Raw genomic sequence first — 70,358 nt, forward strand, 5'->3', positions numbered from 1 at the left:
TCTTGATTTAATCTAACCCTAAGTCCTAACACTCTCTCTCTCTTGCCTGCCTCCCTCTCATTCTCACTCGTCACTATGTCTCCCTCCCTCACACTCTCGTCACTGTCTCTCCTCGCTGGTAGTTGTCACCGCTCGCTGGGACTGTCTCCACTTGCCGTCTCTGTCGTCGCTCGCTGTCTCTGTCTCGCTGTCGCCGCTCACTGTCTTTGTTGCCGGTCACTGTTGCTGCTTGCCGTCTCCGTTCTGTCTCTTTGTCGCTGCTCTGTCTCTTTGTCTCTCTTATACAATATGTAAGGATTTTTATTTCTTGAATTGATGTTTGGACGTTTGTGTCATGTTTGGATTTACATGCTATGATAGGATTTTCTTAGTTTAATTATACATATATGCATAAATTCATGTTTCTTAGTTTAATTTGGGGCAACATGTTTCTTAATGCAATGCAGAAATTACCTATCTAATTAGTAATGAAGGTTATCATTTTTTGAATTGTCATAATATTTTAATTACAATACAATTATACTAAGCACATTTTGATATTTGTACATGCTTGTACCTTAATATTATTATGTTAAGTTTATAAGCTTTCTTCTTTTGATGTCCACAGGATTTGCTAGAGGACCAAATGAGAGTATGTTATGTACAAGGATTGATGAAGTTTTATTCGTATAATTTCTGATGTAAAAATTAACCCACAAGGATTGTGGAACTTTTTTTTTATATATGTTGTGTTGATTCTGTTGAAGTCTCCATTCAAATCCTTGTTAAAACTAAATGTTCCTTTAAGGACTTTTTCCATGTTAAAACTAAATTTTAACAAGTTATGATTTATATTTAAGGAATTTTTTTAAAATTACAAGTAAATATAAATTTGGGGTCAAATATTTTTGATTTTTTAATATTGGCTCTTTTTCTAGCAATTTGGCCCAAGAAAGCACTAAAAACGCAAAAAAACAAATGAGGATAAAAAATGCTGCGGTGATCCAAAAAAAAAAGCCCAAACCTGAAAATTGGCTATATGTTTATCTTGAGAAACTCTAAAAGGCCCAAAGAAGCCCAAAAAACCCAATTTTGAAAAAGCAGTTATAGCGGGCAGTTACATGTTTTACTAACCGCTAACTGGAGGTTAGTAGCTAACCGCTAACTGCTAGGCAATTACGATTGCGGTTAGTGAAATTTATTAACTACTAAGGTGCTTACGATTAGCGATTTTTGCCAATAACCACTAACTGTAACCACCTTTACACCCCAAGTGTGGACCATCCATGAATTTCGAAAACAATAGGTCTTTTACCTGCAATAAGGGTTAGGTATGTTGATGATAGTTTTCCAAGGAGTGACATTGCACAGAATTCGAGGAGTCGTCGATCTGCAAAAGGAGATTTTAGGATAAGAGCTGTCGGGGGTGTGCCGATGGGGGATAGTTCCGATGCCTAAGTCAGTAATGATCTTTGGGAGAGAAAGTGTTTAAAGAGCAAGAATGTAATAAGCAAGAAAATGACTCAGAGAGTGATTACCAAATAATGATTTAGAACTTCCCTTTTATAAGCATCAAGTAGCAGTTGGAGCTTCCCTTTTACATACACTTCGCAGTGGAGTGTATGTAGATAGGAAAATAAAAAATAGTTTTAATCCTTAAATTTAGAGAAAATGACAAGAAATATGCTAAAAATGCTCGGAGCTATTAGAGAAAGTGTAGTATTTCTCTAATAGCTTATCTCCCGCCAATACAATGTGGGATCCGTCTAGTCCGTGCATAATTTATAGTATAGAGTCCATCGGCTTTGTTTGGTAAAAGCTAAAAATTAGTCCGATATTATTCCTAAAAAAAATCAACTTTTCACATCAATTAATTTTTGTTAAAAAAAAAATACCAAAAACCAGCGAAACCTTTACCACAGAGCCATGGGGTGAGTGCATAGTGGTCGGTGCATATATAATTTGAAGTGTGGGATCCAACGGGTGGGTGCATGGTCAGAAAAGTAAATGGCGTGAAAAAGAAGTTGTTTGAATACTTTGAATACATGGATGGATCACAAGCATTCTAAGAAGCCTCACATGCATTTTAATCATCACCCTCTCAATTTTTTGTTTCTTAATTTTTTGTTTGAAATGGTGGCATGGCTCCTTCTCCCTCTCTCCTGTATTGCTCAGAAAGATTTGTTTTTTTTAAAAAAATGGTGATTCTGATTGGATTCCAGTAAGTGTCCCGCACTCTGTAACCAAACAAACTTAAGGATTAAATGTCGTTTTGGTATATGTGGTTAGGGTTATAATTAAACAGCCGTCTCGGTTTCAAAAAATATTATAGGTGGTATCTATCGTTAATCAAAATACTCAGCTTGATACTTTTGTTTAGGTTCTATCAATTTTTTTTACGAAAATTCACATCACCTGATCACTTTTTTTTTTTTTTTAATTCAAATCCACGTGATCACCTCACTTAAAATCATGACACGTGCCCCTTATGCCACATATTTTAGCCAAATCAAAAATCTTATGATGTGGCTGTGTATCACAGGTGATACCTATGTTTATTATGCTACATAGTGCATGGAAAATAATAAAAAGTTATTAATTCCAAAAACAAAAATCCCAAATCTTTCAAACCAACCCATTAATCAAGTTTATCTCCAAATTTATTGAACTCTAGTTTTACTTCTCTCCCCAAATCATATGAACTAGTTCTCATAAGCTTTGTATTTTCGATTGTCTTCCCAAATCTAAGAGATCTAAAGACTAAAACTTAATTTAGTTGCTATATGACCAAAAAACTCTTTCACTACAGGACATGAAGCCGAAGTGTGTGCTACCTCTTAAATCTTTTCTCCATTAATCTTTTTTTCTTACCTGTTCAATTCCATTGTTCATTAACAAGTCCAATTGAAAGTTATTGATTTTAGAACATCAATAAGTAGCGGATAAATACTTCTAGATCTTGATTCTATCAATGATCTAAGAAATCTTCTTGATAAAACTAGATATTCTCTAGGTTTTGAAGGAAAATAGAGGAATAAACTCAAATCTAAGTATTCTCATTAATCAAAATCAATAATAAACAACAACTCTCTTTCTCTGGAGGCTATAAGCATATATTTATAGCCCAAAACCCAAAACCTAATAAAATATGACATAAATACTCACAAAATCCTAAACCCTAATAAAATAACAAAATAAAAACTCTCAAAACACTAACCTAAATAAAATAACATAAAGTCAGCTAGAAAATAAAACAAATTGACAGCGCCCATCCGGACGGGACATATGGCCGTCCGGACGGCCACGACACTTAAACGACAAAAACATGAAATTTAATATATGGGTTCGGAATACACTCCGATCTACATCATTCTCCCCAGGTTGAAGAGAATTCGTCCTCGAATTCGGCCGATTCTTTCCACAGTCCTTCGGCTGTCCAGTCAACTCATTCCATCCTCCTCTTCTCAAAATCACAACAAGGTCACACCTCATAATAAACATGATGGCCCGCACCTCACCTTACTGAGTAGACTTGCCAAGCTTTGCTCGTACCTTGCCCTTCCCAAATGCCATGAGAATCCCCAAAGAACTCACAAAGACCCTTTCACTCTTTGATAGAAAAGTCGTCTTCGCCCCATAGACCTCATCACAACTTTGGTTAAAAGTTTTTGACAAGATAGCATCGACTCCAAGGAAATCAACTTCCAAATCAAAGATTTCTATTTCAGGACTTCCATCAAACACTTGGTGTATAGAACTCACCTCTTCATCGGGATAGATGTCATAGATTAGTGGAGAGGCCCAATCTACCGAGCAATCTTCTTCAATAAATCCATCTTTCTCCACCACAACTAATTGACTCCAATTCTCCGTCGCCTCTCTAGGCACCATCTCCGCCATCTTCCTAGGTACTTCTTTTTATGGAATTTTTTTTTATTTTTTGTGTCACCAAGAACTCTTTGGGTTGCAAGCAACCTTGGAATTCTGGTACATCGAGTTTGAACCTACTCACCCACCAATTGGCATGAGCTTGCGCAAGGTGCTGACGTTCGTGCGTTTGGCGCTCCGCAAACGGGTTTCTAGATCCACTCCCTTTGTGACCACACAGGTTGGATATTCCAGTAGTAAGGTCTTCAATTTGATCCCTCATAGCCGTGAATTGATCCTCCACATGTTGCCAACGTTCAGTGATAGATTTGCCTTCCGCCTCCCCAAATCGTGGTCTTGGTTGGCGACGACAATTGTTCGGCACACTACCCAGGTGCCAAAAACGAATCGCCGGTTGCTCCTTATGTGATGTCTTCGTGCGCACGTGCACCTCGTTCATGTCTGCTAGACGGTCGCTCCTCTCCATTCATGGAAAGTAACTTGAGCTCTGATACCAACTGATGCAGCGTGACTTAGTGGGCTGCAGCGAAAAACATCAATAAGTAGTGGATAAATACTTCTAGATCTTAATTCTATCAATGATCTAAGAAATCTTCTTGACAAAACTAGATACTCTCCAGGTTTTAAAGGAAAATAAAGGAATAAACTCAACTCTGAGTATTCTCATTAATCAAAATCAATAATAAACAACAACTTCCTTTCTCTGGATGCTATAAGCATATATTTATAACCCAAAACTATAAACCTAATAAAATATGACATAAATACCCACAAAACCCTAAACTTAATAAAATAACGAAATAAAGACTCCCAAAACTCTAGCCCTAATAAAATAACAACATAAAGTCGGCTAGAAAATAAAACAAATTGACAGCGCTAGTCCGGACGACCACGACACTTAAACTACAAAAACATGAAATAACATATGGGTTCGGAATACACTCCGATCTACATCAGTTATTATCACCAAAGTTTTTTTCTACTTCACCATCCATCCATTCACCAAAAGCCTAAGCACCTAATTATAGATTTTCATAAAATCAAATAACATAACAGATATTTGCACTTCTCAAATACTTTGTTATCTAGTGCTTCCATTGACACAAGACCTTGTGAATAGCAGGACTGATCCATTCACTCCACGAAGAACTTTGACAGATCAAATATTTCAAGCGGGTTCGAATTTCCTAAACTACGTTTCAGGAATGAAATAGCCTTGAAATAGTCATTCCTACGGTCCATTAGAGAATGACTATTCCTTAAATTGAGGAATAATTATTTCTCAATTTAAGGAATAAAGTTATTCCTCAATTTAAGGAATAGTCATTCTCTCATGGGCCGTGGGAATTACTATTCCTGGTTTTTTTTTTTTTTCCTGGTGATAGATCCTTATCATATATTCTAACATTAAGACTATTCGTGTACTAAACGTAACCTTTGTATTTAATGAACTCAAATTTCCAAATCAAGATAAATTATTGTCTTCCTCGACCTCCAATAATTGCTCTTGGCCTGATGCATCTTTTGTAAGTACTTTAATCATTTTTCCTCTGTTTGTTTTTATGTTCTCCTATTTCTAATGCTCATAAAAGAGAAACATAATAGAATGAAAGGCTCCGTAGATTCATAGGGCACATTGCAAATTATTCAAGTTTGAAGGACATTGTAAATTTGGTAGTAGTTTGAGGGACTAAGTGTAGTTTCCCTTAATTATAACTTTTATGACAATACTGTTACTTACATATATATTAATATAAGACGATAATTAATGCTGGTTAACGACATCCACAATCAAGGCCCAATTTGGCATATAATTTATGTCAAACGTCAAAGGAATTAAAAGGGGGCCCAATTAATCGGGCCAACAAGGACTTCAAACACTAAGAAAAGGGAATTGCCCAAAGGAAGATGGCCTAGGTCCAGTTATCCCATTCAAAAAAAAATTATTAAACAAAATAAACAAAACAAAAAACTAAAACAAAAACCCTCTCCCTTTCCCTGTAATTTGCTTAGGAAAAAAAAATTGGGAAACAAACATTCAGTGTCAGTGGCGTACGTTGGTAATATATATTATTAGGTACCCCCATGGAGTGATTATAAAGTTAGGAACCAATTTATTTAATCATTTCTCCCTCTGAATAATGCATGGCGGAAGCACAACAAGAAAGCAAGCAACGTTCATTTTTGCAGAAGGCTGCAACTGGCCTTTTATTATAAAGCTTTAATTCGATGAGTATCTTTCACACACACACATATATTGATTCTCTTATAATCCCGAAATGAGATTTGTGGTAATTTCTCCGCTCTCTTACATCCAAGAAAATACCATAAAAATTTAATATTAATTTTAAAAGTTATTTATGGGATTAAAAAAAATTAGCGTAGGAAAGTAAAAATGTGTAGTATTGCTCGACCTATAAAGTGTAAAAGTCTTATACAGGAGTACTCATGGTTGATGATTTGAGCTTTGCTTGAAAAGAGACTCAATAATGTGTTAATTGTTTCTCTTCAATAATTATTTTTATTTATCAAAAATAAAAATAATGACTATGTACTTGAATTGTATGATAATTACAATTCAATGTTATAACTTTACCGCGGCTAATACTCTTCATTATATTTTTCTTTCATATAACTTTAATAACTTATGTATCGGAGCCTCTCCCGTCTTCTGGAGGTCGGTATTTTTCTCTCAATTACTTTCTCCTTATTTTACATGAGCCCATCATCTAATTTAACCAAACAAAAATCAGCTTGATTAGTTTATATGTATATATAAAAGAAAAGAAAAAGAGAGGTAATTTGATCCTTAATTGGATTGTATATTTTCCATATCTCCTCCATACAATCATTGTGAGCAGAGTACGGTGAAGAATTGTTTCCCATGCGTGAAACTCATGAGATCCAACTCATAACTGCAACCATATTCCTTTGAAATTTACAATTTCACAAGTTTTGAGTGTAAAGGGTAAACAGACAATCAAAAACCAATAAATACATCGTTAATTACGTCTTCTTTTAATCAGTTCATAAAAATAACCTTTCACTTGAACTATTGGCTTCTAATTAATTACCTTGGGTTGCTTGCTGGCCAAATACAGCATCAAACTTGCAACTCTTTTCTTGTATGAGATTAAATTAGTAAAATTATTTTTTCTTAATAGCTTAAGCTTTTACAATAGATGGTAATCTAACATGATATCAGAGTTTAAGAGTTTTATTTAATCTTGCAGATTATGTTCACCATCTTTAACAGATTCAGCCTTCGGTCAAAACCTGCGACTCAACTATCCAAACAAGTAAATTTTGAGTTTTTTGACCATCTATCCGAATAAGTAAATTTCATATAAAAAATTTTACATTAGTTGTCCAAAATTACAAACATTGTGATAATTAAGGAATCTTAATCCCATCCAAAACACCCAAACGTTCACTGATCACTTCAATAGAATCAGCACCAGGCACGCTGCTCAGTCCTAGTCAGCAGTCAGGCTACCCCACGCAGCGTCCATCCAAAAAAGTCTCCAACCCCAAGATCTTGCCACGTTGCCATCTTTGTCCACGCTCCCCACCCACTTTCCCTTTTATAGCTGCCCCCCATTGTCACTCACAAGAATAACAACTCTCTGTCTCTCTGTTTCTCTTTCACTCTCTCACATCCCCTGTAACCAATTCAAACAACTCCATTTTTGCTCATTCTCTGTAGAAAATATAGAGCAATCTCTGAATCTACGGAATGGCAGAAGGCTGCGCCAGGAAGCTCATCGTGCAAGTCTGCAACGCCAAGAATCTAATGCCCAAAGACGGCCAAGGGACGGCGAGCGCGTATGCGATCGTCGACTTCGATGGCCAGAGGCGGCGAACGAAGACCAAGTTCAGAGATCTCAACCCTGAATGGGACGAGCAGCTGGAGTTTGTCGTCCACGACAAAGACTCCATGGCTTCCGAGATCCTTGAAATCAATCTCTACAACGACAAGAAGAACGGAAAGAGAAGCACTTTTCTTGGTAAAGTCAAGATCGGCGGAAGCACTTTTGTGAACACCGGGGCTGAAGCCCTGGTGTACTATCCCTTAGAGAAGCGGAGCGTATTTTCGCAGATTAAAGGAGAGCTTGGGCTTAAGGTTTACTATGTTGACGAAGATCTGCCTACTTCAGAAGCAGCGGCTCCTCCGCCGGCGGAGAGTTTAAAAGAGGAAGAGAAGGTTGAGGAGAAAAAAGAAAACGAGAAGAAGGAAGAGAAAGTTGAGGAGAAGAAAGAAGACGAGAAGAAGGAAGAGAAAGCGGCTGGAGACGAGGAGAAGCCGAAGCCGCCGCCGGAAGATTCGAAACCTGAAGAGTCTCCGGCGCCGGCTCCGCCAGCAGAGGTGGAGAATCCTCCTGTTGCTCACATCGAGAAGTCGAGGCCAGTGAAAGAAAAAGAAGAGGCTGAAAAGCGGCCCGATCTCGGCCTAAACGAGCTTGACCTCCGGTCTCTGGCCAGCGGTCGGAGCCGCAGCGCGTGCGACCTCGTCCACCGCATGCCTTTCCTCTACGTACGCGTGGTGAAGGCCAAGCGCGCCAAGCCTGAATCTGGATCGTCCGTTTATGCCAAGCTTGTGATCGGGACCCACAGTATCAAAACCAAGAGCCAGAGTGATAAGGATTGGGACCAAGTTTTCACATTCGATAAAGAGGGCTTGAACTCCACCTCGCTGGAAGTATCCGTGTGGGCTGAGGAGAAAAAGGAGAATGACCAGAGCACGGAGAGCTGCTTGGGAACGGTGTCGTTTGATTTGCAGGAGGTGCCAAAGCGTGTTCCCCCGGATAGTCCTTTGGCTCCGCAGTGGTACACTTTGGAATCAGACGATTCTCCGGGGAATGACGTCATGTTGGCGGTCTGGATCGGGACTCAGGCGGATGAGGCCTTTCAGGAGGCTTGGCAATCGGATTCCGGCGGGTTCATACCCGAGACCCGAGCCAAGGTGTACCTGTCCCCGAAGCTATGGTATCTGAGGCTAACGGTCATCCAAACCCAAGATTTGCAGCTACGCTCGCAGGCCGAGCCTAAGGTTCGGAGTCCGGAGCTTTACGTAAAGGCTCAGCTCGGCGCTCAGGTTTTTAAAACGAGTAGGACATCTGTCGGCTCGTCCTCATCCAGCTCGGCTAATCCAACGTGGAATGAGGATCTCCTTTTTGTGGCGGCTGAGCCGTTTGAGCCGTTTCTTGTGGTTACTGTTGAAGACGTCACTAATGGACAGCCTGTGGGGCACGCGAAGGTACACGTGGCAAGCATCGAGAGGAGAACGGACGAACGAACGGATCTGAAATCAAGATGGTTTAATCTAGTGGGTGATGAGAATCTTCCCTACACTGGGAGGATACACCTGCGCGTATGTTTGGAGGGTGGGTATCACGTGCTGGACGAAGCCGCTCACGTGACCAGCGACGTTCGAGCCTCAGCCAAACAGCTAGCCAAAGCTCCAATTGGCTTGCTTGAGGTTGGGATCCGCGGGGCAAGTAATTTACTCCCTGTGAAAACCAAAGATGGTACACGTGGGACAACCGATGCCTACGTGGTAGCCAAGTATGGGCCCAAATGGGTGCGCACCCGTACGATCCTCGACCGGTTTAATCCACGGTGGAACGAGCAGTACACGTGGGACGTGTACGACCCTTGCACGGTGCTCACCATAGGTGTTTTCGACAACGGAAGGTACAAGCGCGATGAAGCCGGGAAGCCGGGAAAAGATGTCCGCCTTGGAAAAATACGTGTACGGCTATCCACGCTTGATACAAATTGGGCGTACATGAACTCGTACTCCCTCACTGTATTGCTTCCCGATGGGGCCAAGAAAATGGGAGAGATTGAGATAGCCGTTAGATTCTCTTGCTCATCATGGTTTAGCCTAATCCAAGCCTACGCCACCCCAATGCTTCCCCGGATGCATTATGTTCGTCCATTGGGTCCAGCCCAGCAGGATATTCTGCGCCACACCGCTATGCGGATAGTCACGGGTCGGCTTGCGCGGTCCGAGCCACCTTTGGGTCAAGAAGTGGTTCAATTCTTGTTGGACTCTGACACACACGTGTGGAGCATGAGGCGGAGCAAGGCCAATTGGTTTCGGGTCGTGGGTTGCCTTATACGTGCAGCGACTTTGGCACGTTGGCTGGATGGGATTCGCACGTGGGTGCACCCTCCCACAACGGTCTTAGTCCACCTGCTGCTCGTGGCCGTTGTATTTTGCCCACATCTAGTTCTCCCCACCATTTTTATGTACGCCTTCATGATCATCGTTCTGAGATTCAGATATCGCCAAAGGGCTCCACACAGCATGGACCCTAGATTATCCCACGTGGACTCCGTGGTCCCCGATGAGCTTGATGAAGAATTTGACGGATTCCCCACCACACGATCGCCGGAACAGGTTCGTATTAGGTACGACCGTTTGCGGGCCCTGGCGGGGAGGGCCCAAACCCTGCTTGGCGATGTGGCGGCACAAGGGGAGCGTTTGGAAGCCTTGTTTAACTGGAGGGACCCACGTGCCACTGGGATATTTGCTGTGTTTTGCCTATTTGCGTCGTTGATGTTTTATGCGGTGCCCTTCAAGGCCTTCGTGTTGGGCACGGGATTCTATTATCTGCGACACCCGAGGTTCCGCGACGACATGCCGTCTGTTCCGCTCAACTTTTTCCGGCGTCTACCGTCACTCTCCGATCAAACTATGTAGTGCACTTTCCTGGTGAAGTGACTTAGATGATTTATTTTTGTTTATTTGCTAAAAAGCATTGCTTTTATTATTTAGTAATTGGGTTTACTTTTTAATTAATAATGAGGGGCATTAAAGTGAGGAAAAAGTTTTTTGTTGGTATGCTTTAAAGAGTGGAAAAAGCGACCGTTGGTTGTCTAGTGAGTGTGGTGGACCATCCATGAATTTCGAAAACAAGAGGTCTTTACCTGCAATAAGGGTACGGTATAAATTCAAAAAGACACTACAAATGGAGGTGACCGTTAGATGAAGGAAGAGCCTGATATAAATACTTTAGAAATTCAGATATGAATGCATCCACGCCTGAAACGTTGGATAGGATGACAATTATACCTCGAATTTATGACATATAGTACTATAATATAGTAGTATGAATTGGTAATCAGAACATGAACGGAAAGAACTTATTGCAGGATCTCGAAAAACGAGTAATATATGTTGGACCTTTATCCTTTTTTCTTTTTAGGTTCAATAAAGTTCATATTAACTGGAATTTCCAGTTATATTTTGATATCTTTTTTATTAGTAGTGTAAGCTTAGTATTTTACTCCAATGAATGAAAGCTTAGTATTTTATGCCATCAAATAAGGAACACACACACACACACACACACACATATATATATATATATATATATATATATATATATATATATATATATATATATATGCTTGAAACACCAAAAAATAATACAACTTTTTACACCAAATAATTTTTCTTTTCTTGACAAAATACCTATTGACAAAACTACCAAAGTCACCGTCTTGATTGGTTTTAAAGATTCCGATGTTCGAGGTTAGTGAGCGTTAGGTTAGAATGAATGAAAAAGTTCACAAAATTTATTTGAATTAAAGATCCAGTGTTTTCATCTCTCCTGTATTTAGTGTTTTTACATGATATGTCAAATTTTTATTAAAGACCCTAAAATGAGGTTTTAGGTCATATCTTGATAGAAGGAATACCTCTTCCCAGTCCATCACCAGGAAAACCAAAACCAAAACCAAAATTTGCTTTATTTGGTACCACACACGATCTACCGAGCAAATAGAATACATTTCAAGAATATCAGTACCATAACATAACAAAAAACAAAAACAACAGCAAAAAGAATGTCTGCAGAATGGAGGCCTAATGGAAACAATTTAACATCTTGAATTAGCTTTCTGCAGCCTCATGACAGCAGTCCATGCACCTTCTTCAAACACAAGTAATAGTAACCATTTTGGTTGTCTAAAGTTTGGCTTTACTGGAACTCAGAAGCAAGAGATCCATCTAAGCAGCTGATGTTGCTAGTTCTTTGCCTAGGGTCGATGGCACCAGTTTCTGGGGCTGTAGGCACATAACAGGAGCCGATGTTAAAGCATAGAAATGATTTTGATAAACTTAACAAAAAGAAAGAAACACACACACACACACACATCAAGGTAGAATGTCTATCATATTTACCAATAAGGAAACATGAATCACTCTGTACTTGAAATTTGTCTCTTCATGTAACTTCTTGTTAATTTCTTTAAGAGTGAGGTCATTTCAATGGAGGGGAAGGTCAATATTCTGACAGAAAACTGAATGTCAAGGAAAAATGCATTTTCTCACAATTTCTCACAAAGTTTTATATGTAATCCTGGATTTAGAGTTTAAATTTGAACCAACTACATAAATCAAGGGATGCCTAGGAATTGGTTTGAAGAGCATATGTATTAATACAATTACAAAACATACGAAAACAATCAACCAAACAGGAGTTGATCAATTGAAATTCTTTTTCGCACCAAAAAGTAATAAATGTGGACTGTTCCAAATACATTATATTAAGTTCATCTTAGGCGGAAAAAAAAAAATCATCAACTGTGCTACATCTACAATCTGCCAAACATCCCAAACAAAGAGATACTTATAAACACAAATCAAAGGTAGTGTGTATATGCATACAACCACATATAGACATAGACACATTCAGGGTGAATCAGATTCTTACCGCTTGTAATTCCTGTTCATGCTTTGGGATAAAAGCAGTATCAACCTTGCCATTTCTAAAATCCTGTCATAAAATAGCAAATATTACAAATTAGATAGTTCAACAGAGGGGGGAAGGAACACACGCACAGAGAAACAGACAAAGACAACTAAATAAAAAATTTAGAAGAAATGATACATATCAAAGCTTGCCTACCTCTACATCCAGGATAAGTTTATGGTATTCAATGGTCGTAGGGACCCCTGTGGAAAAGTGTTCAAAGTTAAAATGCTTAGTTAAAGAATCCAATGGGGGGACTAATCAAAACATTATATAGATGTCAAGCACAAAACAATTATAATCAATGAGTCTATGAATGAAAAACACAACAGAGATGAGTGCAGACACCTCGTTAGTACAAGATCTCCACTAAAGTGCAAGTGGATAAAAACCAAATAAAGGCAAAACGGTAGGGGAAACAAAACCCTCTCTAGAAAGTACCTATCTGTTAAACTAGCACAAGATGTGTTTGAAGATTTAGTCAATTGATGACACAGGCTTTTTTAGATAAGATGTTGGGGCTTTCAGACCCCATACCACCCTCCCACACTACATAGAATAAATTGCTAGCAACCATGACCACAAAGAAATTGACGTGTAAAATGACAGGAAGAAATAAAATAAGGTATAATCTTTAGTTAAGAACTTGTACAGTTACCTGTAATAATAGTGTCTTCAAGAGCCCTTTTCATGCGTGCAATTGCCTTTTCTCTTGTTGGAGCCCATACAATAAGCTGCAGCATGGTGCCAAAGTTGCCAAACTTATTAGAACAACTTGTAGCAAAAATTTCAATTTGGATGAGAAGCCAAAGATTTTGCATCATAAATTCACCATAAGCTGTACATCCATCACCTAACCAATGCTAAGATGGCAAGAAATATATTTCTAAATGAAAAAGTACTTCATCTTCTATATCTATGACCCCCCAAGGGGTTGGCCTAAGTGGTGGAGGCCTTGGTCTTAAGGTTTGCTCCCTTCAAGGTCCAAAGTTTAACAACTCATGGGTGCAAACAATCTCTTGGAGCCACACCCCCTAGTGAAAAGTTAGCGATTTAACCAGTTCCATATAGGGAAACTGCCGAGGGTGTGGTGCACGGGACCGGAGTTTACTTTGCAAGAGTGGGTCCGAAGGGCCCTGTCTTGGAGAGGTTCCCGACATCAAAATAAAATAAAATAAAAATAAATAAATAAATAAATGTCAACACATAAGACACTTGATGTAGATTATCTAAGAGATCTAAAGACTGAAACTTAATTTATTTGGTATATGGCCAAAGCTCTTTCACTAGAGGACCTGAAGCCAAAATGTGTGCTCTAAATTCTTTTCTCCATTAATCTTTTTTTTTTTTTTTTTTACCAATTCAATTCCATTGTCATTAACAAGTCCAATTGAAAGTTACTGTCACAAAAGTTTTTTATACTTTACCATCCATCCATACACCATAAGCCTAAGCACCTAGACATCAATGACTTAAAATATATAGATATAAGTAGAGTTAGCAGGGCAGAAAAGTGCCCCTCATTTACATCTATACTACTAATATCTGCATGAACTGAACCATATAGATTATTGATACACAAACAATTCTGAGCACACAGAATACACGGATGCAACAGCACACTATGAATCAGCATGCATCCACACAAATACTCAATGAGATCAACTGATATATACACCACATCACACAAGGAGAAACATAAACTACTAAAAGGAAAAGTGTTACTGACCTTTCCAAGAAGGGAATCATAGCTCGGAGGAACCACATAGTCAGGATAAACATGGCTATCCATTCTAACAAACGGACCTCCAGATGGCAAATATGCAGTTATTCTCCCTGTTGTCCAAAGTAGATAGAAAAGATTGACAACAATTATATATTACTTGGTATAGTATAGAATATATTGAAACCACCATGCTAATTTGTTTCATTCTAGTATTCTGAAACTGGCAAGGAAGTACGCATCAAAGCATACACTGAATAAAAAGGGTAAAACTAGCAACTTGAAGCCTGTAACCTATTAGTTATTAGGGCTTGACTACATTCTAATAAAGGAAAATTTAGCAACATTATTACATGGCCCAGCTGCATACAAATGGCACTTGTTAGGCAATCTAACAAACTTGAGAGAACAGTATCTCAGAAAGGATTTTGGTGCATCACATGCATGCAAGAAATAGACCACAGGCACATTCTCTAAACATACCTGGTCCAGGTCGAAATCCTTTGAAGGCATCTTCTGCGTTGATTCGGCATTCAATTGAATGTCCTCTAAGCACAATATCTTCCTGTAGATAGAATCCCAGCAAGAAAGTAAACGCATTGAATTTTATGCTACGGACTTCTTTCTTTTCTTGGATAAAATATTTTATGCTCAAGGCTTATAACTAGGGTATCCCTTTCTCGCTACCTGTTTGTACCGGAGTTTTTCTCCCATAGCTACAAGAATTTGTTCCTCAATCAAGTCCACAGAGGAGATCATTTCTGTCACAGGATGCTCAACCTGAGTCCCCCCAGCCAACCCAAATGGAAAAGCATTATTTACCATTACTTGTGATTAGTCCCCTAAAACAGGTATGTTTTGAAACATTCTTATTCAAATTCGCATTCTCAAGAAATTATTTCTACCTGGATCCGGGTGTTCATTTCCATAAAGTAGAAGGAACCTCTTTCATCCAAAAGAAACTCAACTGTTCCAACACCAATATAACCTATAGATGCTGCTGCTGCAACTGCTGCATCACCCATGGCCTTCCGCAACTCAGGGGTCAATGCAGGAGAGGGTGCTTCTTCCAGCAGCTTTTGATTCCGTCTCTGTACAAAAGGCACAGTCAAGAGGGCTTAAAACATATTATTTACTTGCATTTCAAAAGTAGTTGCAAGAGACTTCACCCAAAAGCCTTCCAAAACCACCTCAATTTTAACGTTATACAATAACAAAACAAAAGCCAAAATGTGAATAGAGTTGGGAAGTAAGGTCTCTATTTTTTGACTTGAACAGATCAAAAGTCGATAAAAGTATTTACCAGCTTCAGATACTTCCGTTTGCCTATAGAACTTACAACTTGGTTATTCAATTTTGAATATGAAGCAAGCTCTATTTTCATAGTGGGATTCAGCAACCACTCAGAAATCAGTTTGACAAACTGTCCCAAAAATAAAAGGAGGAATGAGTGGGTTCCTTTACCTGGATGCTGCAATCACGCTCTCCAAAGTGAACAACATTGCCATATTTATCCGCAAGAACCTGTAAAACCATATAGAACGCTAGGGATGAACCAAAAGTTGCATGCAGGATTCAGATTGGCAAATTAAACTTAAAATTAAAATTAAAATCAACTAAAAACACACTATATATTACCTTGCCCTTTATTTCTTCATTTCTCGGCCAATATTACCTTACTAAACAATATGTCAACAACTCAATATTATTTCTCTACTTTCTACCACCCAAAATAAAAAATTCTCGTGTCCAGAATCAACCTATCCAAGTCGACTCAGTTTTATGGTAACGAACATTCCTGAATCAACACCTTTACAATTCAAATGAATCTTTACTGTAGCATATACATAAACCTATGGCATGAAAAGGTCTAATTGACCTTATCTGTACACTCATCTAAATCTAAAACAAAGTTTCCCACTGTTACTCATTGAAACTGTTTATCCATGATTTACCTTTATGAATGGATAACCATTTCCATCTTGACTAGAGAAATGCAAATCATTTACAACAAGCTGCTATGAGTTTGGAACATTAGAATAACTGAAACCTTTGATTAAACTGACTGGAAGTAGCACATTCTGAAGTTTGCATAGAGCCTGGGATCATGTAGTCTATTAGTGGGCAAATCTAGAGCACTCAGGACGCCCTTAATGGTCCATAAATCAACTGCATGATTTCTCCAGCTGAGCTTAAAGATCCAGAAATACTGAGTAATTTTTTCAATAAAAGAACAGTCAAGTAGAATGTCTCCATGAAGTACGGACTTGTTCTCCTTGTAAGTGACCCTTCTTGAGTTTCTGACTTAGTTAAATGAAATTCCTTTGTAACTTTAAGAGATGATAGATTTGAAAAGATATCAAAACACCCAGAAGTCACCTGGAACTCAATGTGCCTCGGATTTTGAACGTACTTCTCCAAATACACTCCATCATTTCCAAAGGCAGCTGCAGCCTCACTCTTGGCTTGCTGCAAATTGAATCAGACTCAATTTAATAAAAAAATTCACAGAAACAAGCAAGCAAATTTCATGACTTCACCCTTCACACCATTCTTATGTAGGACAGAGGTGCTACCATAAAATAATTAATATAACTTACAAGAGGGAGATCATGAAGTTTTAAACCATTCAACACCTTTTTTTTTTCACAATGGAACAAACATCAACTTTTAAGAGGTGACTAGAAATTTATGGAAGTTCAAACATCAAACAGTTTATATAACAGGCATCCTGAAGTAACATAACAGGAAAATGCATTGGGAGATATACCTGTAGTAACTTCACAAACTCATCAGGATGTTTAGCTAGACGCATGCCACGACCTCCACCACCTGCTGTTGCCTTGAAAGCATAAAATGTTCACAGAAAATTCAATAAGGAATAAAGATGAGATTTAATACTTCATTTAACTGCAGAGTTGTAGGAGTTCGGGGATATTGTTTTCATTATTCTTCTAAACACTAAGATTGACCCCTTTGCAAGAATTTTGATGAGTTGATGCAAGGCATTGTTTCAATTGTTTCAATTGCGCTTAATCTCTTATGTAGACATGCAACATAGAAATCATGAGATTGTAGAGAATAGACCTAGGGATGTTGAATAAGTATGCACAATGTAGTGAAACCATTCTTAACACATTTATGGGTAACAATTAACAACTGCAATAGTTGTAAAGGAGATAATCACTCACTGAAGTGTTTCTCACAGACCTCTACACTTGAATTCATGTCAAACCTTAAACCCAAAGGGTTTTGAAAAAGAACAAAAAAATGTAAAAATAAGTGACAAGTACACTCCACTTTTCATATAGTTTCAATTAAACAATTTCATGGCTTGGACCATTTTATAAGTATGTTTGCTTTCCTTAAAAAGAAAATATTAAATTTTTCATCTGATGAGTAGCTTTATTAATTTATAGGTGTTTGTGACACCAATTTGCTCTTTCCAGTCTATTTTGATGTTCTATTGGTAATACATACTTAGAGATAATGGTATTTATTAACTCTGTAATTGCTATTTTGTTTGCTCATCATAAGCCCCCGAAAATTAAGCAGATATATTCTAGTCAGAAGCAAAATAAAATTCCTACTACTCATAAGTTAGCCAATAAAGATAGAGTGGATGTCTATTGTAATTCCAGGTGCCACAAAAGGCACATTGTGTACTAACCATCATAAAACAAATCACAAAGACAAGATTATTTACCTTAATCATAACAGGAAATCCAATCTCATGGGCAAGCTTGACTGCTTCTTCTGTGCTCTGTAATAGCAATTATGGTAAAAAGACGTTTTTCCAAACAATAACAAAAGTGATCTCACAAATTTTTACCAAGTTGTAAAATACTATAACATCACAAGTGACGCATGATACCTGCAACAGTCCGTCACTTCCTGGTACGGTTGGAACACCTGCTTTCTTCATCGTCTCTCTAGCCGTTGACTTGTCACCCATAACACGGATACTGTCAGGCTGCAAAATGTAACCAGGAATTCAAATTTCTTGACCAAACTCTTGAAATGCGAAATGACTTCAACCATGGACTCTCAATAACATCTTTCTATATGTGACAGAAAATTTAACCATCTGTTTAGAAATTCAACATACATAAACAAAAGAAATTAAGCCTTCAAGACTTTGTAATAAATTCTATTAAAAGAAAACACAATAAGGGAGAGACCTTGTTCACGAGAAGTATGCAAGACACCCCTTATAGGTGGGGAAAGAGAAAAAAAAAAAAAAAAAAACCCTTTGGAGTGTAGTGACTGGTAAATTTATTATCAGTTAAATGTGTTATTCACACACAACGGATCCATGAAAGGGATCACTTTGGGAATTAAGATATAAATCTCTTACTCAACTTACGTGGAATTTTGACAAGAAATGCCACATTAAATAACATAGTCTGACCCCTTAAAAGATAGGTTCTTGAGGTATTTGAGGTACTTACATTAGGCCCAATAAAGTTGATTCCATGTTCTCTGCACATTTCAACAAATACTGCATTCTCAGCAAGGAACCCATATCCAGGATGCAGCATTGTACACTTACGGCTGATAGCAGCAGATAAAACGTTTGGAATTAACAAATACCTGTAATAAACAGATCAGCATGCATGTTACACCACTATCACCCATACCAAGAACTAAACTGGAGGAAAATGCAAATATTGAGACCAAAATTAATGACATAAATATATTTATCAAATTTATCTTTGAGGTTTCCTTAAGAAAGAAACAACTTTCAAACATCATTCAGTGTCATTACGGCCTGCAATAGTATAATTCTTAAAGAACATAACCCATCCAAAAGAGATCCTGGAGAAAATGCCACTTCCATATTACAAATGTGAGGAAGCCAAAACTAAACTAAACTTGTGAGGAGGAAAATATTTGAAACATTACTAAACTAGCTAGAATTGCAAATGGGTCGTGAAACTTTGTTGTATTCAACAATATTCTTTGCAACTGGATCTTTATGCTTTATCCTTCAAAACCGATACTGCACAGCCAACTTAGAGTTATACCCTTATTAGAAAGAAAATTTTCTGGAAGTTAAAGTCTCAATAACAGACTGAAAAATAATAAATAGGTAATAAAAAAAATGCTATAGTGTTCCAACTGATGTACGCAAAAAAGTATACAAAAAACATGAACCATACTCTTTATATTAAACTCTAACTTCTAGTTTTTATTTTGCAGATTTCAAGGCTAAGTAACAATGCAATGAGGTTTTGCGCTTGCTTTACCTATTTCAATCTTTATAACGTTAAATATGTCTTCAATTTATGAGGTGGAAAGTAATGCAGGCAGCACAAATAAAGCTTGACTTGGCAGCTCTTAGTCTATGGGCAGAGAATGGATTGAACATCAGCATAAAACATTAATGAGTGACAAAAATTTATAGCTCCATCACAGATTTTAGTGACATCTCCAACCATATCTAAGAGGATTCATCCTCTAAATTTTATTGGGAGTGCACTCCTACAGGATTTGGTACAAAAAAAAAAAAAAAAGTTCTTTAAAATCAGTTTTTCTCATTTGTTCCTAACCATCATTATTTATCCCAACAAGATTACCCGTTTCATCAACGAAACATAAAGGCACATATAACAAAGATTTGCTGGCATATATAGAAAGGAAGATGCATATATAATAATGAACTATGGGAACAAACATTAAAGGAACAAAAATAAGAAAATGAAACTATAAGCACTTACGACTGACTGCTTGGTGCTTCACCAATGCAAAGCGATTCATCAGCCAATTTCACATGAAGTGCGTCCTTGTCTATGGTCGAGTAAACAGCCACACAAGGTATCCCCATCTCATGCGCAGTTCTAATAACTCGAACAGCAATTTCTCCTCTATTTGCCACAAGAATCTTATCAGCGCGGCATGTAGCATAGAGAGCTCCTCCACGCTTCTTAGATTTGACGCTACTAACTTGTGCACCCTGAGCTCTTTGCCTAGGAAAGCTCAATCTACTTCCCAACATAAAGCTACATTGGGAACTTCTGATTCCCCCACTTCTTCCCACAAATAAACCCTTCCATTGCATCAAGAAAACCCAAACAAAAAAAGTGAATTTTTTGATAATGTAAAGATTCCTTTCTGACCCATTTCACAATCCACCAATTTGAGCACAACCCAACACTTAGCACCAGAAATTAAATTCAAAGAAACAAGAAAATGAGTTATAGAGGGACTTACAGGAGGTGAGGTGACAGATTTACACAAAGGCATTGTGGCATCCATTTTCAGAACGAAGGGAAACAAAGAATGCCTAAAACAAAACAAACCCATTTGAATCAAGTAAAAACTGATATCAATCTTAGCATCATTATCCAACGGTAAGTGTGAAAAATACCTCTAGAATGGGAACGATAATGGCAGGTTCTGATCCAAAATTTCAGAGAGTGCTTCAGAGAGAGATAGAAAGAATGTTACTTGGGAAGAGAGAAAGACAAGAGGAAGGTAGCGAGAGTGGGTGAAGCCGTTGGGATTTGAAGAAGTTTGATGGGAGGACTGAGGAGATGTCGATGAAAACGAGGGAAGTTAGCAGATTGGAAGCTCCGCCTGTGTGTGTGTACAACAGTACAAGTGCTTGACTTTTCTGTATAATGCAATGTGAATAGGCTATAGCTCGTTATATTTTGCATTTCTTTGCTTTATTTTTTTTTATTATTATTATTATTTTCAGCATTACACGTACATTTATCACTTACTTATTTTTTTGTTTTTTTTTTTAAAAAAAAAAATCAACATTAAATCTGTAGAACTTATATGTTTATAAAAAATAAAAATCAAATAGTTCTCTATTTTTTTCACTATGAATTGACATTTATATAATGCAATTAATAATCTAATTATTGAATAAATGACACAAGTTAGGAGGAGTCACATAAATGAATAATTAATATAATATATGAATAAGTAATAATTTAACATTGTATTTTAGTCGTGAGGTTGAATAATAATTCTTACAGTTTACTCTCTGTTTTAGTTTGGATCTCGAGCCTACATGCAATTAAGGAGAATAATAAAGTATTATTTTTATTATTTTTAATTAATAAAATTTAGAATAAGTAATGATTTAATAATATAATTTGTATAAAACTTAAATATTTAATTTTTTTTAGATTAAATAATATCTTAATATGATATTTTCAGACCTCGCAATTGTAAAATATTTATCTTCATGGATGGAATATGGTGATAAACTCGTGCATGTTGAAGTGCACTAACGATATAAGGAGGATTAGAATCCTTACAAATGTGACGTGGCATTTAAAATCATCATTGAATTTAAAATGATCACTATTAAATTTTAATCTATTAGTGATTTTAAATGTCACATCACATTTGAGAGGACTCTATAAAGACTCTAGTATTTCTTATATTATTACTCATTGAGGTGTCACAACCAAATGGTATCATATCTCCTCTTCAAAGGAGTGAGTAATAATATTAAGAAGACTAGAGTTCTCCTTGAGTTCTCCCAAATGTGATATAGCTTTAAAATAATCATTGAATGTGAGATGATCATTGTTGAATTTTTGATCTATTGGTAATTTTAAAAGCCACATCACATTTGGGATAACTTCCTTATATCATAACTCATTTGTTGAAATACATTTATTTTGTGCTTCTGACAACTTTTTTTTTTTTTTCTCAAGTAAGGAGCCTCTCTTTTGGCCTGTGAATAGAATGAATTCGTGTTATATATTTTAATTAATTTTAATTATCCACTTTTTCAAAGCAGGTACATATCATTATATATTTGAAGGATAATTTTTACTATTCCATTTAAATATTCTTTTTTTTCTTTCAAGAATCTACATTATAAAGTCATGTGCATGTCTTATTAGAAGTCTTTTTTTTTTTTTTTTTTTTTTCTAAAATACTCACCAAATTTAGTGAGCTATGTAACGAGGTATCAATTTTTGAACTAGAGTAGTTGACCCGATGCAACTATGTCTTCATCCAAAGTTACATATTGACTAGCTAAAATAACCTTTGGACTCGTTGAATCTAATGCTTCCTCGCCTATCATTCAATGCTTAGATCCCATTTGGTGTTTGCTCGATCGGGGAGGGCCCAACGTTCTTTTTTGGCATGAAAAAACGCTTTGGACTCTCTCACTTACTCTCCCTACGCTCGTTTAGTGAAAAATTGAAACGTCTTTTTGGGCCGAGGCCGAAACCCCGAAGCCGAAAAGGGGCTTATTTTAAAGATTCATCATATCATTTTTAAACTATCAATTTCTATCTTCTTTTTTTTTTTTTCATGGCAAACTACCAATTTATATGACAATGTTGTTACTATAACTCCTTGATTTTTCATTTAATATTCATGTCATCGACAAGATTACCATAGATATAGGATACAACAGGAACATACTAGGTTTGGTTTGTTAAGTTTATAAAAATGAAAAAAAAAAAAAATGAAAAAAAAGGTGTTATTTTAATGAGTTTGAACATGTTATCTAAACTCTAAGCTTTATCCTAATAATTAATTATTTTTACACCATTCATATTATATACTAAAGTTTTTGGTGGTCCAATAATGAGTTTGCACTATTGGTCCATCTCCATGAATTGTGTTTTGGTGGTCCAACAGTGATACTCACGTATTTCTAAATGTTATAAATGAGTATATATTATTCGAAGGCCAAAGAAAAAAGAGTTTCTATTTCTCAAGTACTATCTATCCTCTCTAATTTTTCTTTTTTACTTTCATCTTTTACTTTTGTAATTTTTTTAATCCTCTTTTATCAGGCACGAAACCATTTAGAGTACTGTTAAGAGCACTACAACTTTTACTACAAGTCTTTTATAAATTGACCTTACAGTTTATGTAACACTTACCATATCTATTAAACAATTAAACTTACTTGTCAAAAGTTTATTGCTTAATTTTTTACCATGGTAGTGCCACGTGATATTCATATATACTGTCACCTAAATTTATAAAGAAAACGTAGTAAAAAGTGTCATACTTCAAACATTTTTCAACCATTTATAGTGATTTCAGTGTGGAACGAAACAAGGCATCAACTAAATATCTTGGTTGTGGTGGATCCATATCATATCACAAAGCTATTTACCTCAAAAAAAAAAAATAATAATAAAATAAAATAAAATCTAAGCCAATAAAGAAAAGGTAATAAAGCGGGATCTTTTCAATTTTTGATCAGGATAGAAGAAAGAATAAGTGGCCTAGCGTGAATGCTTCCAAACACAAAATTGAAGGTGACCTATCTAGTTAAAAAACGTGCACGATAATTTGCACTCCTAAAAACTTTGCAAACTTTCCGCTATATACAAATAAAGCAAGTTTACTTTAATACCAGAACTAATCGAAACAAAATTCCGGTCTTTAAAATGTGACGGATGCTAAATGACAAAGATAATGTTAATTGCATCTCCTTCCAGCAAAAGCGAGTTAGTCCCAAACCTATTTACTTATATTTAAATTCAAATGCGTGACTTTAATTTTTTTCACGTGTGATAATTAAGCTGCAATTCTTAAACCTTTGACCTGGCCAAATTGAAGTCAGATTTGCCGTGCAAGACTTCATGGGCCCCAATTCACGCATTCGTGTCCTTTTCTCGGAAAGGACCCAAAACCATTAACCAGCTACCATTGTTGATTGGGTTGGTGGAAAGGTTGAAATTTTTGGCCTATAGAGTGTAGATTATGTGAAAACACCCCAATAAAATATGGAGACCTACCATTGACTGCTCCTTTCCGTACTTAGCACTCCATTAACCTCCTATTAAGATTTTTATCAATTGGGGCGTTTGAATTACACTACAATTCAGATAACTCATAATGGCGTGCGGAACTCTCATTCCTAGGGAAGGTGGGTTCTATTGCCCCTTTGGGCTGCTTGATTTGCAGTATAATTTGAACACTCCAAGCGTAATAGATCTTGAACCCACAAACTCATATACTCTCATCATTAAAAAGAAAAACTAATAGCTGATAATGGGCTCCGCTGACTCTTTGAGTTGCCACTATATTTCGAGCACTCCATATAGAGGGGGTTGCGGAACCCACCTCGTAATTTAAAGGTGATTTCGAGACAGTTTTTTTTCAAACTGAGTTAGAGGAAGTTCTTTCAACTTAACCTATCTATAAAAATAACTTGTGTCCTTTTTTTTTAATAGCATATGAGATGCACATGATTTTTCAATAAAATTTATTTCAATTTTGTCTATAATATTAAAAAAAAGCATATGTTTTTCACATGTTTAATGGATACATGTCATTTTTATAGATTAAGTTGAAAAAACTTCCTCCAACCCAGTTTAGAGAAAAACTCTATCCGTGATTCAGCCGCCACCTCAATTTTTTATTTTGTTTTTTCATTTTTTTTTAATATTTATATTTATACTGAATTAAATAATTTTGAAAAAATCAAAGAGAGATGAGGATCGATGACGTTGGAAGCATTACACCAACCAACTGAAGCTTTGACCTCATGACAAGTCGGAAAACTGACTCCTCCTCCTCCTCCTACCTTGGTTTCAATAGATCGCCCATGGATTCTGTAAAAACCATTGAACACCAACCCTCCTACCCCCACTACTTCTCAGTATATATAAAGCCTAACCCATTTCCCTCTCCTTCTCAACTCCCACATTCTTCCTTTTTCTTCCTCTTTCCCTCTCTCTCTCACCATGGCTCATCTCTTTGCAACAACCATTATCACCGTAATATTCCTTATTTCAGCTACCAACTTCTTCTTCTCCCCAACCCTTCTCTCAGCCACCCTCCCTCTACTTCCCCTCATCGTCTTCTACTTCGGCCGCCGACGCAGCTCCGCCAACCTCCCGCCAGGCCCTTTCTCCATTCCAATATTCGGAAACTGGCTGCAAGTTGGCAATGACTTAAACCACGGCGTTTTAGCCACCATGGCTCAAACCTACGGCCCCCTGTTCCTCCTCAAACTCGGCTCCAAAAACTTAGCCGTCGTGTCGAACCCCGAGCTCGCCACCCAAGTCCTCCACACGCAGGGTGTCGAGTTCGGGTCGCGCCCGCGAAACGTGGTCTTCGATATATTTACCGGCAATGGGCAGGACATGGTGTTCACCGTGTACAGCGATCATTGGCGGAAGATGCGCCGCATCATGACTCTGCCGTTTTTCACCAACAAAGTTGTGCACAGCTACAGTGACATGTGGGAGGAGGAGATGGATCTTGTTGTTGATGATCTGAAGAAAGATGAGATGGTGAAGACGAAGGGGTTGGTGATCAGGAAGCGGCTGCAATTGATGCTCTACAATATCATGTATCGGATGATGTTTGATGCAAAGTTTGAGTCGCAGGAGGACCCTTTGTTCATCGATGCGACTCGGTTTAATGCTGAGAGGAGTCGGTTGGCTCAGAGCTTTGAGTATAATTATGGAGATTTCATTCCTCTGCTTCGACCCTTTTTGAGAGGCTACTTGAACAAATGCAGAGATTTGCAGAGTAGGCGGCTGGCTTTTTTCAATAACTTCTTCGTTGAGAAAAGAAGGTAATTAATTAATCTCTTTTGTGAGCGTTTTTGAGAATAATCCTCAAAATTAAAAAACTCTTAATTTGAACTCTTCAATTTTTAATTGTAGTTAATTTAAATTCTTCGTTAGTTTTTAAACGTTAAAAATGATACAATGACCATTATACTCTTGATTTTTTTTATAAAATTTCATATTTACCCTTAATTTTAAATTTTTTTTTTTTAAAAAAAATTATTATGAAAAAAAAAAAAAAATCACAAGGTGGCCCAACAACCTTTTTTTTTGCAATTTTTTTTTTATCGAAGGGTAATTTTGTCCTTTTAGGGATTTTAACGGCAACAATTGACAAAGGGAGTAAATTCCATCAAATTAAAAGTTTGAAGGGTGAAATTGATATTTTTTAAATTTAAAGGGATCTTCTCAAAACGCACAATAATTTTGGGGTCTTTTGTGAAGTTTCCTCGTTCTAAGAATGGTTGATTGCAATACAAATTTCATGGATATGCTACCAAATTGGATTAAAGCAATTTCTTCAATCCAGTCTATTAACATATATTTGTTCTCTTTTTAGACCGCTAAAAATGTTTTCATTGCTTTTGTGTTTATAGGAAAATAATGGCTGCAAATGGAGAGAAACACAAAATAAGCTGTGCCATTGATCACATAATAGATGCTGAGATGAAAGGAGAAATCAGTGAAGCAAATGTGTTATACATAGTGGAGAACATCAACGTAGCAGCCATAGAAACAACATTGTGGTCCATGGAGTGGGCCATAGCTGAGCTGGTCAACCATCCAACTGTCCAACGCAAGATCCGCGATGAAATCTCAACCGCCCTAAAGGGTCAACCAGTCACAGAATCTAACCTCCATGAGCTACCCTATTTGCAAGCCACAGTAAAAGAGACACTAAGGCTGCATAGCCCAATACCTTTGTTGGTGCCCCATATGAACCTTGAAGAAGCAAAGCTAGGGGGTTACACCATTCCAAAAGAGTCTAAGGTAGTAGTTAACGCGTGGTGGCTGTCAAACAACCCTGAGTGGTGGAAAAACCCTGAGGAATTTCGACCGGAGCGGTTCTTGGAAGAAGAAGGTGGCACGGACGCCGCGGTTGGCGGAAAAGTTGATTTCCGATTCTTACCATTTGGCATGGGTAGAAGGAGTTGCCCGGGCATCATACTTGCACTACCAATATTAAGCCTTGTGATTGCCAAATTAGTGTGTAATTTTGAGATGAAGGCCCCAGTTGGAATGGAGAAGATTGATGTGAGTGGAAAAGGGGGGCAATTCAGCTTGCACATTGCAAGCCACTCAACTGTCGCTTTCGATCCGATTAGGGCATGATTTTGGACAAAAAATGGTCAAAGTAAATGGCCGAAGAAGAATCGAATGGGAAGTACTATTTTCATTTTTGCTTTGATCGTTTCCACTAAATGAAAGGTAGTGTTAACAAAGCATTTCAAAAAAGGACATTTAGAAAAGTCCAGACAATAAAAGAAAGGATAATTTATTTAGAATTGCCATGTGCTCTAGTGAGCATTTTATTTTACTTTTCCCCCCTTCTTCTTGGATGTGCTACTTTTATTTCAGACAATTGGAAGTCAATGAGGATTCCCTAAAATTCTAGCCTCAAGGGACAGGACTGTAAGGGACCAAATCCCATTTTATTTTTTTATAAAAATTGATCCTAGTCGGATGGCAGTCTTTATTATTGCTCCATGAAAAATCCCCACTAAAATCCAAGCATCCCAGAATTAAATCCTAATTGTCCCAAATTTCTAATAGAGATGCTGCCTCACAAATAGAAGCATCAGCGATTTTAGACACGGTTTAAAATTGCTTCCTCAGTTTTAAATTTTAGGTAAGCTGAATTGACTCACTCCGTCCCTTCTCAATCGGTTGAGTCAAGAAAAAGATAAATGTTATAGGTACCAAATATTTTACTAAAAGAGGCTTACCAAATTGATGTGAAGCTCATTTATTGGAGATTATCAAAATAATTAATCAAGAGAAATGTAACGGGTACCAATAAATGAACTCCACATCATTTTAGTACCTCTCTCTTGGTAAAATATTTAGTACCCCTAACATTTCTGTAAACGTCAATTTAACCCATGTTCCATAAACCTTTTTGCAAGAGACAGGAATTTCTGGTGCACATAGAACCCAAAGGTAAAATATGTTTCCTCGATCATATATTATTAAAAGTTCCAATATCATCTACAACGTAGTCAAATTAAGTACAAACGAACATGGGAGGGAAAAGGAAAAGCAGAAGAGAAAAAGAAAAAAAGTTGCTGAAGGACAACATACACGAAAAGTGAAAACTGTTAAATATCATTTAAAAAGTTCTGAATGAGAATGGAAGTCAATTCCCTAGATTGCATTTATACAATGTGGACTAAAACTTGATTGAAAAGCAAAAAGTATATAAAAGAAAGCCTGTGTAAGGAACAACTCAATGCAACAGAAAACTAATAGGAATGAGGAAGGAAGAGAAAATAAAGTCAGCTCATGGCACTAGCAGGATACCTCGCATGCTGATCTGGCAATTGTCTTCATTCCCAGGGGCGCATGTAATCCAATAATATATGATGTCCTGCAGGAAGACAATTCACAGATACAGGGAATTGGCAAACATTATACCTCGCCGAAGGCTTTCGCTAGCTGCTGCAAACTTGGTCTCTAAATCAGCTTCTCCTACGGCATGAGCAGCACCACGCAACTGGGGGGGGAAAATAAAAAAGAGAGGCAATCGGAAGTTCAGAAAAATATTCTGAATGCTACATCTTCAGCTATCAGGAAGCTACAATTCCGGCACCATATGATTTAGATTCAAGCAAGGACTGCAGGAAATATGGCCCAGCATACATTTGATTGTTCAATAGAGAACTGCCCTAGTAAGAAAGTGAAATCTGCATGTTTTGCAATATCTAAATAGAAGCACTTGGTGTACTAAGCTGTTGTTGATACTTGATACTCCATGTTTAGCAAATGATTCTCAAGAGAGACACCAGCTAGCCAGTTACGCTATATTCCAACCCAAACAATAGTGAGCGGACACACCCTTGAGGATCAATAATAACCGACAACACACCAACTACCACCTATAATGTAAAAATGGACCTTTTTTTTCTTCATTGTGAGGTCGCTAGTGCCATTTAGAATGTTTTCCTTGATTAATTTGGGTTGTATTTGGTTATGCCTAAACGAGTAGTCGATTTGGATTTTTGGTGGACTGCAGGGCAGCATTCGAAGTGCTGCTGTGTGGAAGATGGTGACTTCATGCCTTTTATGGTGTCTATGTAGAGAAATGAATAATAGAAGTTTTGAGGACCATGAGAAGACTTTAGAAGAGATTAAGTCTTTATTTTCAATACATTGTATCTTTAGACAGTTACTTTTGTTTCTCCTTTGGTGATTAGTTATCATGATTTTTTTGTTCTTTTTGCTCTTACTAGCTAGGTGGCTTCTCTTACATACTTCCTATATACCTGGGACGCCTTACGCTTTTTATGATATTTCGATTACTTATAAAGAAAAATGTACAAAACAAATCCAAAACTACACATATATAGTTGTATATCCTTTTATTATCATCTTAAAGAATTTCTCATATTTCTCCTATATCACTTTAACTTTTGTATGTCAGTCTTTTGATGCACCCATAGGACCACCACCAGAAACACCACCAGCTCACTGTCATTTAGCACCACCCATATTCATAACAACATTCCTTTCATTTTTTAAGTTTTAATCCACTTATTTGTAAAATTCTTAGTCAACCTCATTTCCTCGTCTTTATATATTTTGCATGCTTCAAGAGTTGTGCTTACAAAACAATTTCATTTAATTTAATGTTTGATTTCCAATTCTACACATCCTCCATCCTTTATTGAGTGGGGAGGGAATGCCATTTGACATCTCTGGAAAAATATTGTGTCATCATATTTTTCTCTCTCTTACTATACTAATATTTGTGTACCATAATGTAATATCACTAATTGATGCAAGACCAAACTCCAAACTGAAAATCAAAGAATATCATCATACTGATTGATGCAAGACCCAAACTCAAAACTGAAAATCAAAGAACATCATACAGGATAAGTAGCAAGGCAAACAATAATTCCCATGGAAAATGACACTGAATATTATAGAATGCGATATCCAGAAATATGATCAATTTACCTGATTCAAAAACTCATCAAGCCTTCTAGCACTTCTAATAATACTACCCTCAAAGATATCGGTCATTTGTATAACCTCTGCAAAACTTGCTCCCTGAAAGAAGAATACAAGCAGAATCGCTCAGTACTAACAAAACCTGGATGAACATGGGGAGAGAAACAGGACGGATTACACCTCTAAACTAGATGTCACATTCACACGGAGTAAGAGTTTATTGGCTTTCTCCAATGTAGCATATGAAATCTAGTGACACTGACAGGCACACTTGATGGAGGCAACACCCACATAATTTTGAAACGAAGTTCAAAACAGGTAAAATTTTATGACAGTTTCTAATTCTAACATCCTGTGGAATGTTTATTTTAGCCTATTAAGGGTTAGTTTCATGATTAAGCAGTGCAGGTTCTGTAATAGTTTCTAAGAGTCCCAAGCAAAGCTAGTCAATTACATGCTTCCTAAATAGTTTTTAAGGTAAGTCCTAAATCGTTCCCACAATGGTTAGTTTCTTCTTATGGGACCATCTGTAAGGAGGCAGTCTTAAAAATTGCAAAGCCAACATGAGATTCACTAATGGATCTACAACAGGCTCTACATATTAGCAATGCTAATTTTGTGGACTTGGGGGTGTTTGATATTTAAGTTAGTAATTGTTTGTTTATGATTGTAGTTTATTTTACTTGGGTTTTCTTTTCCCATCACTTGGTATGAGTCTCATTTACTTATCAAAAGTATTTTCATTTTCCAAGTTGATGTTTTACTTATTGTGCTAGGATAACACTTTTATGTAAGTACGATTTGAAGAAAATAGAACCTTGGAATCTCACCAAGGCCTTCTAGGAGTCTCACCTAGAAGTTAATAAATTTCAGCACACTATGCTTCATTTTAAGCATATTACACTTTCTTTTAATGGCGAGACTCCATTAAATACTTCTAGGTGAGACTCCTAGAAGGCCTTGGTGAGATTCCAAGGTTCTATTTTCTTCTTTAACACTTCTTTTTCTTTTCCTTTAAAGTCAATCCACAGACAAAACTCTTTGAAGCCCCAAATAATCCACTCAGACCTGTGTACTAGGGACACATTAGCTTTTAATGAGATGTTGATTACTTATAAAAGAAAATAATAATAATCAACTCACAAAAACTATCAACGTTATGTTACAAATACTATTCACCACCCCAAAAGGACCTCTATTCCTTTGTTTTTATTTTCTAGGTTTATTTCGGCCTCAAATCCTTCATAATTTCCAAATAAGAGTTCTTAATCATAAAACAATAATTGCCTTCAAGCCACCTACACTATCCTAATCTTCAATTAAAGGGCCATCTGACACCAGTTTTGCAAGCCTGATAAAGTTTTGAAGTCAAGTCTCAAAATTTCGTCTTAATATATCAAAAATAGCACCAGAGGTCCATGGACTCCCACTTGACTTACAAGAGTCTTACCCACGAAGCCCTATGGTCAAACATTAACACCTCTCCTCTACAAGAAATTCTGTTAATTTTTAGAACCTAAAGATGTCACAGAGAGAGAGAGAGACAGAGAGAGAGGTCACAGGCCAATATTCATGGACAGAGCCAGCATTATTTGGGGTATCATATAATAAATAGAGAGCGGTCACTGGCCCATGACAACACAACAATTATATATAGATAAATATAGGGTTGCAAACAGCAACTCTAAAAATAAGGTAAACAGGCTAACCTTTGACCAACAATAAATTACGTCCATCAAGAACGGCCTTACTGTTGATTCCACGTACTCATCCACATTTATATCCAATTTGCATTCATATTGAATCTGCAACGTAGAGGCATTTATAACTGTTCAATTACCAAATAGCATACATGTACAAGAAAGATAAAGAAAAGCTATATGGAAAAGCACCTCCGCGATTTTTCTAGCACTTTCTTGAAGTTGCTGTAATGGTCTGGCAAGCTCCGTTCGCAATTGTATCTGCTCACTGGATTTGTCTCCTGGTATAAAGCAACTTGCAAGAGCTGCAATTTGGTGATGATCAAGATCATTGAATGTACCTGATAAAAAAAAAAATAAAAAATAAAAAATAAAAAAAATCATTCAGAATTCATTATCATGTTTAAGGCTAGATAATTGCCATTGACATAGAGGCAGCCGCAGCAATGGAAAATGTGGATGAAGGTCTTTAGGACTTCTGAGGGTCCATGGCCCTAGAAAAGCCCAAAAAAATGCTAAGCTTGTTATTATACTTCTAGCTCATAGGCAATGATTTTGTGATGTTTCACCTTTTAGAAATGTAAGGTTTATGCTTACATGCAATTGTTATTGTACTTAGGTTCTTACTGTAATGTGTGTGTGTGTGTGTGTGTGTGTGTGTGTGTGTGTGTTTGTTAATTCTTCAGGATGGGTGAGAACAGACATGGACACATTAAAACTCTTACGGGTTAATGTTGGTCTTCTTATGAGCACCAATTTTGGCCAAATTAGCCTTGATCTTTTTTTTTTTTATAAGTAAAATCAGCCTTGATCTTATGATAAGTTCCTAACTTTTATTTGGCCAGCTCAGTCAAACCTAGCCTGCCTACTATCATATTCGGAGCAATATAAGATTCTGAAGTCCACAAAAGGAACAGTTCATGTAAAGTCACCATTAAACATCAGCTCAGTGACAAGGAGCTCATCGCCTGTGTCTATCAAGCACGCTGCCCGTCCCTTTAACTGGACAACACTGTCAGCATCAATATGGCCAAGCCTTTTCAAGACTCGTGAACGATTCTTAAGTTCATCCCGGAATTTTTGAAGCTGCAAAATTGATGAGAAACAAAAAGATGGAAAGAGCAGATTACCCAAGTGTCCATATTAGATAACAACATCATTCAACATTAGATTCAAACTATCAATATATGCATGATCTTCCTCAATCTTTTGTAACATGAGCATTTTTTCTACATAATAAGGAAAAAGATAGAAAAAAATAATAATAATAATGAGAAAATCATAACCAGACAGTTCCAAGCCAAAGGGCATTTTTTATATGCTTACAGCAACAGTTAAATCTGGTGGGGTGCTTCAGGGGGGAAGAGGTGGGGCAAACAAAATGGAATTCTTGGCTAGTACATGTAAGTCGCAATCCCATCAAGAGTAGCAAAATAGTTCACTGGACGAGGTTGACTCTCATCCATACAAGTTTATGACCCAGCCTATATGCTTCAACTAGGAGTGAAATCTAGTAAAGAAAGAAGCATCCAAGAAAGGCAATACCTGGGAATCACGCATTTTCGACTTAAGTTGTTGAATTTCATGGTTCACCTCTGCTTTCCTTTGGAAACATTTCATCTGATGCACATCTTGAGACTGCATTTGCACAGTGAAATGGTTAAGCAAACTCCTTATAGCAAAGAAAAATGTGAGCAGCATGTTCCCTTCAAATCTTTCATGAAACAATAGAATATGAGAGTTATTCAGGACAATACAATAAACCTTATGAAGTGGATGAGCATGTAACTTCCGTTCAAGTTCCTCAATTTGGTTCACCAACTCAACAATTTCCGGATCTTTAATACCCATGTCCTGCATTTGAAAATTATATTTCAAAACTAGCGGCACTGGTCTAATTTTATCAGGACGTGCACATGGTTCAAGAATATGTTATACCCACTCCTTCAGACATATAATGACTCATTATAAGCCAAGTGGGAAATAGCAGTGAAGAAGTCGGAAATAGCCAATAGCATACATTGCAAAAATCTGTAAAATACTTGGTTACACAAATGATCTGATACAAATATAACACTTGAGAGGTTATATATGGTCTATGAAACAACTAGAAATTACATCATATTCCTGTAAATAAAGGAAGGCGCAACTCTAAATGGAGTTAATCAGCAGAACGAATCTTGATGCAGCTAGACCAACATTATCAGATTTATGCCTAAAATGGCACCAAAGAAAAAAAAAATCATAGAAACATGAAAAAATGATGGGATGGCAATGCACTTGTTATATTGGCATCATATGATAAAATAAAATAAAAAATAAAAATGCACAATTAACTTCTCAGTTGAGTGCATAATAAATCCTTCCAAATACCCATTGGTAAGTGATCATACTACCCAAAAGAAAGGTTATGAACATAGGAACTAAGGTAAAGAAGTGTTACATAGACATCCTCAATTCCCATGCCTCTTATGTACCAAAAGAAATCTAATTTTATTACTCTTTTTTTTTTTTCTGTTCTTTTGTTGTGTGTGTGGGGGAACGCAAGAAGAGGAAGATAGAAAATCTCCAGCAACAACTACAGTGATAGCAATAAGAGGTACACCATAATATCTGGATACAGCTAATAGTTACCTTTACAGGGTTAAGCTTTGGAAGGCCTTGCGGAAAACGAGTTTTCAGCTCCTCTATGGCAAGCAATATACTTTGCCTCGCTTCCAATGGCCGGAGATCAGAAGGAATAGATACCATCAGTTTGCTTAGAGCAGAAATTAGGGGCAACTGAACAGGGACCTAGAGTACATGGAAATTGATATTAAATAGTCATTTCACATGCTTGGCATGAATAACTACACTGAACCACAACTGAAAATGTTACTACTGCTGCCACACATGTTTTAACTCACCACATGCATTTCACCCTTTTCTCCAGGATGAGGTGGGCATGGTTTTGGCCGTGAACTATTCTCACTTGAACCGGGTGAGCAATGAAGTAAAGTATCTACTATATAACCACTCCCACGTGAAGGCAATGCGCCTACCCCTGGGGAGGGTTTTTTCATAACATTAACCACAACTCCCCATCCCCAATCTGTTCCACCTTCCCTTATCTTGACCTGCAATCAGAAAAGTGCTTCCAAGCAAATACAAGAAGCATAAATGTACCATGCACTGTGATAACATGAAGTCAGGCCTATGCCCTCTGCCAGTGCATATACTTTCTATTTTTTGACAAATAAACAGTGCATATACTGAAAAACAGAAAGAATTAAACAAAGAAAGAAAATTACAAGAAAAACTATACAGAGAGAACACAAGACAATTACTTATCAACTAACATATTGTCACCCCAAAAAAAAAAAAAAAAGAGAAGTAACAAAATCAATTTATATGTTTTAAAAAAGCAGTTCCAGACAGGAAAACGCTAGTTAGCATTGATCACCTAACCTAAGAGAACCAATGACCATTAAAAACTAAAAGAAAAGATACAAAACACTATGCTACAGTATCACATACCAGCCGACCAGGACGAAGAGGGTAAAGAACCCATTCAGGCCTTGTTATTTCAGCCATCAACTTCTTCTCAATTTGGGCTATATCTAGTTTTAGCTTATGAAATTCAGCAACTTCAGCCTAGAGAAAAACAAAAAAGATACATATAAACGCAACAAAAATTAGAAAAAAATAATAATAAAATAAATAAATTTAAGGACCAAGTGGCCAAAGCTACCTCTCCTGAAGCATCGAGCATCACAGCTTCCTGCTCCAGCTTCGTAACCTTGTTCCCTATATCAGGTAAGGCCTAAACAGAAAGGGGAAAAAAACTGTCAGTGATCAATCACCATGCAACAAGTGATGATAAAAACAAACTAAGGGGATCGGCAAAAACCTTCTCATACTGAAATTGATGGAATGAATTCCTTATTACATGTTCAGCAGTAAACTGGCCTTCGGCACGACTCATTAAATTCAAAATTGAGTAGTAGCTCAGCCTGAATGTACTAACTAAGGGAGCAGGTTTACCCAAAACCATGTCCTTGAGTGCATTCATCTCCATCTGTAAAAAATAAGCATACACCATCGATTTGATGAAACTAAAGATAAACAGTCTTCTCACTCATCGTCAAAAATCTAACAAGAGACTATGAAAAGCTGCTATTCACATAACCAAACACCATTATTGAAGTTTGACATGAAAGACCTATATTTCTTTTAAAACTTTGAGGTTTGACATGAAATACCCAAGTGTCATTGAAATACTAATTAAGGTTGAAATCAAGCAGCAATGGACCCCATAGGGTCAAAGTTAAATGGAAAAACTTCACAAATCGAAAGGGTGTTCTAAGGGTAGATGACACGAGAGTTATGGAAGTTCGGAATGATCACAAGAGTAAGCATGCAGTCATGTAATACAAAGAGAGATGACTAGCCATAGAATCACCTGCTCATCAACCATTATAATACAAATACCACGCTCATCTTTGCCACGGCGCCCAGCCCTTCCACTCATCTACAATATCATTGAAAATTGTTATACAAGTATGTATACAGTTTCCATATCCAAAAAAAATAAAACAATGATATCTTCAATCACCTGTATATATTCACCAGATCCAATAAAACGGTGACTATCACCATCCCACTTCTTGACAGCTGTGAAAACAACAGTTTTTGCGGGCATGTTTAAACCCATGGCGAACTGTCGCAGAGGGAGTTATCATAAAGCTAATCAATCAGCATTTTAGCTAGAGACTAACACAACTATAAAACTGAATTCAGTTACATAGAAGGGGGTGGGTGATGAATTGGTTCGTGGATAAATTCTTACTGTTTCTGTGGCAAAAAGGGCCTTTACAAGGCCTTCCTGGAAAAGAATCTCTACCAATTCCTTGATAACAGGAAGAAGGCCAGAATGATGAACAGCAATACCTCGCTGAAGTAGTGGTAACATCAATTCAATAGCCGGTAAATCTCGGTCTTCCTCACTCAAGCAGAGTATTCCATTACGAAAAACCTCTTCTACAGTATCCTTTTCCTCTTGGCTATTGAAATCAAGCTTGGACATGGACATTGCATGTTGTTCACATTCTCTTCTACTGAAGCTGAAGATGATTACAGGTTGGAATTTCCGTTCCATAATCATCTGAAATTTGGAAAATTCCAATTCAAGCACTAAGAAAGACTATGCAAGATATGATTGTTACACTATATAAAAGCAGTGAAGAAATTTGTGATTCTATCAACAAACAATATAAAGTCAATCCGAAGATCTGCTTGGCTAACATCAAAATGTCTAGGCCATGAACGTAAAGTCACCATCTAAAAATCAGCAATGAGAAATAATGGCGATCTAGATATATCCACAAAATTAACTCCCAAGCTACTACAAGGGCAATCAGACTTCTAAGAGTACCATGTAGCAGAACAAAGAAAATTTACTGATGCTTCTAATAATTGACTTCTCCTATGACCCCATACCATCTGAACATACAGCAAACAGTTGATACAAGTTCCCACAAAACATATAAAAATTTTGTATCCCAAAAACCCTTCTTTGAGAGGCCCTTTACAAACAAGGGTCAGACAGGCTACTAAAGAAAACATTACACTCTTGAGAATCCATTGAAATGACTTAACTGCTCTATAATCTTGTTTGATATATGACCAAACTAATAATCAAACAAGTGTATATATGTTAAGAAAGCAAATTGCACCTAAACCCTATTCTCATCAACATTCCTTCCATAAAAATACTTTGATATGGCACACAGGGTTTAAACCAGTCAAGAGATAAGCTGATATCAAACAATTATGCTACTAAATACTTTAACTACCAAGAGGTTTTAAGACTTAAACTTGGTTTACTTAGCCATGAACCAATTTATAGTAGCGCTAGGAGAACAGGTGACTGTCCTAGTTAACATTTCATTTCATATTCAACTCCAACAGGGAGAGAGATTTCCAGAAATTGCGTTTAAGATCCCAATAAAAAAAAATAAAAAAAATAAAAAAAGAAGAAGAAGAGGAAGTTGCACATAGACCATAACATTTTTGAGGTCTACAAGTTAAAAATCGAGTCATGTTGTATCTGCATTATTCATGGAGCTCTAAATTCAATGCATAGCATCTAAATCTTAAACTCCCAGTTACTCTTGAACTATCATGTAAAAGATATAAGTATGCGATTTTGAAAATGAAGCCAACTGGTTCCTGAAGGAAAAAGATGAAAGAGTAAACAAAGAATTGTTCAAAGTACTAAATTCGGACCACCTGGGTCAGAAATGACAAAAAATCAAATTGAGCACTTAAAGGTGGAAGGCTCACCTTCACAATTTTGAATATGTCAGAACCACCAGAAGCATTACCGACTTTTGCAATTCTCCCACTTGCTTTGCCATTAGCGCTCTTGTTAACATCACCGAGTTTCTGCTTTGAGAATGTATCCTGCAACTTCACAAAATTCTCCTCCTTGAACTGCTCATTCTCGTCGACCACAAGATACAATCCATTCCCACCCATGGGAAAAACATAATGCTGCAGAGGAGTTGGTCGGAAATCCGTGTAGACCACATGACATGGCTGTTTGTGCAAATTACAAATCCACTCAGCAAACTCAGTGGCATTTGACATTGTTGCTGACAGAAATACCATTTTAATCGCTGGTGGCAAAAATATAATACTCTCTTCCCAAACAACCCCTCTTTCACGATCCTTCATATAATGAATTTCATCAAAGATGACCCATGCTACTTCCTTCAAAACCTCTGAACCCCTATAAAGCATTCCACGAAGAATTTCGGTTGTCATGACCAAACAACTAGCATTAGGTGACAGAGTAACATCGCCAGTCATCAATCCCACATCATTAAACTCCTGACTAAGCTCTCTGTACTTCTGATTGCTCAAAGCTTTCAATGGGGAAGTATATATAACCCTTTGCTTATCTCTAAAAGCCATTGCAATCGCATACTCGGCAACTGCAGTTTTTCCTGCCGAAGTATGAGCTGAGACCAACACAGACTCATTCCGTTCTAGGCATGCCACAGATACCTGCTGAAACGGGTCGAGCTTAAAATGGTATGTTTTTGCCATCTTTCCATTATACACGGGATTCGAGAGGGTTCCATTAATAGATTCATCCTTGGTCGAGGTGTACCCACTTGGAACCGCAACCTCATGCACACATGTGCGCGTCAAATTTCTGAGAGATGCTTGATTAGGGGTTCCAATGACCTTCGAATCTCCTGGTTCTTCCTGATTTTGGGTTTCAGTGACCTCAGAATCTTCAGGTTCTCTTCGTCGTTTAGGTGCAGATCCTTGACTCGGGGTTTGAGAGACCTTAGACTGTTCAGATTCGGGTTCTTTCCGTTTCCCAAGTGTTGGAGAATCTTCCATTGCAAAAAATTAAACCTACTACTATTTTCAATTTCACTTCAATCAAATAGTTGAGCACTTAAACTATATATTGAAGCTTGTTTCTGCTACACAAATTACAAAATAATAAATAAAAGGTTAATAATGAATATACAGCATACTTTATTTCTTTTACGTTTAAGACATAAAACTCATTAAATCAGCCTATAGTTACTGTGTGACTGTGTCAGCTCTTCAAGCTCCATGAAAGTTAAAGAGTACAAATTCTTCAAATATGCATAATTGAAAATACCCCAAATCTGAGCTATCATAAGAATCATCTCAAATCTTGTTCTCTCGGCGCCAAAACCAAACTCTGGGTTTAGAGTAATACTACTCTTCACACCCGTTTATTACACTTATATCACACCAGCTTACAAAGCTTAGTTTAAGTGGATTTTCTTTTTTCTTTTCTTTTTTAAGTAGTTGATATGAGCAACCACTTAAATTAGGTCATGGCAGCCGGTGTAACATGGATGTAATAAATGAGCTTAAAGAGTAGTATTACTCTTAGGTTAAACCGATTCTATGTACAAAACCAAACTCTTAACTTTCAGCTCCAATAGTGTCCTTTATCAGTTTGGTTTCCAGGAAAAGAAAAAGAAATATCAAATTTTCTTTCCTTTCCTATTCTTTCTGGTTTTCACAGTAAACAAACGTCCTAGTCTGAATTCCAAAGAGACACACACACACAAACGCACACGCACGCAAAGAGGAAAACATCAAAAGACATTGGTTTTGGCTGAAAACCATTGTAGTTACTAGTTTGCTCACATTCAACACGTAAAACGGCAAATTCTTTTTTTCCTGCTTTTTCTTTCGTTTTCTTAGTAACCAAACACTCTTGGTTCCAATTCATACACTTTCTAATAGCTAAAGAAATGCGCACACACACACACACACGTAGAAGACATAAAGAGAAATAGAAAACTAGGGTTTTGAAGTGAAAGGGGAGCTTTGCGTACCTTCAGTGATAATTCTCTGATAATGAATCGCAGACAAAATTAAATTGTGGGTTTACGAAAAATATTAACGTTGTGGGCTGTGTAATAAATCTATAGATAAGTACATTGGTCGTTGCAATACTGGGCCCAGGCCCATATTGGATTAGGATCTTCGGCTGGGCCTCGGTCAGTATTAGGATGTCTCTTCTTATTATATTCAGGATGATGAGTTTCATGTAAGCAAATTCAATGAAGTAAAATAGTAATAATAATAATAATAAAAAAAAAAAAACTGCTAATTCATACCCTCATATCTATAGGCCACAGAGTTTCATGCTTAATGGGCATGCAAGTAACTGGTAACCTAAACAAAAGAAAATTATGGTTCTGTAAGGACTAATTTGCAAAATCTTGTTTATAGGGGACTATTCGTCAAGAACTAGTTTGCAAGGACTGGTCTTGCAAATATTGGCTTGGTAAATGGTAATTGGTTAGAGAATGTTAGACTTACTTTTCAAGGACTGCTTTGCAAATACTAAGAGAGAGTGGTGTCAAATATAAAACTCTATTCACTTCTCAAACACTGAAAACTCTTTAAAATTGGTTAACCAAATGGATTTTCAGATATGGCCCCTAATATTAATACATTTTTCAAAGCAAACTATAAAACTCCTCAAAACTCGAAACACTTCTAAAAAGCAATAAAACGCAATTTTTTAACAAAAAAAAAAAAAAAAGTGGTGGTGTGGTGGCCGCCATAGAGTGGCCAGCAGCCACCGTTAGGGCCGCTAGAGCACCACCCACCATTGTGGTACTACAATTTTTGAATTTTTATTTTATAAAATTCTTCTCAAATTTTAATATTTACAAAACACTTCCAAAATTTACCAAACTAATTTTTAACTTTTTTTTCAAATATAACCGCACCAAATCAATTTTCAATTTTTAGTTTCTTTCAAAACTCTTTTCAAATCCCAAAACACTTCTCAAAATTGGTAATTTACCAAACAGACTCTAATGGTTTAGAGATTGGTTTACAAATAACATTTTTCCAGAGATTAGTTAGCAAAATCTGGTTTTGCTAGGACTATTTTATAAGAACTGGCTTTGCAATGACTGGCCTTGCAAAGATTGATTTTGCAAGGACCAGTTTGGTAGGGACTGGTTCGCAAAGATCGGGATTGGCGTGCAAATACTAGTTTTACAAGGATTGATTTGCAAACCCATAGATGTTTGTATGATTGCCTGCATGCATTATGAGATTTCCCTACATCATTCTAAGTTATGGCTGTTACCTCTTATGGAATATCGAAACTTTCTTTCTGACAAAAAGTACTTGTTGAGTTCAGCTAAAAAAAAAAGACAACTGGCTTGGAATGTGCACAAAACTGCACAATCACAGAGAAACTATTGTACTCAATTTCATATAATCGATTCCATTGAAGGACTGAAGAAATCTACAAATTTACACACTCGAAAACTAGGCCTTACAATTTCATGATTTTGCTTTCTACAGAGCACTTGAGTGGGACAGTTTCAAATACTAAAAAAAAAAAAGAAAAAAAAAGAGGGAAAATAATTGGGTATTGATCTCACAGCATCATCATCATCATGTCGAAGAGCTGTGACTCATACCAAACTGGGTTGTTCACTATTCTGGAAATACATCTCCTCGCCCCCTACTTCTCACAGTTTCAGAATGGTGCCAAAATTTAAGAAAAGACCCACTCCAACAGACTAAGGATCACTTCTTAATGGGCCTGCAACTGGAAAAGCCAGTTGTGGGATATAGCTAATACATGCCATATGGAAAGCTATGAACAGATTATTATAAACAGTATAAGCTCCCAATCTGGAAGAAGAATCCTTATCATCAGGTAAGACTACATTAAGCAATTCCACCATCAGAGCTGCTGCAGGCTTGATTTGGAAGGACAGCGCTTCCGAAGTCTCCATCTAAGCTCATTTGCTGGACTTCTTGAGGGGACAGGATCTTGATGCAGCGGACACAGTTAACAAACTCCCTGAAATAACCCAAAACATTAAAAAATGCAAGAGACACAGACTAACTATGTTGACAAATTTGGAGTTTTCCGACTTAAATATTTTGGAGATAACTTAATGGACATACAAATATGATACACTTTGACAAGGCTTCAATTCTTCTGATGTTAGATGTTATATGCCATACGTGGTTTTCCATTGAAAAAAAACTTGTCTTAGATCAATGAATTTCTCCAGTCACTTGAAATAGGACCAACAAATTAACAAGTGGCAGATTATACCAAGATCATCAAAAAGTTGAGTTTTCCCTCAAAGAAATGGAAATTTCTCAGAACCAGACATAAATCTACTGGTAACTTCCCATCTCAGGGAAGAGCATTAGCAAAAAGTTTGGATGAAACCAACAAAACTTTAGTGCTGGATTAGGAAAGATTATCGTTCAAGGCCAGTGAGCATGGAAAAACCATAAAGTACGGCAAATGAAACAGAGTCTTTAAGCTTACAAAAAAAAAATATGTTGCCTTCCATAAAGGCAAGAAGTTGATTGGTTTAAAATCTGAATTTCCTAAAATAAAGAGGAGCATTAGGGCTGGCCCTAAACGCATTTGCTTAAAAAACATTGTAGGAACCAGAAAACTTCGCACGAAAAATATCCATCTGAACATATGGCCCAGAAGACATTATTAAACCAATTTTGAACAGAAAGCCTCAAGCTTTCTTTTCAACAGGAAAATTTATACATGTACATGCATGTGGGTGTGTGTTTGCATGTGAAAGCAAAAGATAAGCTCCTCTAACCAGAAAAGGAATTGACTTACTCCCAAGGGTCATCGCCTACTAAGAGAACATCATTCTCATGATCTACATAGACAAGTTTCCAGCCTACTCTCTGTCTATCCTCCAACTGTCCCTCTATGCCAAACATTCGAGCCAGGCCTTGTTTAAGCTCATCATAACACGAATAACGGGCGATATCAATGGATCTCCCCACGGCTCCACGTTTGTACACCTTCACAATAATTGACCAAAGTTAAAATCCTAGACAAGTACGAAAAATGACAGAGAACATAGTACCAGTTGCTGAAAGGTTTGATATAAAGCACCCAACCTTGGTAAATGTCCGCAATCGCGGAAACTGCGGCGGTGGGGGCCAAGGACCTCTGTTCAAGAAGCTGCTATCATTTATTGTGGAATCAATCGAGTTAAATGTCATATCTGGTACTCCAAAAGACTGGGAAACCATTGAGGATGAAAGTTCCTGCTGAGCATCTTTTGAGTTGTCATAGTTTGCGAGCATGCCCCCTGAAGAGAGATTATTTTGAAAATCCTTCCCTAACCCTTCCATACCCTTTGCTAATAAAGGATCAGGATTCAAGGGTATCCCTAATTGGCCATTAATGTTAGTCCCATAAGCAACCGTACTCCTAGGATCTACCTGAACTTCCCCATCCTGACTAGCATCTCTGAACAACAACGATTGTGGATTGAAAGACACTGGGTTGTGATTCTGCTGTAAATGGACATCATTCTGAGAAAGGCCGGCTGATGTTGTTGAAGATGAAGTATCCAAGTAATCTGTCTGGGCAGCTGCACCATTGAGGTATGTTTGTGGAGCAAAAAATCCTTGATTTTGATTCTTAGAGATGTTCAATGAAGGCTTAACATTGGACTTCTGCTGCAAATCTTTAACCAAGGTAGCGTTAGATGACAGGGTTTCCAATGGACTTGGACTCATAATTGTGGCAGCAGACTGAGCCATGTCCTCCGCCATTGCTGTACTTCGATGGGGCCTGCCAGTCATCACTGGCTGAAGCACATTCGGACAATTGTTTGTGGAAGGTGAAGTGGAACAAGATGGGAGATCATCGGTAATTGCAGACTGCCCTGCTCCAGCAGCTCCTGTCACCATACTGCTAGCAGCTGTAAATAGCTGATTGGATGTTGAGCTTGGGGTAAGTCCCACATGTCCAGATATTTCAGGCAGAATACCAGATTGCTGTTGTTGAGGCTTTGGCTGCTGGGGAGGATGAGAGAACCGAATATTTGTGTGACTGTTATTCTTTGTCATCTGAAGTGGGATATTGTTTGACTGAGGGAGCAAGGTAGAGGTTGCTTGAGGGAGCTCCAACACTTGGTTGGATGTCATAGATCTAGAGAAGCTCTGGGACATATCTAACAGTCTCTGTGGATCTTGGAGTTGTGTCAATTGAGCAGCTGACTGCTGTGCTAGAAGTGATTGCTGCTGCTGCTGCTGCTGAAGCTTCTGTAACAGTTGAATGTGACTCTGATTATCAGATGTTTGAAACTGTTGGTTTACTTGATCAGGCAGCTGGGGTTGAATAAGGTTTTGCTGTTGGTTCGGGCCAATACTTTGTTGTTGATGCTGCTGCTGCAGGTTCTGAGGGACATTTCTGTGAGGCTGATGGTTTTGAATAGATGGCTGCTGCTGAAGGATATTGTTAGTTTGAACAAGAGACTGAGGCTGCAGAATTTGGCCCTGAACTTGACTTGAAGGTAGAGTTTGATTAACCACATTTTGCCTTGATTGTTGAGTAATATCGCCCAACTGTTGCTGTGGTTGAATAATAGATCCTAAAGGGTTCATTGTGGATGGTAGCTTTTGGAGTTGATCAAGCTGTTGTGCTTGCTGAGGTAACCTCTGGGAATTGAACTGTAAGTTGTTTGACTGAGGTATTTGTGGTGCGGACAAACCTAACGGACGGGAAAGATCTGCTCCAGCAAGGCTTTGCAGAACAGATCCAGACATGGAATGCATGTAATTTGGCTGCATCGAGTTAGCCAAGGAAGGGTTTTGCTGCATGTTCATCCACTGGACTAAACTTAGGCCAGGGAGAGCCTGGGGATCCTTCATGCAGATATCATCACCAAGCCAAGGCATTGTCCTTCTGAACAAGTTGTCTAATTCAGAGGATTCATCATCTGCAAAAGTAATAGTAAGGTAACGTCCAATAACCAAAAAAGGATATAAGTTTTTTTTTTTGTTTTTGATAAGTAACCAAAAAAGGATATAAGTGTCTTCTACTTCTCTATTTAGGTTTGATTAATTAAAAGAGACAATACCATGCCAGAAAGACAATGAAAAGCCTCTTCAAGATTTCAATTATCAGCTTAAGGCATTTCACACAACCCAACATTCAAAAGACTACACAGAAGATACCGAAGGTCAAACATTGACGCAGACAGGATAGGAGAGAATCAATTGCATGAAACCCCACCCCATTTAATTCCAGGTATTCATACTTTATTGGATAATTGGATCAGCTGATACCTTAAACCACTACAGGACAATTAATTGCATCAAAGCAAATTCTAGGCAATAGTATTCAATGCGATAAATGACCTAGGAAACCACCCAAGGCAAGAACTTTTCCTGAATTTATATACAAAATGCCTGAACAAAATAATAGATATTAAAATTTAAACAAAAGCCCCAACATGCAGTAAGGGTCCCACCCAAGCAAGGATCTGTTTTCTCAAAGTTATATACATTCAGACTTAACAAAATAATAGATGTCAAGATTCCAACAACAAAAGTGTCAAACAAGATGTAAGGTTGCTGCAGCAGCACATATTGTACCTGGCATTCCAGGTTGCCTTGGACGCTTTGTTCTAAAGTATGGAGGGGGACAGATAAAAAATGGAGCAGTTACCGGTTCAATTTCCCAGATTGAGACCCGGTTCCGCCTTTCCCCAGCTGTTGACTCATCCCAGCCAACCTTTTCAAGTATACACGAGTGATCACACAGGTATTCTACATTATTGATAGTGAAAATTGACAATTAAAACAGAACATACATGCCAGAAGTTTTACCTGCAAATTACGCCACTGTGAGGTCTTCCATCTAATAGGATCAAGATCACTGATACCTGTGATTGTACCCATATACCTGCAGAATTTTTTTTTTCTATAAGACCAACATCCTTCAATTTCAATCAATATTCCAAACCAAATTTCTTCAGATCCAGGAATGCCATTTGGCTTCTCATGCCACTCGAAACTTGATTAACTATTCAAGAATCATGGCTAGAGTTGAAAATATATAAGGAACCTAAACATCAAGTGCTAAACTACCTATCTTTGAAATTTGAAATAAACAGAAGTCAATCTTGTTTCCAACATCAAGCTCTCATCAGTTTTCCACATTGGCGTCTTTGAGCACAATTCTCTAAAGCATTAATTCCATGCTATTGTTAACATCCAAAGTAAATATAAAAATACAAATACAACTACCTTCTTGTTCCTGACTCTTCTGTTTCAAACATCATCCGAAACCGCATGCCAAGTGATATTTGGTTGCTATAGACAGCCTTGTAGTACTTGGCTAAAGGAATAACAAATTCTGATGGACTTGCCCTGCATATACAAAGAATATTCAGTTCAGTTTGATCTCTCAATATGGAGAAATTAATTCATTTGACATATAACTAAGCCAATAAATATTGACCTGGGATTATAGAACACCGTAAAGGGGCTATTGTTTGCTGCAGCATGAGCTGCTGCGGCTAGAATCCCTATATGCATGCTATCACTCGACAATACTGATGATGATAGGTTGGTGGGTTGCCTGTTAGCCCTTCTAATGCCCAAAAGAAGCTGCTGCTTTTCATCTCTGCTCACAAGCATTAAATATCATAAGGTTGATCAAAGGGTATTTGTTTCCTTTAAAATATCTCGGTCAAATTATAATTCTGGTCTTGAACTATACGCAATTTCGTTTTTGATATTTTTTTTTTTTTTTTTTTTTTTTGTGTTTCAATTCAGTCTTTAAAGTTTCCAAAACAGCACAATTGACCCCTATATGGCCTCACTGTCACTATGCATACAGTAATTACTGTGGTGGCAGATGTTTTTTGTTTACATTTCCTTCATTTCTTGCATAACACATTATTAGGCCATATGTTAATTTCACAAAATAAAAATATGAATACACATAAATTTAATATTTAAAGTAAAAGTAAAATAAACAGAAAAAACTTGTTGTCCATAAACCTTGATTTTGAGAGAACATCATGTGCCTTAACTAGTGATGTCAGCATTATAAAGATTTTTTGATAAGTATGCCATTATTATTTATAAAGATATGTACAAAAAAAGTGCCACACGAGCAATTGTTGTTAGCATAGTGGCGGTAAGATAGGATAATTGTTAGGAATGGAGTTGAAATATGATGCATACTTCACGAATCAAAATTGTATAATGACTAAAAATTTTAGTTGAATTATAAAAGCATGCATATACATGATGTATTAAGGAGTTCACTAACATATAAACATGAATATCATTGCGAATTTGGTAATTGAAAAGAAACTTTCCAATCATTTCAATTAGTGAGAATTACCTAATGAATAAAACTGAATCACCAGCAAAAAGCCTCTTTCCACTAACAAATAGGCTCCATCCAGTCGTAAGCAAGTGACGTTTTGGTTGTCCTAGGGGAAGGTAAACAAGGAGTTGGCAGCAGATATTTAGAAACGAATGACAGAAAACATAATTATTATAGGTAAAGATTCTGTAATCTCTGATTGGATACAGAACTTTAAATGGAATTTCTGAATTGCAAATATTGATGTCCTGCATTTGGATTAGCTAGATAGCTATTTCAAGAATTATGTAGAATTTTGAACTTCGAATTCTTTAGCATCCAAATCCAATTTGTGTTCAACTGTTAAACTTTCAAATGGCTGCTAAGAGAACATACCACGATAGATATGGCGGAAGGTCCATAAGGTATCGTGTAAATCCTTGGCCGTAAGTTCTTGAGCAGGTGGTTGCATGGCGAAGTCCTATATAGTAACAGGAACAAGATAAAATTTGAAAGTAATGCAGTAAACCTTTAGAATAAAGGGAAATCGCTTACAAGAAGAGGGAAGATTTTCTCTGCTGCGCGGCGTGGGACGGAAAACCCTCCATGGGTGCTTGTATCACTGGCTGTCAATGTTTTACAGAAAAACTCCGGTTGGGGTTTATTCGTCTTGAGTGCAAGATCTGATCTCAATAGAGCATCCTTGTCAAACTGCACATCAAGCTTGATAGATTCAGATTGAGTTGGCAATTTGGGACATGCTAAGTTCACTCTCAGAAATTCCTAGAGATTGAGATAGGGTACATGTTTCCTTAAGCTTGGGGAAAACTTAAACCACAAAGCATATGCTATCATGTGATTTAAGGGCATCTACAGAGTTTTGTTATGAAATAAAGATGCTGGTAGTTTCATGTCAAGTCCTTACAGAAGGAACCGGTTGGAGTGTCATCTGAGCATATACTTCATCTGTTTCTGGATCCGCCTAATCATTCAAACAATAAAGACTTTACAAACTTCGTAACAAAATCATTCTGTTTGGAAGGTAAAAGCCAGATAAAGTGAGCCATACATGCAGAGTGACATTGTGAAGGAGACATAGCAGCTTGGAAGGAAGATTCGGGTAGTTTGGGATTTGCGCATCCACATCCTTCTTCATAGAAGCTGCAACCTGAAACCAGGATTGTCACTCTCAAGTCAGGATACGCTAACTCCAAAAATGTAAAAGCTTCTTTTTACATTACAAACATTTAAGAAACCGTATGCGTGGAATTCCAAAATGATTTCAAGCAAATGAAGGATTTATGCTTAGGATTATTTCACCTTGTTCAAAGGCTAAAAATACACTCGTTTAAGATTTTTCAGTCTCACAAGTAGTAACAATAACAACAACAAGAAGTCAACAACAACAATCATTTAGAAGAAAGTAAGAAAAGAAAAATCTCAATACAATTATGATGAAAAATAGAATAAATGTATAAAGAGTAATGTTATTTAGTAGACTGTTAAACCTATGCCATACGACTAGAATGACTTGGAAGTAAAAATCTGCCCTTATTTTTATTTTTTGTAAGTGCTTGTCCAATGACTGATTTTCACTGTCACATCGTCAAATTATAAGGCAATCGTAAAATAATAGCATTACTCATTTATAAATTAATCTCATACCTACACCACACCAACATGTTATCCAAGAAAGTGTGATACTTGAACTGAAAGACTCAGATAATCACATCAGAAAAACGACATCATCTCACCGTAAAAGGTAAAACGATATTTACCTACCAAAAAACACCCACTTTAGTAAAACCCCAAAAGACACATTTATGCTTTTTCCCCTTTCATATAAACTTTCTTCATTTATTTCACCAAACCACTTTATGAGCTAAAAGAACCAACTTTAGAAAAAGGAAGGAAAACCCAAAAAGATTTCCAAAAACAACAAAAGAGAAGAAGAAAGGAGTGTTATTAGGGGATTTGGGTGTTAAAGGCAGACAAGAAATAAAACCCAAAAGAAATCAGACACAAGAATTAGAGATCAGAGACTTACAATTGAGACACAAAGCAGCCATTGAGTAAGAGTAAAGGTTAAGCACACAATACCTGTTCACTGTGGCCTTGAGGGAAGTACACAACGTGGGTCCCAGCCGGCGGCAGGTTCACCAGCGGCCCGGCGCACGCTTGCCATAGCTCCGGGTTTATGCTCTTCTTCTCTGCTCCTGCACCACGTGTCACGCTCCCATTGGTCAGAAACGACTCCATCATCAAACATACCATTAATTTTCTCTAATAATAACCTTCTGTTTGTCTCCCAAGAAAACAAAACGGGAAAAAACGGTTGGAATTGAAAGTCCAACCGCTTCCTTTTTTGCAAGTTTTCGATTTTCTCGGAGACTTTCTAGAATGGAAAGTCCGTACAAAACCGGCACAAACATGACCGAAGAAGAAGATAAGGACAAAAGAAAAAAGAAAAGCACAAAATCCATTTTATCTGATCCAACACACAACGATTCGTCCAATGCTCTCTCACTCGTACACATACACACACAGAAGATAGATAGACAGAGAACGAGAGAGAGCTTTACCTTCGCAGGGATTGGAAGCTGACGTGACGGGGCCAGCTCCGGCGCCATTCGCCGGCGTCTTCATTGTCTTCTCCGGCGAGTTTTTCAAAATAAGAAAAAAAAAATCGGAAAAATTCAACGCCTCTTCATTTTCCGAAAAACAAAATCAAGCTCTGAATAGCTCTCTCTTCTGGGTCAAGCTCAGACAAACAAAAATCAAAGCTTGAAAAAAGCAGACAAGACTTTGACTTCTGGAGTGATGAGCTCAGATCAGCTCAAGGAACCAAGAGGAAACAAACTTCCACCGGAGTTCGAGCGAGAAGAGATAATCCGGCTAAATCGCCGGAAAATGGGAGTGGGGTCGCCGGCCGACAAGGGAGGGGCAAAAGAAGGAATGAAAAAGAGCGGATGTTATAGTGTTTGCTGAGTTTCTCAGAGACCAAATGCTGAAGCTTTGTTCCCTATCTTCCCCTACAACACCCAGACATTTTTCCTTTCCTCTTTCCCTTCTCTCTCTCTCTCTATAAAAACACAAAGCCACTTTCTGTGTTTCTCTCTCTAGACTACTGCTTTCTCTTTCTCTATCTGTTTCTTTATGTCTCTCTATGCCCTTGGTAATGACACTGACAATTACATAATAATTCTACTCTATACATCTCACAGTACCCTACTCTATTCTATACTATAATATTCCATACACCTCTTAACCACCATAAAAATCTCCAACAATTTTGTTGTCTGAATTTTTAACTGCAAGCAGCAAAATATGAAAATTTTTGTAGGCTTAACTGTTTGAGCAGGTCTTGAGCAATTAACTTTTATGGAGACCCTTTTTCAAGTATTACTCTCATTTATATATATATATATATATATATATATATAGAAAGGAAAATTAGAAGGAACCTCCTTCCTACTGTTAAGAAGAATATCCAGCTAAAGAACAATGCAAAAATAAATAAAATAAAATTGGATAAAGCTACCCTTTTTAGAGGCTGAGCAGCTGTTAAGATTAGTGAGGTGATCTTCCAATCAAGGAATTTTTTGAGTCAAAAACATATGTAGTACAATTTTTTAAGGAGATAGGAAAATGTAGGAAATTTTGAACCAATTAGATTAAGTAATTTTGAAGTCTCAATGGATAATTAGTAGAATGATTACACAGCATAAAATTTAGTGATTAATTGCACCTTTTGGTACTTAAAGCTAGTATTTCACATATTTTGACCAAAACCTACTTATGTTAACAAGAGAGTTGGTTAGTTTATTTGATGGGTATTATATATATAAAGAGGGAATACAGCATAATTATGCAAAACCTTGAGAAAGATCAACATTATTTACCCTTTATTTTTATTTTTATTTTTATTTTGTGGTTTTTTCTTATAAATTTTTTCTTTCTTTCCCAATGTACCCCTCTTGTTTATTTCACACTCAACTAACCCACACCACAAGCAAACAAAAATAATGTATTATTGAACATTTTTTTGACCATCACCATCACTCTCCATTATGAACATGATGGAAATCCACTTTCTTTTTTTTTTTTAAATCTGCCCCCTTTCCTTTTCTTACCTCTTTCTTTTTTTGAGGATTTTTTTTTTTTGTAGATTTAGTTTGAGTGGGTTGTTGGATATAATCTGCATGTGCATACTATAATTCACTGCTATATCTTATGTTATAGGTCACTGTCCTAAAAAGTAGAAGTATAATAAGAGCTATACCTTGAGCTTTAGGAGCATGAAGTTTGAAAAAAATGTTTTTATGGTAATTTAAATTGAATAATTTTGCTTGCTTCCACTGCAAAAATAACTATTCCTTCTTTTCTTTTCTTTTTATGAAAAAATAGAAAGTGGAGATTGATTGGAAGAGAACTCCAATTAAAACAATTTTTACTGTTTAGTTTTTCACAAGAGGATCTTCACTCTTCAGTAATTTTTGCATTAGAGATAAAACCATTCAACTTTGTAAATACAGCATGTGATGATTAATCTATAATTTAAGTAGAATATATCTTAAATTGATTTGGATTTATTTTATAAAATAATATCCTTTATGCTATATAGATTTCAGGTTGGGGAAAACGTCATTGTCTTTATTTGTTTTTTAAGTAAACTTACCAAAAAAATAAATAATGATAATATATAATATGAGAAGTGCTACGGATCCAAACAAATGAACCCAGAAAAAATTTTCAAACTGACGTGGTAAGAGTTTTTAAATTAAAAAAAAAAAAAATGCAATTCTCTCTCCTTTGTCTGCCACTCACGACACATTAATTTGAAAATTTTTCTAGGTTCATTTGTTTGGCTCTCTAGCACTTCCCATATAATATATATACACGAGAGCTTCAATTTCCATATAATTTTGATTTTATGAGCATAATTTATTTTGGTGCACGAAAGTAATATCAAAATGCACCAAGGTAGTGGTAAATTCAAGGCACTGAAAATTTCGTAATTATCCTCAATTTCATAAGTTAATGAGGGTAATTACATTATTTCATAGGTTTTAATAACGACAAAATTGAAAAAAATGGTATCAAAATCCGTCCAATTAAAAGAAAATTAGTAACGGATGGTCTGAATTGAAAATTTTTAAAACATTAGAATAGTACATTGCCAATTTTTAAATAATGGAGTTCGAATTAAAAAACTCCTGAACCTTCAGGGGTAAAGTGAATTTTCCCATATATATATATATATATATATTAATTAGCAAGATAGAAATTTATCTACTCAACTTCATATATTATTATTATTTTAATAAAAGCTGCTCTATATTTCTACATTTTTAGACTTGAATTTTTCACACGTGAAAGAGATTAAAATAAAACTTCCATCAACAACAAAAAATGGTGTTAAGGTTTGACCCGAATGGTACACCCACCTGCTACACATGCTTAGATTACACGTTAATGATGCGTTATGCTTATTATAAGTATTTGGTTCCATATTAAGAAATAAAATAAAAAAAATAAAATAAAAAAAGGGCTTAAATGGTACTTCACCTTGTTGTTTTGAAAGAATAAACGAAAAGAACAAAATACAAATGCACGAAGAAAAGGAATGGATTAATACCTCTTAACAATAATATAAAAAACTCATTCCACTAAAATTTCGGCTCCATTAATTGCACTTTTTGGTACTTCACCTTGTTTTGTTGGAAGTTTTTTTGGTTTTTGGTTTAAAGTTATCGTCAAAATTTGGTCGAATAAAACTATTCAAACTTAGTTTATTAAACTATCATATGCCTTTAGAGCATGAACGAATAAAGGGTGTTTACAAACAGTGGGCAATGTTATTGCCTTAACTGTAACCGCCTTAGGCGATTAGCGATTTTGAAATAACTGCCGGTTAGCGGTTATTGAAACTTAAAGCCACACTGCATAATCGCGTTTTAGATATGGGCCCATTTTGATTTTTTGAGCATACCGCGGAACTCCTTTTAGGACATGTTTTAAATGGTATTAAACACCAAAACAATATTATTTTGGTATTTCCTTCAACTTACTATCATAAGGGCAAAGTATCATCTAACATATTTAGATTTCTTACAAATCAATGTTTGGCTTTATAGGTTAGTAGAGTGGTAATAAGTTACCGCTAATAATATTAAAGAAAACATGTAAGAGATAATACTTGGTACTTTATTAGAGTATATTAAAAAAAATTTATGTCTTATTATATATAAGGGTATGAGGTTAGCCATTATTAACCGTCACTCCTAAAACCGCTAACCGCACCACCATATTTGGTTAACAAATGTTTCCAACCACCTACAAAAGCAATTATGTTGTTATATGATTAGCAATTATTAACTACCGCTCACTTGTATACTCCTAAGAACGAGAAATATGAAATGAACTGGAGAGAATCCTAATTCTAAGAATAAAACAATTTCTCATCGAAATGGCCAAAATATGAATGAGATGAAAGACCATGTGTAATTTTGATACAAGCCTAACTTAATTTTTAAGCCAAAAATATGTGTGTGTATGTATATTACACATTAACAAAAATAACCTCTAAAAATAAATATAAATTTAATATGCTGAAAGCTGAATACCCAAAAAAAAAAAAAAAAAAAAAAAAAAACTTCTTTCCATCTTTCCAATTTGAAATAAACCTTGGTCCTATTGGATTGAGATTTTGGATGAGTGGGCATGGCCTTCACATGCAAATTGTACGGCGGGGTGAGCTCATTGATGCTAATAAGCATGATTAAAGGCCGGATAAAGTGGGAATTAAGCAACTTTTAATAATTAATAATTACACTTATTTTACAAGCCTCTCTCTCTCTTCTCTCCTCATACTCTTCTCTTCGCAAAATAACTACAGGATGACGTGGTGGACTATGTCGGCGGCTACGGTCCCACGTGCATATTCGATTTGGACAGCTCTGCTTTAATTGGGGGTCTCTTATTTTAGTGCTCTTTCACTGTGACCCCCAATAAATGGTGTAAATGTGGACGTGCACTCGTGTTTTGTCAGGTTTTTGCTTACTCGCATTTATAAAAAAGTCACCCTCTTTGATGCCCTTCCCTCTCCTCCCTTCTTCACTCTTTTCATCATGCTTCCTCTGCCTCCAACAATTATCCTTCAATGCTTTCCACATTTTAATTATTACCAATTTAGAGAAATCCTGCAATTTTTTTTTTTGTTGGTATTTTTATGATCATATGAGGGATTGGTAGGGTAATTTTTTTTTTTTTAACTAATATTTACGTAAGATTAGGAAAACAGTAGAAAAAATGTTAGCATTTCTCGAATGAAAATGGACAGAAGCCATTTCATGATCATGATTTATAATGTTGTTATATCTAATAGTGTAAATAATGCCACCTCATTTAAAATATTTGAATGATATGTTAATATATTTATCACATGACAGCATCTATACCATTAGATATAATAACGCTAAATTAAAACGTTAAAACTATAAATCGGGATCTCAAACAATTTGGGTAACATATTATGAGAAAGCTCATAGAGAATTTACTTGTTTAAATACATTTTGGACTATCTAATGAGTGACATAACTATTAATAGAGAAAGGGAGTTTTCAATTTAATTCCTCAAATAGAAGATAAGATAAAGAGATAGGCACAACCTAAATTAATGAGGTTTATTATATAAAAAAAAAAAAAATTATAGGCATAATTAATCATCCGAGAATTTAATTATATTAGGGTAAAGTTCACTTAACTCCCTCAAACTACCACCCCAATGATAATTTATCTCCCAAATTATAAATTGAGACAATTTACTCCCCAAACTACAAAAACAATGACAATGTACTCTCAATTTTTTAAAAATAACAAAATTACCCTTACTAAAATAAAAACAAAAATACTAAAATTTATTTATTTTTTTCAAATTTTTAAGGGCATTTTTGTCTTGTTGAAAATTTTATATGGGTAATTTCGTCATTTTGCTAGCATTATGGGGGACATTGTCATTGTTTTGGTAATTTAGGGGATAAATTGTTGTAATTAATAGTTTGGAAGGTAGATTGTCATTGGATGATAGTTTGAGGGGGTTAAGTGGACTTTAACCATTAATCATTATATTGAATAGAGATTTCCGGCTGCCTCCGTCAGACATTTTAGTATTTTACTTCTTTCTTTTTCTTTTTTTTTTTTAAAAAAAAAAAAATGAAGAAAGAGAGATATTAAAAGGGAATTCAAATTTGAAGTATTAGAACAAAATTCGAAGTATTAGTACCAAATTTGAGGCATTAGCACCAAATTTATGATGATCAAATCTCTTTTGGGTGATACCATCCCTAAAAGGTTAATCTTATACCCTTAGATTTTAATTTTGAATCCAAAAACAAGTTTTGAGCCATTAGAAACTAAATATTAACTCATAAAAATTTAACTAACAAAAAAAAATTATTATTTTTTTAATATATGTCTGACACTAAGCTGCCAAATATAGCAGCCGCATAGCAGGACTTCATTATATTAAGATAAGGATAAATTTGGAGTATTTGAACTTCTCTTCATCGAATTATTAGATTAATTAATAAATTGGGCCAATAATATAAAAAGAATACCTAATATTTATCAGCTGTAAGATTCCAAATAAATAAATAAGACAAAATACTGCGAAATTTAAGTAATGTGTACAAACAAGAGAGGTCGTAGAATTGGAGGTTATAAATGAAAAACTATATAATTTTCATATTAATAAATTTGTTGCTTTTCTCTCTCCAACAATGCAAGAGATGTGGGCCCCGTGCACCATGTTTCCTGGATAGGTGCGTGGTAGGGCCGGCTGCTTTGACCATCATCAACTTTGTGCTCGATACGTTGGCGTGGTGTGATCCACGGTCTATTATTTTTATTAGAACCATAAAGTAAGTAATGATGTAAATTTGAGAACAATTGGCGGTAAAATTGTAAAATCGTAAAAATAAGATAAACAATCAAGTATGGAAACACCAACGTCTATGTGGTTTTCCCAAAGTCAGGTAAATTTACCACGGAGGTGAATGGTGATCACAAGAAAAAAAAAAAAACAAAAAAAACAATTATTATAAAAAATGAAATACAAAAATAGTAAAGAGAAAATAACTCAAAATTTAAAATTTTAATATATCCAAATCTCACTTAAAAATAAAAATCTTATAGATAAAACAAAAGTACAAACTTCTCTTTACACAACTCTTTCTTAATTGTTTTTCTTTCATGTAGCGGGGCTCTCTCTTACTATCTATAATCTATCTGTGCGGGTACCTCAAAAAACCAAGAAGAAAATATACCATCAATGGTGGTGATTCAGTGGTCTTCAAAAAATATCCAAAATGGTTGGGCATGTACTAAGGTAAAAGTTTAACTTTCGAAATGAAAATCCTTAATCTTATTAGTATTAACTATATTGAATTTCACTGGTGCCTTAATAAGGGAGGGTCAAGTTATGACTCAATTGGACTTGAGAAAACGTATGCGGTTCTCACCGTCTAGATCTCACATGTGCGGCTCTTAGTGGACATGTGCTACTATGGTCACGCCCAGATAGAATAATTACAATTGATCTTCTTTGCCAACCTTGTTGAATAGGATTAAAAAAAAAAAAAAAAACGGTTACAAACTCTCTTCGCCCATTCTCTTGTGGCAGGATGTGTGTATAAAGGGCTATGGAGTTCACTTATTCGGATCGGAACAACTTAAGATAAGCAACTCACCAAATGAGGCTTTACAATTCTCATCTCTCTCATGTCATTGACTAATGTGACAACTCTTGGAAAGGTAAATCCAATGACTGATGAACATTATCAGGTTTTCGGAATAAAATAAGAGTGAAATAAAAGCTGAATATTTTGAAAAATTCCTCTCATTTCATAGATTGCTTGAACTTTAATAAAATTCGAACAAGCGAAATTTCGAAGGGTTGAGATCCCTTTGAATTTTTCTTAAATTTGAGATTCTCAAATTCATAAATTTCAATAGTCTATCTCATCTAAGCGTCTAATATAAAAAGAAATTTAATAAGGTACCTTCCTCATTAAATTCTGAAATCTGACTTATTTTAGATATTTAAATGAGATAATCAGCTATAATTTATGAATTTAAAAATCTTAGATTTTAAAGGAATTCTAACAAATCTTAATCCTCCCTAAGAGGTAGCTCAATCGGTTGGGATCATACTTAATGAAGTGGAAGCTACTAGTTCGAATCTCCCTTCCTCTTCTATACGGACATGTAAAAAAAAAAAAACAAATCTCAATCAAAAAAACAAAATTCCATGCAACGTGGTCCGGCGGTTCATTATCGTTGGTGGATCCGGGAAAGATTCTGTATACCCCGCTACTACTGAGATCGGTGGGTATCAGAATCACGTGTTGTCAAAAATATCAATGGATTCAATCCTGATGATCGAGATCTGAATAGTGAATAATAGCTATTAGCTAGATCCTAGATCCACAAAACCAAGGCACACAATGATTGGATGATGTTAATCAATCAATCAACCTTTTGATTTAAATTTAACGGTTTCAATTTAACATCAGCTATTGAAATTGTGTCGTACCAACAAAAAAATATATATATAGAATTATATTCTTGATTTGATTATTTATTGCAGCTATTAATTAATATGCTCTGATTAAATTCTTTTAAAATTCTCATTATAATTGTACCAAACAATCAAGCATTCATCAAATCTCAACAATTATTTTGAAATTAAATTGTTGATATTTTATCTTATCAACAATTATCATTTTTACTAACCCAGTATTTACTATATTTTAGCATATTTTGAAAATGACAACAATTATTAGGGTTTAGGAAAATTTACATGAGAGAATACCTAGTAGTTTTGGAAGATCATTGCTCAACGCACAAAAAAAAGAAAAAAAGAAAAAAAAGAAATAAATCTTAATCTTTATGTCGCTATATAATATACATTTTTTTTTTCGTTTATAATTTGTTGATATGTGTCAACATGTGATTGGATTATGCTAATTTTTTTTTTTTTGGCTGACATGACTCCAATCACATCTTTACAAGTGTTAGCAAGTTGTTAAAGAGTTATAGACCCGTTGTAGCTCTGACATTACTTGTGTCACTTTTCTCTTATGAAATTGATAATTCTTTACATTCTAAAATTAATTTATTCAAATTTAACCTCATAATTAAAAGTTCATGTCAAATCTTCTATCCTCTCTTAAATAAATAGTTCTTTATAATTTTTCTTAAAAGCTTTTATGTAGAAGGAAATCCTATTCATCGGAAGTACTTTTACGTTTGTATAGTGAAAACTCATCATTCTCTCTCACCACATATGTTTTCTCAAGACTAATTGAGTCATAGTCTTATACGAGTAATTCTTTATTGCAGAAAGCCAAAGTCACGCTTTAGTAAATGTCCAATCTCATAAGAACTTTTTTAAAACTACTGAGCCACTGCGCTAGTAGTTTCCATGTGTTATAGTTATTTTCACATATTCATAATTTATATGAATATTTTGGACGATTGTGGTGAAATGTACTTTGCTTAAGAAAGCATGAGATGAGGGTGGAGTGGGTATTCTAAGAGGGATATCGTGGGTTGGCCATTCACCAAAAAGAAGAAAAAAACAAGATACCATGTATCAATGGATGCATTTATAAATGGTGGAGAAAAGACGTTGGTGCTCCATTATAGACGGCGAGGATATATGCCATCGGATTTGAATCAACGTGCGTGAAGAAGTTGATATGTATTGGTGGGTCCGGGTTTGCATGGGGAATTTGGTTAAGGGTTTTAGAGAGGGAGAATGTCAGCGTTGGTCGCTTTTTGACTAGAGATGAGTGTTTAAGTTAAACCCCGTGGAAAATAATCGGCCATTGTCGGCTCTCCCTCCTCCTTTTTCTTGCTCGGAAAAACAAAAAACCGGTCTTTGTCGGCAAAACGGGTTTGTTTGTATAGGGATCCAACTCCTGTTGGAACCTGACAGTTTTCCGTTTCCTTCTTCCTTTTTAAGGATTTTTTTCGAAGCTCGGAATAGATTGCTGTAATCAATAGTAATATACTTTTTTTCACTTTTTTATTTTGGTTGAAAAAATAAAATAGTTAGCCTCTCAACCCTTTTCTTTTAATTATAGAAAACAAATGTGACAGAGACATCCTTAAAACAATTGGAAACGATTTGACCAGCAAAGGAATTGGAGCGGCCAAAGAAGACATTTAATTATAGTAGGTAAAGTTTCGTAAACAAAACAAATTACGGTTTAGTATGGGGCGGGAAAAGGCATGACCGTTTTGAAACCCTTCAACCTTATTCAAATTCTTAATAAAGACATGACATTTGAAATACTCTTCAACCCTAATCAAACTCTTGCGAATAAGGATTATTCACATCGACTTAACTAATTAAGAAGAGAAGAAAGAATATGTATTAAATTATTTAATTTTGTGCTTAATTAAGTGTGTTTATTTGTGATGTTGAGGAAGTAAATACTGAATTTTTATTCTTTTTATATATTTTTTTTAAAAAAAATCAAGGTTTATAACTGATAATCTAAATGACCTCACGTGGACTATAAAACAAATAGGTGCGTGCATGTCTTATCTTTTTTCTTTTTTTCTTTTTCTAATCAACTAGCTAGGTGTCTTTTATAAAATTATAAGCCGGCCTAGCCTAGATTTCTAGGTGCATTGAAGGTGAGAAGATTGGATCAGGGTTTATCTCCTTCATTTTTTTTTTTTTTAAAAAAAAAATAGGTCGAAAAAGAAAAACTTTAAAAGGGATGACTTATTTTACCACAAAACAAGTTGGCTTGCGTCATATTCCTATGCAAATAGTAGATTAGACCACGTGTTGTTGAATAAGAATTAGTACTGGACATATAATCTGATCTATTTGCAATGGACAAATTTTCCTATCACAATAATGAGAGAGAGAGAGAGCGAGAGAGAGAGAGAGGGGTTGAAAAAAAATAGAAAGTAATTATTTCGAACCCAATCTCAGTGCAAAGTTGATTGGATTTCACCATTCTAATTTGATGTTTGGATGAGAACGAGGGATGTTGTGTGAAAAATAAGGTTTAGAAGAAAAGGAAGAACAAAAAAAAGAAGAAAAAATCACTGGAATTAATAATTGGTATTAGTTGTTGTTGTTGTTGTTTTTTTTTTTTTTTTTTTTTTAATAAAAAAAATCACTTTCTATATAATTTGTCGATGGAATATTTCATAACTATTCATGTTTTTTAATATAATTTAGATGATTACATAAGATGTATCTTAATAATAAGCGTAATGCTAAACAATCAGAATTTTATCTCACTATTATCTGATCTTACTTATTGATGTGACAATGTCAAAATATAGAATACTAATAAAATAAAAACTGTAGTTTTTAACGATACTCTCATAATAAATTCTATGATTTGAGTCCTAGAAACTATCACTATACCATTATCACCATATCACAATAGTTACCACCACCAATAGCAGTAGATGCTATTAATTTCATTGTTGTTACCACAATTACTCACATGAAAATTACTTACAGTTCTTTTATCATTATTGGTGGACCATAATTGTCACCACCTTATCACTAAACTACCACTATTATTTACCATTATTCCATTTACAGTTATGATCCACTATTATAGAAGTTGTTAAAACAATTATCAATAATATTAGCACCATACCATATCATGATCATGATTATTATTATTATGAAAGTTAGTAAATACAACCACACATAGATAGTACTATTGAACCTCTTTTCCTCTCCAAATATGAAAATGAAGAAGAAAAAAAATGAAAATGAAGGAAGAGAAAGTGGTTAACACCTAATATGGGTTTTGTTAATTAGGATGCAGCTATGGACAAGAACAACGGGAAGATAGGCATGTGTGTGATCATGAGAGACCATAAAGAGATGGTATTGGCAACTTTGACGACTCCTAGACAAACACATCATTGATCCGACTGTTATTAAAGCCACGATAACTTTAAGGGTTGCTGTGAAATTATAACCACATACAAAAGGTAGAGTTAGACGAGGGTGCTTTTCGGGTAGTGCATGCATTAAGAAAAGAATAAAAGAATTTGTGTAGATATGACCAATTAATTGAAGATGCAAAGAATTATGCTGATTGGATTGCTCGCTTGGAAAGTGAATCATGTCAGAAGAGACGTAAATGGAATAGCTTATACTTTATAGTCCGACTCTCCTAAAGCTAAATTTTTAATTTTGCCCTTTGTCTTTTGAACATTTTATTTCTTTATCATGCAATTTTTAAAATGCATATGAAAATAAATAATTAATATCCAAAAAAATTTAAGAAAAGCTTTTTTGTAAAAGAGAAGAAAATCCTGGACAGCACACAACATTAATCATTTCTTTACATCCTCAGCAACATAATTGGGGTTAGGGGACGGTGGGGTGGGCGTGCATGTAAGCAGCCGAATTCCCGGCAGGTTTAACGGATTAGTAATTCCCGATGTACGGCACGCGACGATCAGAGCCATAGAGAAACGGACACGTGGCAAAAGTGATTATTTAATGAAGATTTGACAATTCTAAAATAAAAAAGATTTGAAATCAATCAAGAATGGTTGGCTACTTTTTGAAGCACGCCTTCGCTTTCGGAGTTGTGCGCTCCGTCGGGATTAGCGTCACACCTATTAAATTTCCTTTTAATTTTTCCTTGTGCTACTTTCGGAGGAGATTTATAAAAATTTTAGGGGTAATTTCGTTAAAAACTTATGAATTTTCATCTGATTTGGTAAATCCTTCTAAATTTTAAAATTTTTTAATTTAGTCTTTTAAACTTTTAATTGCAATACATTTAGACTCTTTAGTCAGATTTTAAACCTTAAATAACATTTATACCCCTAAATTTTTATATAAAATTCTAACTTTACCCTTAATTCCAAAACTTTTTTTTTTTTTTTAAAAAAAAAAAAAACGAAAATTAGGGATATTTTAGTCTTTTTTGGTATTTCTAAAGGCTAAATTTGATGAAGGGGTTCAAATTTAAAGCAATTGAAAGTTCAAGGAACTAAATTGAGAGATTTTGAAGTTTACGGGGATTTGTCAAATTGAGTGGAAGTTTAGAGGTTTTCAGTGAAATTACCCCAAATTTTTAATTTGGTGAATTGAATAACTGAGTTTATAAATAATTTAAATCCAACATCTCTAGCAATTTTGAAATATTTTATTATTTTTCCTATTTTAAATCATGCATGATATTAATGTAAGGTGTTTTTACTATAATGTAAGATAATAAATAACCCTAATCTCTATCAGAAAAAGGTCATACTTATATTAAGAAAACAAATAAAACTGAATTTTTCCAATCAAGTTATAAATTTTAATATTATATAATCAGAAATTGAGGTTATCACTTGTTATAATATCAAATATAATTTGCATGCAATACCTTTATGTGTGGATCAAGTTTATCCATATCCGTATCTGCATTCACATCCGCATAAGTAAACATAGTATTTGTCTTCGCTGAAACAAGAAATCTTTTTCTAGTTGCTACAAAAACTTGTTTTTTTTTTTTTGTTTTCAATCATTAAAAAAAAAATTGTCTAAGAACATTAGATTTACCGTACTGTCTTAGCTAATGAAGCCTCATTCTAGATGAATTTGGTCAAAACTTAAAATTCAAAGGATCAAGTTTCTTTAACAATTCCAACAGTTTTACAAAGTTGCAAAATCTAATTGTCCAAGATAGGTGAGCTCCAAAATCCAACAAAATAAAATATTAACCATAAAATAAGATCGATCCTCTCCATTTCCAATGTGTTAGGCATGTGAATCTGATACGTACCCAGTCTATCAACCAACCGACCTGAGAATAGTTATATGATTGTACCACACAGAACCCCCTCCTTTGCCGCATCAGTAAGTGTCCACATAATTTTCAGACAATCGATCGCATGATAAGAGTCGTGATATGTAGGGAATATTTGCAACAAATAAATATCCAATAAAGGTGTAACACATAGCAGATGATTACAACAAAATATACTATAAAGAGTGGCAAACGCCAAGTCAAGGGGAACTTTTATCTCATTCCTTTGCATGTTTCCTTTACCTTTTTTGATTCATACCTACTTTAAGTAGCTGATCAACTATTCTACATTGGCCACGCCGACAAGTTCTTTCGCTAAGCTTTACTTTCAATCGTTACCTCAACACACGATCGGATCAGATCAGATCGGCTATTAGAAAGCATTTCAAATGAAATGGAAATGAGAAATTCCTGTCAATGAACCTCATTTTCATAAGGCTCTTTTGCAGTACAAATGGCCCGCGCTGGTTAGCACCCACGCTGCAGCACATGCAAATGTAGACTTCCCATCAATGTGGACATTATTTTAAAGGGTGATATGGATTGAAATATTGGACACTTTCTGGCTATGAACATGGGTTGGGTAGAACTAATAAATATTAAATGTCGTGTATATATATAATTCCATAAAATATCATATGCTTTATTTTTATTTTTTTTGTTAATTCACTTTTTTATATTAATGGTTGGTGCCATGTGCGTTTCTAGTCAAAACTATTAATTAATATTAAAATCCCCACAAATTCGTCAATAGGTGTACGTCTCACCCACTTGGGATACTTTATACGAAGCTTCAAACCGTGTGAGCCCTCTTACTTTTTCTAGAACCTTATATTGCTTTATTTTTAAAAAAAAAAAAGAAGAAAAAAGGAAAGGGGCCATGTCACAAAATATTCTTCTAAGAATTTTTGTATGTTTTCAACATTTCAATTTGAATACATAATATGGTTCCAGTTTTATCAACTTATGATCGATGCCGGACATTTTTAATGGTAATAGTATTGGAATATTAATTAAATAATTAAATTTATTATATTTTATTAATTTTTAAGCTTTTAAGATAAATAATAATTTAACATTATATAAGAATAATAATTTTGAATTCGACAAAAAAAGAGACGTGAGAATGTTTCCATAGTAACTATAAGAAGTGGCTCATTAGACAAGATGTAACGAAAAATTAACTCTCCTAGAAACCTTAGCAGCCGACCGAGAAACATTTAAAAGGCCAACTTGAAACAAATGTCCTCCACTGTAGGAGCAAAGGACAATCAGTGCAGAAGGGGAGATTATTGATGGTTGTAATAACACTACGAGAGTCTCTTTCAAGAAGGACATGCAAAGAGATGAAGGAGAAGGAGGATGCCACTTCCACAGTAAATTGGACAACAATAATCGTCTCTTGTTTTGGGTTATTTCATTGTGTCGACGTGATAATATTAATTAATTTTTAATTTTCGTTTAACGAAAGATAATTAACACTATTACATCAGCATAATAAGTTAATAATAAAATAAAAATGTGATTTATAACATTATTTGTATTGGATTAATAATGGACTTGATTCATCCCCTTTTCTCTTTCTTTTTTTTCCAGGTGGAGCCGCTCTAGCTTTGGCAATATTAGAACAGCATGTGTGTGTAGCAGTAGAACCATGAGAACCTGCCAGACAAAACCAAACAAATTGGAAAATTGATGGGGTAAATTATTTGTATTTAATAAGGGTTTTAAGAGTGTTAAAATATTAATTAAATAGTTAAATTAATTATTTTCTATCAACTTAAACTTTTGAATTAAGTGGTCATTTAACATGGTATGTTTTGAGTTCAAATTTTGACTCTATAGTTTACCTCTTATTTTCACTTAAACATTTTACGAGTTGGCGAGTAATTTATAAATTACCCGCCAACCTGTAAAATTAACATTAACTCAAAAGTACTTCAAAAAAAAAAAAAAAAAACATTAAAGGTCTATTATGGCCCATTATCATATATATATATATATATAAAAGGACTGGTAACATTTTTCATCATTTTAAGTAATGCCAGATATGAAAAGTCTTACAAAAACAAAACTGGGATTCTAGTAATGATGTTTTGTGGATCAAATATATAGATTCATTTGAGTTTCTTGGAGAATTTCCTTTTGATTATGGGGGTACAGTCCTGGAAGGCAACATTGTACACAAATGTTTCCTTAAATGAAGCTTGTTAAACTCACCTTATTAAAGAACAATATTTAAAAAGGATTGACCAATTTCTTAGTGAAAATAAATACCAATATTTCAATGGCTCATGGTGATGGGTGGAGAACAAGGCAGCATCTTGTCTTTTGCTTGTTCTTATTAGTAGGACCCAATCTGGTTAACATGTCTTTACAATGTTCCCCAGGGGTTGGGCTAAAAACTTGATTCTTGAGGTTGTACCCAATGGGAGGACGCCACGTGTGCTGATAATAGCGTTTACGCAAATTGGCTAGCTATCTGCTTGATTGGGATGGAACTCTAAAACATTTCAGTGAGATGTCGGGTCAAATTGAAAAACAGATGACTTTCTTGTTTCTTTGCTTGTTTGCCTTTCTTTTTCTGCACTTCTGTTAAAAGAGTGTAAAATTTACTAATAGGTTTATAGGTAGTGAATTTAATTTTAAATCGTTTTTTTTTTTTTTTTTTTTGGTGTGTGAGTTTAAATTTTAATCATTAAGTTAGGCCCGGTATGAGACATATTTAATTGAAATAGAGAATAAACTGTAAAGTTAGAGTTTAAATTCAGATCTTTGCTTCGATAACAGGTTGAATCATCAGTTATTTTAAAACTTAAGCGGATAAAACATGTGAATTTAATTATTTAATTAATATTTTAACAAATATGTTAGCCGAATAAGATAGTGCCCTATAACATTTGACAATTGATTTATTTTTTAGATAGACATGTACAATAGCTTATTAATGAAAGATAAATAAAATAATTATTTCATTTATATTAGAGGTGGACATGATTTTTAATAATTTTTTGAATAAAATTAAAGGTAATATGTGTGAATAAAAAGAAAGTGCTTCCCCACTCGTATAAAGTGGCATTTATTTTTAAATATTAACAGAAAAAAAGAATTTATTCAATATTCACCGAAAATTTAGATATGTTAGGTAGATTGTATTAAATAAATAAATAAAAATTATTTCCTCTAAAAGCAACGTGTGTCCTAATAAATTCCTATTTTTCTATAAAGACTAAGCTAATAATAATAATAAAAAAGGCCTATTCTAAACACTTAATTATTATTTTTGGTTAAATCAATTAGTTGTTCAAAAAGTTTAAATTGACGGTGAAGTAAAGACTTCTATTATGATACTACGTTAAATTAACCATTGTCGTAAATAATTGATAATTTAACAATTTTAGTACATGCGAGTAAAAATATATATTTTTACATAAGTAAGAGGTAGAATAAAAGCATTACTAGTTCCAAAACAACATGTTTCTGATATCATATGATATATTGTCACCCGTTCTGAAAACATAAAATAACAAAAATATAAAAAATTCAATCCGATAATCATTATTTTAACATGAATCGTCCCATCCCATTTCCTACTCCGATTGCTACTCCAGACAAGGGAATAAAGAGGGTGGAGCCGGGCTATCTACCTGAAAAGATCAGTGGGAAGAGATAAGGTGTTAATGCGATGCCATCATTTCTGATGCAGCTGAGGATCGGAGCTCAGGTGATGATTGAAGCTCTGCCGGAGATGAGCTATACGTTTAGTTTTGACCACTCAACTATTCCTAAGAAGGTGTTTTAAGCCATGCATCAAGGAGGCAGACTCCAACTTGCATGGATGACAGTTTGAAATGAATGTTACGTTAGAATATTAATTAAATGGTTAAATTTATTATATTTTATCGACTTAACATGTTCTCTACTCTTTGGCCCTAGAAAGGGAGTAGTTTGGCTATATATCTCCAGTACAATGGAACGATGATGAGAGAGGTGGCGGGAATAGAAGCTCAACAATGATAGGGTGGTGATGATGAAATGATAGAGAGAGATTAGGAGGTATTTAGGCTGTGCATTTAAAATGAACGGCTTAGATTAAAGCTGTTGCATCCCGTATAAGATCCTAGATATTGTACGGGATCTCAATCCATTCGATACTCAATTTTATTTTTTTGGTTTACATTATCTATTGGATGATTTGGATAGGTTTTCTATTACGTGAATTCTTTCGCATATATGTAGCATGATAGATTGTTAGGTTTTGAGGAAACCTAAACCCTTTAGCTAAATTTGTTGAAGAGAATCTAAAATATTTTCAAACACAAGGTTTAGAATAATTTTTTGCTTACTTTATTCATAACATATATAAGGACCTTTAAATATTCCAACTATTATAATATTTCATAGGCCAGGGCTATCAGCTTTTATTGGAATATATAAACTAGGGCTAAGTCATCAAGACTCTTCCATAAAATAAAATAAAAACAATACCAAATAAAAATAAACACAATAAAATATCATATCATACATATAATATATTTTAATATATACTAATATTAATAATTGTTCAATGTAAAACTCCATTCTTTATAACATTATCTGTGATGTTTGGTGATGGATGCTTGAGTGTTGTTTCCTTAAATGGAGCTTGTTTTTAAGGAATTGCTCCATTTTCAGAGAAGGGTGAACAACTGAACAAGAAGGCAGCATGTTGGTTCATGTTTACTACTGACACCAATCTTATTGAAATGTCTCAAAGACCAGAGCCTTGAGCTATTCATGTCTTGTACGAAGAGGATGGACCAGAATTGCTGTATGCATGGGTCCAAGCCATTGTTGTGAAGAACCTATAAACTACGAATTAAAATTAATTAGTTTACTTTCTTAAATCATGCAAAGCATCAATTTTTATTCATTTATTTTTTTTTTAAGGATTAAAACAGTTGTTTATTATTAATATTTTTTTTATGTTATTTATTTATTTATTTTTTAAGAAAAAAAGATATGCCATATTCATCACCTTTGACTAAAAACATTCTAAGAATATTATTATATTATTCCTTTGTATGAATACTAAAACTATATATTTAGAATCAGAACATATGTTTTGGATTAGCAAAGAATAATTTGGAACTCCATGGGCAGTTACTATATAGTAACATAAGCCTCCAATTAATTTGGATTTGGATATGTTCTCACTTTGAAAAAAAGGGAAGAAAACAAAAAAGAATAATAGAAGATAGAAAAATTGATCAAGATCCTCCACAATTTCTAAGCTATTTTACTATGTAGATTTCCCCGAATCTTATTCATTATTTTTTAAAAAAACTTAAGAAGATGTTAATCCAAATTAAACAGGTAAACTTTATTTTAAATTCAGTCTATTAAACTGATATATCTCTTTATAACATGTAATTATCATATTTATTTTCCAAAATACATGTCACAATCATATGTATTTTTATTCTGTGAGTCTATTAATGGAGATTTGAAGAAATTTTTTTTTTTTTTTTTTTGTCCCAAAGAGGTAGTTCAATCTGCTGAAACTACGCCTAATGAAGTAGAAGTCTCTAGTTTGAATTCCCCCTCCTCTCTTTTGTGCGGACATGTTAAAAAAAAAAAAAAAAAAAACTCTTTTTTTTAAAGAAAAAAAAAAGAAAAAAAAGAAAAAGGAGATTTAAAGTAAAGTAGAAAAGGAAAAATGGGAGTTGAGACCAAATGACACGTGCCATTTAGGAGCAGACGCGTGAAATCGGTAATCAAAAGGCCATCGACTCAGGAAATGACACGTGTCAATGTTAGGCCAAGCATCACAATCTTGGGATGTCCATTAAAAGTTTGTAAAACATGGGAGGTATAGTTGAATCATTTCAAATCAAAGCAAAAAGAGGACCACATTTGCCCAACCAAAAAAGCACATTCCTTTCTCTTGGTGCGTCGGTGGTTTTAGTCATGTCGTTTTGGAGTGGAGGAGAGAAAAAGTTAATCAAGATTTTTCCCTTTTTTTTTTTTTTTTTTTTTTTTTTTTAAAAAAAATTTAATTTTTTTTTTAATTTTTAAATGAACATGAATTTCTTATACTAATGAATCGAGCAAAATAAATGTATTCTTAAGTTTCGTTAAATCTAGTTAATTATTTCAAAATTCAAGGCGATACAGACTGTCACGTCAATTTATAAGAGGTAATTAGAATAAAAATCAAAATTACCCTTGTTTTTATACTACAACAATCCCCACAAATGTTGAACTAAAAACCCTTTTTCCTGTTTTATTAATAAACCAAAATTGTAATTTGGAAATCAAAACAAACATTTGATAAACATAAGATTATGAATATACTCTCAAATAAAAAAAAAAAAAAATGATGAGGACTTTACATCTTTTTTCTTTTTATTTTTCTTCTCATATTTTGCTGCAGGTAGAAGGAAGCAAAATAAATATCAGACTAATTAGATGTCTACAAGTAACATCAGCAAAAAAAAAAAAAAAAAATCCCAAATACAAAATTGGACCATCTATCCTCGACCACCTTTTCATAAACAAAACAATGATAGACAAAAACAAAAGGAAGACTGAAAAAAAAGGTAAAAGGAATGAAATGGACCACCAACAACGTGAGAAGCAGCAAAAGAGATCACTTTGTTTACATCGTCATTTTCAGAAGAAGAGAAAAAGAAAAGTGAGAATAATGGGAGGTATTGAAGGATGAGTAATTTTAAATATTTAAATTTTATTCAATTTTTATATAATTGGGTTAATGTGGCAATGCTTATCAGTTCTTAGATTTTTTTTTTTTCCTTTTTTAATAAAGATTGATCAAATGATTTATGGACATTGTCATATCAACCCAGTTGTATAAGAACAGGATGAGAGTTGAGTACGTAGTATTACTTGCAAAAGAAATTATAATTGTAACAAATAATAAGAGAACAAAAAAAAAGACAATTTATATTATTTAAGAGCATTTTGGTAAGTTTGATTTATTGCTAAACTTGGCCACTAAAAGGAAAGTTTGATATTTTGATGTGTAAAAATTTGAAACATAGGGAAGGCTATTCCCTCT

General features: G+C 35.3%; 5 protein-coding genes across 6 annotated transcripts; 2 read left to right on the forward strand and 3 right to left on the reverse strand.

Annotated features, from left to right (window-relative positions):
• Nucleotides 1-7,497: 7,497 nt before the first annotated feature.
• Nucleotides 7,498-10,755, forward strand: LOC132184258 (C2 calcium/lipid-binding plant phosphoribosyltransferase family protein). Its single transcript, XM_059597819.2, has one exon. It carries the CDS (start codon nucleotides 7,604-7,606, stop codon nucleotides 10,574-10,576), a length of 2,973 nt encoding a protein of 990 aa, XP_059453802.2. The 5' UTR covers nucleotides 7,498-7,603; the 3' UTR covers nucleotides 10,577-10,755.
• Nucleotides 10,756-11,611: 856 nt separating this feature from the next.
• Nucleotides 11,612-20,966, reverse strand: CAC2 (acetyl Co-enzyme a carboxylase biotin carboxylase subunit). Its single transcript, XM_059597660.2, has 17 exons — nucleotides 20,726-20,966; nucleotides 20,569-20,641; nucleotides 20,076-20,404; nucleotides 18,807-18,948; nucleotides 18,230-18,328; nucleotides 18,062-18,118; nucleotides 17,126-17,197; nucleotides 16,735-16,824; nucleotides 15,820-15,879; nucleotides 15,261-15,446; nucleotides 15,043-15,135; nucleotides 14,839-14,920; nucleotides 14,362-14,468; nucleotides 13,291-13,366; nucleotides 12,789-12,835; nucleotides 12,594-12,656; nucleotides 11,612-11,944 (listed from the first exon to the last, which is right to left on the reverse strand). The coding sequence occupies exons 2-17, from the start codon at nucleotides 20,611-20,613 to the stop codon at nucleotides 11,888-11,890; spliced, it is 1,605 nt and encodes a 534-aa protein (XP_059453643.2). The 5' UTR covers nucleotides 20,614-20,641; nucleotides 20,726-20,966; the 3' UTR covers nucleotides 11,612-11,887.
• A 4,023-nt stretch (nucleotides 20,967-24,989) lies between these two features.
• Nucleotides 24,990-27,517, forward strand: LOC132184522 (cytochrome P450 CYP73A100). Its single transcript, XM_059598190.2, has 2 exons — nucleotides 24,990-25,882; nucleotides 26,474-27,517. The coding sequence occupies exons 1-2, from the start codon at nucleotides 25,044-25,046 to the stop codon at nucleotides 27,207-27,209; spliced, it is 1,575 nt and encodes a 524-aa protein (XP_059454173.1). The 5' UTR covers nucleotides 24,990-25,043; the 3' UTR covers nucleotides 27,210-27,517.
• A 658-nt stretch (nucleotides 27,518-28,175) lies between these two features.
• HEN2 (RNA helicase, ATP-dependent, SK12/DOB1 protein) lies at nucleotides 28,176-40,185 on the reverse strand. Of its 2 annotated transcripts, none has more exons than XM_059597063.2 (17): nucleotides 40,129-40,185; nucleotides 38,075-39,228; nucleotides 36,579-36,893; nucleotides 36,345-36,449; nucleotides 36,192-36,260; nucleotides 35,640-35,807; nucleotides 35,481-35,552; nucleotides 35,267-35,383; nucleotides 34,657-34,866; nucleotides 34,385-34,543; nucleotides 33,515-33,604; nucleotides 33,296-33,388; nucleotides 32,683-32,836; nucleotides 31,943-32,091; nucleotides 31,760-31,855; nucleotides 30,057-30,149; nucleotides 28,176-28,590 (listed from the first exon to the last, which is right to left on the reverse strand). In XM_059597063.2, exons 2-17 carry the CDS (start codon nucleotides 39,143-39,145, stop codon nucleotides 28,480-28,482), a joined length of 3,072 nt encoding a protein of 1,023 aa, XP_059453046.2. In that variant the 5' UTR covers nucleotides 39,146-39,228; nucleotides 40,129-40,185; the 3' UTR covers nucleotides 28,176-28,479. The 2 variants fall into 2 exon arrangements, with proteins under 2 accessions (XP_059453046.2, XP_059453047.2); XM_059597064.2 differs by having other exon boundaries at nucleotides 38,075-39,231; nucleotides 40,129-40,154.
• A 1,293-nt stretch (nucleotides 40,186-41,478) lies between these two features.
• LOC132183703 (auxin response factor 19) lies at nucleotides 41,479-50,560 on the reverse strand. The gene is made up of 14 exons (XM_059597090.2): nucleotides 50,018-50,560; nucleotides 49,536-49,651; nucleotides 48,505-48,603; nucleotides 48,361-48,417; nucleotides 47,991-48,146; nucleotides 47,832-47,916; nucleotides 47,472-47,562; nucleotides 46,578-46,742; nucleotides 46,364-46,486; nucleotides 45,944-46,019; nucleotides 45,710-45,848; nucleotides 43,220-45,051; nucleotides 42,930-43,120; nucleotides 41,479-42,131 (listed from the first exon to the last, which is right to left on the reverse strand). Exons 1-14 carry the CDS (start codon nucleotides 50,079-50,081, stop codon nucleotides 41,996-41,998), a joined length of 3,330 nt encoding a protein of 1,109 aa, XP_059453073.2. The 5' UTR covers nucleotides 50,082-50,560; the 3' UTR covers nucleotides 41,479-41,995.
• Between the last annotated feature and the right edge of the window lie 19,798 nt (nucleotides 50,561-70,358).

The sequence above is a fragment of the Corylus avellana genome, chromosome 7 (assembly GCF_965113065.1).
Source record: "Corylus avellana chromosome 7, dhCorAvel1.hap1.2, whole genome shotgun sequence".
In the NCBI taxonomy this organism is placed as follows: Eukaryota; Viridiplantae; Streptophyta; class Magnoliopsida; order Fagales; family Betulaceae; genus Corylus; species Corylus avellana.

Excerpts from the sequence above, each read along its gene's own strand:
- LOC132184258 (XM_059597819.2), top strand. The coding sequence starts at position 7,604 with ATGGCAGAAGGCTGCGCCAGGAAGCTCATCGTGCAAGTCTGCAACGCC.
- LOC132184522 (XM_059598190.2), top strand. The coding sequence starts at position 25,044 with ATGGCTCATCTCTTTGCAACAACCATTATCACCGTAATATTCCTTATT. Across the intron at positions 25,883-26,473 it reads TTCTTCGTTGAGAAAAGAAG|GAAAATAATGGCTGCAAATG; the intron begins GTAATTAATTAA and ends TTGTGTTTATAG.
- HEN2 (XM_059597063.2), bottom strand. The coding sequence starts at position 39,145 with ATGGAAGATTCTCCAACACTTGGGAAACGGAAAGAACCCGAATCTGAA. Across the intron at positions 36,450-36,578 it reads CCCTTTTTGCCACAGAAACA|TTCGCCATGGGTTTAAACAT; the intron begins GTAAGAATTTAT and ends CCTCTGCGACAG. Across the intron at positions 34,867-35,266 it reads CTCTTCGTCCTGGTCGGCTG|GTCAAGATAAGGGAAGGTGG; the intron begins GTATGTGATACT and ends TTCTGATTGCAG.
- CAC2 (XM_059597660.2), bottom strand. The coding sequence starts at position 20,613 with ATGGATGCCACAATGCCTTTGTGTAAATCTGTCACCTCACCTCCT. Across the intron at positions 15,447-15,819 it reads AGCGTGATTGCAGCATCCAG|AGACGGAATCAAAAGCTGCT; the intron begins GTAAAGGAACCC and ends CCTTTTGTACAG. Across the intron at positions 12,836-13,290 it reads TGAAGACACTATTATTACAG|GGGTCCCTACGACCATTGAA; the intron begins GTAACTGTACAA and ends ACTTTTCCACAG.
- LOC132183703 (XM_059597090.2), bottom strand. The coding sequence starts at position 50,081 with ATGAAGACGCCGGCGAATGGCGCCGGAGCTGGCCCCGTCACGTCAGCT. Across the intron at positions 49,652-50,017 it reads AGCTTCCAATCCCTGCGAAG|GAGCAGAGAAGAAGAGCATA; the intron begins GTAAAGCTCTCT and ends CACGTGGTGCAG. Across the intron at positions 46,743-47,471 it reads GATTCAGTTTTATTCATTAG|AGATGAAAAGCAGCAGCTTC; the intron begins GTAATTCTCACT and ends GCTTGTGAGCAG.